The sequence below is a fragment of the Podarcis cretensis genome, assembly GCF_951804945.1.
Source record: "Podarcis cretensis genome assembly, chromosome: 8".
NCBI lineage: Eukaryota > Metazoa > Chordata > Lepidosauria > Squamata > Lacertidae > Podarcis > Podarcis cretensis.
In genome coordinates this window covers 13,126,303-13,184,055 of record NC_137177.1, presented here as the reverse complement: position 1 = coordinate 13,184,055, position 57,753 = coordinate 13,126,303, and the positions used below count along the sequence as shown (strand labels likewise).

Below are 57,753 nucleotides of genomic sequence, written 5' to 3'. Positions count from 1 at the left end.
ACCAGCGGGAAGGTAAACGGCGTTTCCGTGTGCGGCTCTGGCTCACCAGATGCAGCTTTGTCACGCTGGCCACGTGACCCGGAAGTGTCTCCGGACAGCGCTGGCCCCTGGCCTCTTAAGTGAGATGGGCGCACAACCCCAGAGTCTGTCAAGACTGGCCCGTACAGGCAGGGGTACCTTTACCTTTTACATATAATAATAATAATAATAATAATAATAATAATAAGCAACTGACAGTTATGAGGGTTCTTTGCTACACTGTGACAACTTCTAAATGCTATGTAAAGTGAGTCTAAACAGCAGAACATCTGGATAAAGAAAATACAGGGGGGTGTTACAGCACCATGTACATAGGAACCAATTCCTAGGGCCCGAGGGGGCATCACCCCACCCAATAAAGTTGATGGGCATTGAGTCATGTGAGATTATGTGGAGCAGGGATTACCTGGGCCCCCACAATAGATACCTTGAAGATAGCAAGCCCATTATATGTTAGCAGACTCAACAGGGTCTTTTAGGCAGAATCACAGGCCTGGTTCACATATACACTCACTCACTCACTCACTCACTCACAAAAACACCTTGTATCATCTCTAGTTATTTGATTGTTCAACATTTAATGACTCAACTGAATGCATGAAAGGTGGAAAAAAAGCACTCTCCCCCTTCTCCATGTGATTCCCAGGATATGGGAGTCCCAAGGTTATATTCACATTTTTAGAAGACACACATTGAAGGGCTTAAGCTTAAAAAGTCAGTTTTATATCAAAAATATATATTGTTTAAATATATAATACTAATATTAAACAAAGAAAAATCCTCCTAGACATCTCCTAGACACTGTCCCTCTCTCTCATTATCCAAACACCAAAGTTCACTTCTTTCACACTGCCTTTGGCTTTCAGAACCATCACTAGTGAAACAAAAGCAAAGGACATATATCTGTGTTAGGGTATATTCCAGCCCCTAAAGTCCACAAGCTTTTCTGGTTAATGATCTCCCCTAACCCTGCACTTAACTATTACCAACTTATTTTAAGGAGCAAGTGACCATATTCTTTATGCCAAGTGGATTTAATGGGGCCAAGGACATCTTGTAGCACCCTGCTTGTGGTTAACGCTTAGCTGGAATGAAATATTCAATACAGCAATAGAGAAATTTAAATAATAATTTATTTGTCAGACAAATAAATGAGAGGCACAGTGGTATATGGTTACCAAGCTCTGGCCTGGCCTCCTGCCATTATGGCCAGCACTTATATTTCCTTAATCCAGCCCCCTTGCTCCTCCTGTGGCTGCCTCTGTCCAATCAGCCTGGTTGAAATTCCTATTGGCTGTTTGCTAGAACCAATCACAAAAGATACACCCATTTCCTTTTTGCCTTTTATGGGAAACAAAAAGCTATATATTCTTCTATCTATAAATGACAAATAAGTAGTCATATATCTTACATTTGTCTCAACAAGAAACCTTAATTACCAGCTCACCTCTTGCCCTCCTTGCCCTATTGCCCTCCAAAACAGATGGTTAATAGTTTTAAATTTTTATCTTAAACATATGTCAAGGATCTTGAGTTCACATCAACATTGAAAGATCTCCTTCTTTTGGAGGTCTTTAAACAAAGGCCTGACAACCATATGTGTGCTCTAATGATGTTTCCTGCTTGGCAAGGGGGGCTGGGCTGATGGCCCCTGTGGTCTCTTCCAACTATATGAAATAAGAATCTAGCATAAGGATTTAACATTTCTTAGTTTCTAATTCCTTTGCATAATTACATTTAAGCCAATCTATTTAATACATAACATAAATAACCTTTTAAAAGGAAAAGAAATCTTAAAAGGATCTCAGTTTAAGAAAGAAACAACTTTAGAAAAAGACTTCCCAAAATACTCCCTCCCTTTCTGCCAGCCAGATGCTCTTGGCCTTTTAACCTTAGGAAAATATGGCTCAAGTTTAATGGGAGGCACATGGTTTTATTTTACTATTTACCCACTCTTAATTATGTTTTCTCAGCCTTTTTTATATTCTGTAATATGTAGGGTCAGTGTAACCTTGGCTCTCAGCCTGTAATTCCCTTTTTACGACTTTGAGAATTGTTTTCTGCTATAAATCAGGGGGGCCCCTTGTCCAGGAGGATAAACATCTTGCCAAGGTTCTTAGGCAGCTGGTCTTCTGCCTGGCATGAAACATTTGAAAATCTTTAAGCTCTTTTTAAAATGCAGGCCCTGATCAAAAATATAAGCCTAAGTAAAATGCAGGCTATGATTAGATGCCTCAATCTAACACTCGAGTCACTGTGCATTTTATTAATGTACCACAAAGGAAACTGTGGAAAGACACCCCTCTCCCCTATCACAAAATTTCATGCGGCTGACTCTCAGGGAAATCTGGCTAAATTGCCTGGGCTTCTGGAAATCCCATTTCAGCGCTGAGCTTTGAATTCTAGTGTGACCTGATGGCACTCATTTCCCCACATCCAGGGTGGTGAAATTGAGGTTGGCACAGCTTAGGAGAGACGTATCCTTGGGGTTCTTGGGAGAGGTAAGAGATTTAATTTGTTTTTCACACTGTGCTTTAAATCATGATATAGTGCTATTAGAATTCTAGCAATTTGTGACACTGTGCTTAACCTGTTGTTCCTGGGTGTTGGCAAAGTGTTCCTATACTTTCCTCCAATTAAGGCTGTTCATGCATCAATTCCCTCTCAAACTCCTTTCAGACTCTTCAGCTTTCTAGAATGATATAGACCAGGCATAGGAGAACTTGGTCCTCCACATGTTTTGGCACATGATGGGATTTGTAGTCCCAAAACATGTGGAGGGTCGAGTTTACCTATGCCTGATGAAGAAAACTCCTGATCACCTGAATAATAAATAAATAAATAAGGGGAAAAACATGCACCCAACCCCTGAGACCATTCCATTGTAACTATCCGACCTCCCAAAATTTCAACACCTCTTGAGACGGTTTGACCCCTTTCCATTTCAACAGTACAAACTCTACAAACACCTTCCATATCTCCTCAAAATTATTTCTCCTACATATTCCCCTTACCTTACCTTACCTTACCTTAATAGCACAAAATAGAAAAACCCCTGCAATTATTTTTCCAGCCACACTGTATCACTATATTTCATCCTTATTCTCTTGCTCTCCTTTCTCACACTGTGCTTCCCCCGCTTATCTGTTGTTTTGATTTCTTATTTCCTGTTTTCTCCCATTGACTGCAGCTTATTCACAAAGTTTCCCAGGCTACGGGAAAAGAGAAAATGAAATAAGAAAGCTTTTAATCCCAATTTTTCCATTTTTTTTCTTTTTTTAACTCAAACAAAGGTTTTCAATGTCTCCTTTTCCATTCCCCAAAATCATCTCTCTCAGCAGTGTGTTTCTTTCTTCAGCCTCTTCAAAAGGCCCTTCTATTATCCACATATATATGTTCATAAAAAAAGCAAATATAAAAAAACAAAAAAAAAGGTTTAGGGTTTTCAAACCAAGTCTCCTTTCCCCCTTCCTTCATCTTCTTCCAAAAGGTCACCCATTAATCGGTATATAAAGAATAGAAAATTACAGCGCCTGCAGTCTAGATCTAGTCTCTCTCAGATCCAAACAAACAAACAAACAAACAAACAAGTAGGAACAAAGGAAATAAAAAGGAACAAAGGAAATAAAAAACAATCCTTAATTTAAAAACCAGCAGATTTTGCTTGTTTGGGATATAAAGGGAGAATGCAAGCTGCAGAAGAATTCCTGTGGCTGAGCTATGGCCATCAAAGAACAATATATGGCAACTGAGGGACATGAATAATGCAACTCCTTCCCTCTGCCCAGAAACTAGGGATTTGGAAGGTTGCCAGGGTAACTACCCCAGGAACAAGGGTGACTGGAGGAAGAAGGAGGAAAAAGAATTGAGATCCTCTATGAGCAGACTGCTAGAAGGCCGCCCACACTACTGTGGGGTACTATGCCACCTTAAAAGGCCTATTCTTCACCTGAAGGTCTAAATAGGCGAATAAACCATATTTCTTAAAGCCACAACATTCTCTGATACGTCTCAGTTCTCCAAAGGAGCACAAACCTTGTGTGAGTGCCTGGAACGCCCTGGGCTCTTGCCACCCGACTTTTGTAACCATACCCATTTCTTCCCTCTGCAAAGACTGCCCTTCACCACACCACCATCCCCAACACCACCAAAGACCCTTTATTTGGCAAATTCTTCATGTGCCCCCTCCATGAGAGGTCCAGAGGGCTTCAACATGAGAAAAAGAGCTTATTCTTTATTTGACAAATACAGACACAGAACACAGTTTTATTTGCCATACCATTTTATTGTGATCATGATCAAGAGAAGTTTAACCATACATTATAATATCATGAGGAAAAGTCCCCAAGCCCCACTTTTCTACTTTAGCTTATCCATCCCTGCATCCCATTCACCCTACACTAATGCCAAATAGGGGACTCTGCAGACCTGTGAACCCCACTTTCTCTGCACTCCCAATATCAGGTAAGCAACTTCCTCCTTCACTGTGGCTGCATATCATGGATGTCAAAGGGGAAGACTTTGCTATCTTCTAATTACTCATCAAGGTTGGACTTTGGTAGTATTGCAGTATGACAGCATTGTGATTGGTTGATATTGCGAAAAAAGTCATCATCCATTGATGTCCTTGCTAGCGTGCAAAATCCCATGTGGCACAGCCTTTGAAAACCTTATCAGAACGATTAAGGCCATCTAATAAAGAGAAAAAAGCATAGTCATACAATTCATTGAGTAGTACCAAGGTCACAGGGTGCAGGAGACAGAGAATGGGAACATTTTTATCATTATAAACTGTATTGTGCATATAGAAACATGTTAAAATCACATCCTAATATCATACTGATGTTTAAAATCCAACCAACATGGTTATGGAATTCAAAATCCATGGCTGCTTTAAGTTTTTTTTAAGGCTCATTGAAATGCTCTCTCTCTCTCTCTCTGTGTGTGTGTGTGTGTGTGTATGTATACACACAGGGAGAGAGAGCGAGAGAGAGAGCGAGAGAGAGAGAGAGAGATACATATAGTCTCATCCAGGCACCAGCAACCTGTAGCCCATGGGCCAGAAGTGGCCCACAGCGGCGGCCGTATAACTGGCCCATGGGGCACCCCAGAACTGAGCTGCCTGCTTGGTGAGTTCCTGCGCCGCACTGTGGCACAGCATGGCACAACACAGGGACTCGCTTCCGTGGCGTTGGAAATGACACACGCAGACACCAGAAATTGCGTCTGTGCATGTGCAGACTCACACAGATGCCAGAGATCACAGGTGGGGACGCTCACGTGCACTCGCTATCCAACCCACAGAGGCGGCTCCATGGAATTGATCTGGCCCAGGTAGCGTAAACCTTGCCAACACCTGGTCTCATCCATATAAGTAAAGATGGTCAAGGACCCCCGAACAGTTCAGTCCAGTCAAAGGTGACTATGGGGTTGTGGCGCTCATCTCGCTTTCAGACTGAGGGAGATGGCATTTGTCCACAGACAGCTTTCTGGGTCATGTGGCCAGCATGACTAAACCACTTTTGGTGCAACAGGACACCATGACAGAAGCCAGTGCACACAGAAATGCCATTTACCTTCCCACTGCAGCAGTACTTATTTATCTACTCGCACCGGAGTGCTTTTGAACTGCCATGATGGGAGGAGCTGGGACAGAGCAACGGGAGCTCACCCCATCACGCAGATTCCAACCACTGACCTGCCGATTGGCAAGCCCAAGAGGCTCAGTGGTTTAGACCACAGCGCCACCCACTCACATTATATGCAAAGCAAAGGCTATTGGAACGCTAATATTTTTGGGGGTGAACTCCCCTTCCCATACACATACTATATATTTTCTGGCAGGAAGCCACAGACTGAATGAGACAGCAACCCACCCACACACCTTAGCAAACTGTGTCCACCTCCCACCTCTGACTCAATGGTTAACCATAGTACTTACAGTTAGCCATCACAAACTCTATGCACAGATTCTCTTCACCTCTACATCTGACAGTCTCTGAGTCCTGACAATCTTCAAAGCTGGAAGAAATGCAGCCTGGGCACACCAAACCATTGTAGGGCGGATCCGACTCTGCCAAAAGCAACCATTAGAATCAACACATGAATCCAGACCAGATGTCTCTATTTTAATTCCTAGGCTCCAGTTGTCTAATCCTATGAGATATGTGCAGTGTTTCCACTGCATTCTGCTTCTAGAACCATTCACTGATGCAATGCAGTTGAAGAGTCTGGCAACCAGTTTATGAAGAAAAGGGAGCAATTTTAGTTGCTGCTGTCCTGAGATAGACTGGAGAGACTCTACCCACACTATGGGTGAATTTCACTCTTGAGGGGAGAGCTGGACTTACTGTAGGAGGTGACAAAGAAACCTTTTGGCATCAACATCTTGGCAAGATTCTTGTGGGAAGCTGAGATTTACCAGGTTGTAAGGCTAGGTGAGAAAATGAACACTCCCAGAAGATAACTGAAGATGGTCTGTTATACGGGGAGAGAGATTAGGAGCTACTTTTGCACTTATTTTCTCTCACTCTCTTTCTCTCTTCTCTTTAATGCTGTTGATAAATAAGTGTTATGTTTAATAGTTGCATCTGAGCTGAATGGATAATAATTTCTCTTTTTTGATTGGGATGAGATGTGGAGATTATTACTGGGATGCCAAAGTGAATAAGTTGAAAGGCTTTTCTTTATGCATTATTTGTTGTTGTTGTTTAGTCGTTTAGTCGTGTCCGACTCTTCGCGACGCCATGGACCAGAGCACACCAGGCACTCCTGTGTTATTTATTATGTACTATATTCCATGATGTATTATTACACATGACTTAATACTTTGAGTAGGGGACGCGGGTGGGTTAAACCACAGAGCCTAGGACTTGCCAATCCGAAGGTCGGCAGTTCGAATCCCCACGATGGGGTGAGCTCCCGTTGGTCCCTGCTCCTGCCAACCTAGCAATTCGAAAGCACATCAAAGTGCAAGTAGATAAATAGGTACCACTCCAGCGGGAAGGTAAACGGCATTTTCGTGCGCTGCTCTAGTTCGCCAGAAGCAGCTTAGTCATGCTGGCCACATGACCTGGAAGCTGTACACCGGCTCCCTCGGCCAGTAAAGCGAGATGAGCGCCGCAACTCCAGAGTCGGCCACGACTGGACCTAATGGTCAGGGGTCCCTTTACCTTTACCTTAATACTTTGAGTTATATATATGAACATAATGTTATGTAGGCAAGAACCAGAATCTGTTCAAGAAAATTGGAGATATGAAAGGAACATTTCGTACAAAGATTACCATAATAAAGGACAAACGTGGTAAGGACCTAACAGAAACAGAAGGCATCAAGAAGAGGTGACAAGAATACACAGAGGAATTATACCAAAAAGATATGGATGGCTCGTACACCCCAGGTAGTGTGGTTGCTGAGCTTGAGCCAGACATCTTGGAGAATGAAGTCAAATGGGCCTTAGAAAGCATTGCTAATAACAAGGCCAGTGGAAGTGATGATATTCCAGCTGAACTATTTAAAAATTTAAGAGATGATGCTGTTAAGGTGCTACACTCAATATGCCAGCAAGTTTGGAAAACTCAGCAGTGGCCAGAGGATTGGAGAAGATCAGTCTGCATCCCAATCCCGAAGAAGGGCAGTGCCAAAGAATGCTCCAACTACCGCACAATTGCACTCATTTCATACGCTAGCAAGGTTATGCTTAAAATTCTACAAGGAAGGCTCAAGCAGTATGTGGACCTAGAACTCCCAGAAGTACAAGCTGGATTTAGAAGAGGCAGAGGAACCAGAGACCAAATTGCAAACATGTGCTGGATTATGGAGAAAGCTAGAGAGTTCCAGAAAGACATCTACTTCTGCTTCATTGACAATGCAAAAGCCTTTGACTGTGTTGACCACAGCAAACTATGGCAAGTTCTTAAAGAAATGGGAGGTGCCTGATCACCTCCTCTGTCTCCTGATAAATCTCTATGTGGGACAAGAAGCTACAGTTAGAACTGGATATGGAACAACTGATTGGTTCAAAATTGGGGAAGGAGTACGACAAGGCTGTATATTGTCTCCCTGCTTATTTAACTTATATGCAGAATTTATCATGTGAAAGGCGGGGCTGGATGAATCCCTAGCCGGAATTAAGATTGCTGGAAGAAATATCAACAGCCTCAGATATGCAGATGACACAACATTGATGGCAGAAAGTGAGGAGGAATTAAAGAAGTTTTTAATGAGGGTGAAAGAGGAGAGCGCAAAATATGGTTTGAAGCTCAGCATCAAAAAAACGAAGATCATGGCCACTGGTCCCATCACTTCCTGGCAAATAGAAGCGGAAGAAATGGAGGCAGTGAGAGATTTTACTTTCTTGGGCTCCATGATCACTGCAGATAGTGACAGCAGCCCTGAAATTAAAAGATGCCTGCTTCTTGGGAGAAAAGTAACGACAAACCTAGACAGCATCTTAAAAAGCAGAACATTACCTTGCCAACAAATGTCCGTATAGTTAAAGCTATGGTTTTCCCAGTAGTGATGAATGGAAGTGAGAGCTGGACCATAAAGAAGGCTGATCACTGATGAATTGATGCTTTTGAATTATGGTGCTGGAGGAGACTCTAGAGAGTCCCATGGACTGCAAGAAGATCAAACCTATCCATTCTTAAGGAAATCAGCCCTGAGTGCTCACTGGAAGGACAGATCGTGAAGCTGAGACTCCAAGACCTTGGCCACCTCATGAAAAGAGAAGACTCCCTGGAAAAGACCCTGATGTTGGGAAAGATGGAGGGCACAAGGAGAAGGGGGCGACAGAGGACGAGGTGGTTGGATAGTGTTCTCGAAGCTACCAGCAGCAGTTTGACCAAACTGTGGGAGGCAGTGGATGACAGAAGTGCCTGGCGTGCTATGGTCCATGGGGTCACGAAGAGTCGGACACGACTAAACAACAACAACAACAAGGTATATTATGTTGTTTATTTGGTGCTGTGTTGTAAACTGTCCTGTGACCTATTGATGAAGGACAGTATATAAATTTCTCAAATAAATAAATTTTGTTTTCATGTTGTATTTATTATATTTATATACCACTCAATACAGTGGTACCTCAGGTTACATACGCTTCAGGTTACAAACTCCGCTAACCCAGAAATAGTGCTTCAGGTTAAGAACTTTGCTTCAGGATGAGAACAGAAATCGGGCTCCGGCGGCGTGGCAGCAGCAGGAGGCCCCATTAGCTAAAGTGGTGCTTCAGGTTAAGAACAATTTCAGGTTAATAACGAACCTCTGGAATGAATTAAGTATTTAACCTGAGGTACAACTCTACATAAAAAAGTCCCTAAGTAGTTTACAAAATCTCTCTCTCTCTCTCTCTCTCTCTCTCTCTCTGTGTGTGTGTGTGTGTGTTTAAATGTCTCCTGGACAGTTAAGTCCAGTTGAATTTGCACAAAAACACTGTTTACCTTTCCATCCCAGTGGTGCCTATTTATCTACTTTTGCTGGAATGCTTTCTAACTGCTAGGTTAGCAACAGCTGTGATAAAGCAATGGGAGCTCATTCCATCGCATGGATTTGAGCTGCTGACTCTACGATCAGCAAGTCCAAGAGGCTCAGTGGATTAGACCACAGTGCCACCCACGTCTCTGTCTCTCTCTCTCTCTCTCTCTCTCTCTCTGTGTGTGTGTGTGTGTGTGTGAAACTGAGTAACCACAATAAAATAAAATGCAGTTTTCAATATAACTACAATACATTGCAATAATATATTTTTTAAAAAACACAGCAAACCATTTTGAAATATCTTTAGAGTCAGGGACCCCTTCCTTCATGCACTAAACACTACACACCACAGCCAAATCCTGATTTACATATGCACAAAAATTTAATATGACTCCTCCTAGTCTGTTCAGCTAATACATACAAAACACATAATCCACCCATTCATTCCAGTATATCTATCTCAATAAGTCACCAACCACTAACCCCACTCACTCCTTCCTCTCAGGAAAAAAAAGTATGGATGGCAGCTAATGGATTGAGGTTGAATGTCAACAAGATAGAAGTACTCTTTCTGGGGGACAGAGGGTGGGCATGTATGGGGGCTCCCTGGTCCTAAATGGAGTAACTATGCCCCTGAAGGACCTGGTGCATGGCCTGGGAGTCATTTTGGACTCACAGCTGTCCATGGAGGCACAAGTTAATTCTGTGTCCAGGGCAGCTGTTTACCAGATCCATTTGTTAGGCAGGCTGAGACCCTGCCTGCCTGTGCACTGTCCTGCCAGGGGGTGCATGCTCTGGTTATCTCCCACTTGGACTACTGCAGCACACTATGTGGGGCTGCCAGATTGGTGAGTAGGAGCAGCTGCCGGAACCATATAACACTGGCTCCCGGCGCTTCCGGTTTCCTGCTATGGGAAATGGCTGCCTCCCACACAAATGGACCATAGCCATGCCAGTAATTCAGGAGTGATATGGGAGTAATTAGCCATGGCAGACTCCCCAAGGTGGTGGAGGTCTGTCTCACAGACCCGCAGATAGTCCGTGATCTGTCAGCTTGCATGAAGGTGTGAGCAACACGAATGCTGGGTCTAAGAGCACGGTATGGCTGGCACTCTCCAGACGGAAACAAAATGGTGATGATTATTGCACAGTTACAAAGAAAAAAAAGGAATTCTCATGGACCAGGGAGTCCTCCACACCAGCCCGCCCCCTGTCCCCCAAACCCCCTGATGATCTCTCCCAGCGGCTTCATATAGATGTTAAAAAGCATGGGGGAGAGGACGGAACCTTGAGGCACCCCACAAGTGAGGGCCCAGGGGTCTGAACACTCATCCCCCACCACCACTTTCTGAACACGGCCCAGGAGGAAGGAGCGAAACCACTGTATAACAGTGCCCCCAACTCCCAGCCCCTCTAGACGGTCCAGAAGGATGTTATGGTCGATTGTATCAAAGGCCGCTGAGAGATCCAGCAGAACTAGGAAACAGCTCTCACCTTTGTCCCTAGCTCGCCGGAGATCATCAACCAGCGCAACCAAGGCAGTTTCAGTCCCATGATGAGGCCTGAATCCCGATTGGAAGGGATCCAAATGGTCCGCATCCTCCAGGCGTGCCTGGAGTTGTTCAGCAACCACGCGCTCAATCACCTTGCCCAAGAAAGGAAGATTTGAGACTGGGCGATAGTTGGCCATACTGGCCAGGTCTAAAGATGGTCCTGAATAGGGTAACTGTGCCCCTGAAGGACCAGGTGCGCAGCCTGGGAGTCATTTTGGACTCACTTCTTAAGATGTTTTTAAGAAGCGGTTTAATGACCGCTTCTTTCAGCGGATCTGGGAATGTTCCCTCACAGAGGGAAGCATTCACCACCCCACAGAGCCCATCGCCCAGCCCTTCCCGGCTTGCTTTTATTAGCCAGGATGGGCAAGGATCCAGGAGACAGGTGGTTGGTTTCACGCGTCCAAGCAGCCTGTCCACATCCTCGGGGGTAACGGATTGAAATTGATTCCATGCAACTTGACCAGACAGAGCTCTAGCACTCTCCCGCCCCGGCCCTGCTCCCACGGTGGTGTCTAGCTCCTTCCGAATATGAGTGATTTTATCTGCAAAAAACTTTGCAAAATCGTTGCAGGAGATCTTGGGGTCTTTACAAGGCCCCGGTGGTAAAGGTGGTTCCGTTAAATTACGAACCACCTGAAAGAGTCTCCTGCTACTATTTTCTGCAGATGCAATAGAGGCGGTGAAGAAAGTCTTCTTTGCCGTCGCTATCGCCACTTGGTAGGCTCGACGTTGAGCTCTAACCTGTGTCCGATCAGATTCGGAGTGAGTTTTTTGCCACCGACGCTCTAGCCGTCTCAGCGATTGTTTCATCGCCCTCAGCTCCGAAGAAAACCACGGAGCTGTCCGGGCTCCATGCAATCGGAGATGGCACTTCGGAGCCAGACAGTCGATAGCCCTGGTTAACTCCGCATTCCAGCGGGCCACCAGGGAATCAGCTGAAAGGCCATCAACAAGGGATAAAGCATCCCCTACCACTCTCTGGAAACCATTTGGATCCATTAAGTGGCGGGGGCGGACCATCCGAATTGGTCCCACCTCCCTGCAGAGGGGAAGGGTCGCGGAGAAGTTCAGTTGCACCAGGAAGTGATCTGACCATGGCACTTCTTTTGTTTCACTTTTACTTAGTGTCAGATCACCCACGTCACTAGAGGTGAACACCAGGTCTAAGGCATGTCCATGACTATGAGTTGGGCCAAACTTATTCAGGGGCAGCCCCATGGAGGCCATGCTTCCCACGAAGTCCTGAGCAGCCCCTTGTAAGGTCGTGTCGGCATGGATGTTAAAATCTCCTAGGACAACCAAACTAGGCGTCTCCAGGAGAAAATCCGCCACGACCTGAAGCAGCTCAGACAGGGAGTCCTTGGTGCAGCGGGGAGGTCGGTACACCAAAAGGAATCCTGTACTGCCCCTTTTGCCCAACTTCCAGAACATGCACTCAGAAAACTGGATCTTGCCAGTAGGACGCCTGGTGCAAGCTAGTGACTTCCTAAAAATCACTGCAACCCCCCTCCCCGCCCACATGACCTGGGTTGCTGTGCGTAAGAGAAACCTGGTGGGCAAGCGGCGGCAAGGACAGGCCCATCTGCTTCCTCCAACTAGGTCTCTGTCACACATGCCAGGTCAAATCCTCCATCCACAATCAGGTCGTGGATGGCAGTGGTTTTATTCATCATTGACCTGGCATTACACAGCAACACCTTCAGGTCATGTAGGTTTCCCCTGTTGATTCCAGTATCCATCTGGTCAAGGCCAGACCCGGAGGCAGGGATAGTCTTCAAACAATGACTAAACCTGCCTCCTCGGTAATGACATGGTCTGGTCTTAGCGTAACTCCGCCTCCTGCCCATGATCGGATGTCCCACTGCTTCCCCCCCTGTGGAACTTGTCCCAGCCATCGTGTTGGCTGGGGCCCCACTCCCAGGCAGCCCTGATCCCGCCCCTTAAAAACAAAACACAAACTATACAGAACCAATAAAACAACAACAACAAAAAGAAACAGAACAATTATACTAAAATTAATCCCCAACTAAATATCCATCCCACCCACCCCCAACAATGGAAAAAAGGAAAAAAAAATAATTTAAATTTAAATTTAAATTGCCACTGACTGCTTGAGGACATTTTAAAGCACATTAACCACCTGGAACAGGGAAGAATGGCAGAACACTTCCCACCCTTCCCAAAAAGTTTGTTCCAAATAAGTGCCTGGGCCACGTCCCCTGGGCCAGTTGGAAAAGGCCCTGGAAGGGAGCAGGCCCTGCAGTCCTCACCCAGCCGATGTTCTGAGGCCTCACTGCAGCAGGAGTCCCTTTGTAGCCGGGAGAGAGGGCCTGGGCCACGCCCCCTGGGCCAGCTGGAAAAGGCCCTGGAAGGGAGCAGGCCCTGCAGTCCTCACCCAGCCGATGGTCCGAGGCCTCACTGCAGCAGGAGTCCCTTTGTAGCCGGGAGAGAGGGCCTGGGCCACGCCCCCTTGGCCAGCTGGAAAAGGCCCTGGAAGGGAGCAGGCCCTGCAGTCCTCACCCAGCCGATGGTCCGAGGCCTCACTGCAGCAGGAGTCCCTTTATAGCCGGGAGAGAGGTCCTGGGCCACGCCCCCTGGGCCAGCTGGAAAAGGCCCTGGAAGGGAGCAGGCCCTGCAGTCCTCACCCAGCCGATGGTCCCCATTAAGAGGCATCAGAGAGAATTTGTTGACTTGCCATTTATAAACTCTATTTTTGGAACGAAGCCTGGTGCCAGTAATGAGAACATGATGGTCAAAGGAGAAATAAGAGGACTGAACACCAAAATAATTGGACAGAGAAGAAGATGAATTAAAAAAAACCCTGCTGTGTGTTAACAATAAAAAACTTTACTACAGAAGATGTGAACCATAGAAATGACAGATTAGACGGAGAATCAGGATGGATAATATTAGTTTTGAATTTGGAAAAACAGCCGAAAATGCAGAGACACGAATGAGGATGAATATCTCTAGACATCTAGAACATGGGAAGTCCCCCCAAATTATTTATTATTGAAATTTATAAGTGGTGGTATAGTTATTATTGTAATATGGATTGATTTGATTTGATTTGTCATTAATTGGAAGAATGTTATTAAAAATGAATTAAAAAATTTAACACAAACACTGGCTCCTAGTATGTTTCTGGGCATAATTCAAAGTGTTGGTGCTGGCCTTTAAAGCTATAAACAGCCACAAACCAGTATACCTGAAGAAGCATCTCTACACCCATCATTCAGCCTGGACACTGAGGTTCAGTTCCAAGGGCTTTCTCAAGGCTCCTTCACTGCAATAAATGAGGTTGTGGGGAAGCAGGCAGAGGGGCCTTCTTGGTAGTGATGCCCACCCTGTGGAATGCTCTCCTATCAGACATCAAGGAGATAAGTAACTATACAACCTTTAGAAGACATCCGAAGACAGCTCTGTATTGGAAGGCTTTTATCATTTTATGCTTTATTATGTTTTTGTATAAGCTGGAAGCCACTAAGTTTGGCTGGGACAAGCCCTGTAGGGACCTTCAAAATGGAGGTGCTGCAATGGGCTTTATGTGGTTGCATCTTTCGATGAACTGATTGGACAATTGTGAGTCATGCAGCTGGGGAGTGTATGTTCGTGTGTTTGTTTGAATTGAACAGTGTTTAGTTTGTTAATGTTTGTTAATATTGTTTTGTGGATTATGAGTGCTGTAGTGTTTTGTGAATCTTATAATATGACCTTTGTTCTGGTTGTGCTGTTTCATGTTTTTTTTTTTAGTTGTTTTGTTAATAGTGTTTTAGAGAAGATTATTGCTTTTGTTATGTTTTCTAATTGTTTTACTGATCATTGTCTATTATTTTAACTGATTAATGCTCTAATTGTGATGTTCTGATAGGGTAATGTTCTTTATTGTTTGTTTGTAAGCCTCTGTGTGACTCATGTGTGTGAAAAGCAGCATAGAAATAGAATAAATGAAATGAAATGAAATGAAATGTAGTTCAAAGCGTGGCTAGGCAGCCCTCAAGTTGCTGCATCTTCTCTTCCAGCACAGCAACCATTTTGCACTTGCACTTTGGCTGATGCAGTAGGATGCTATTTGCGTGTTCAGACCCAGAAACCTCCCCCCTAAATAAATCCACACTTGACTCAAATTTTGGTTTTGGTTTTTGGCAGAATTTAGGCCATGGCGGTCAGCCACAGATCATTGCCAATCACAGACAGATGAACCCCATCAAGCCTTCAAATGGACGCATCACAAGAGGTAATGCCCAGGTGATGGATCACCTTCCCTCCCAAGGCCAGAACCTTCTTGACCACTGTGCTCTGCACACGTCTCCGGGCCCTCTTGTTGCAGCTGGGCATGGGCTTCCTTGCCACGCATGTTGCTGCAACAGCTGCAACCAAAAAATATTGAGTCCAGGAAGAGCTGCCTTCAACTCTTCCAAGTCCTCCTGCATATGGGTCCGCAGGCTCAAGCTGGGAGCTTCCTGCAAATCGTTCTCGCCCAGCTGCACCACCATCGCCACAGGCGTGCCTTCCCCAGACACCTTCATCCACACCGTTGGGAGAAGCTCCTCCCAATGCATTCCTCATCTGAATACTCAGGAAACATACACATGGTTGGGAATCCTGAGCCTGTGTCCAAATCCAGACTCCGCAACCCTCTTGCTGGCCCAGTGGACAATGCTGTGCCTGACAATCCTGGCATGCAGGGTAGGCGGACCTAGGAATGAACAAAACAACATTAGCAACTGCACCTCAATGCCTCTTCCGAACATAACCTCGGTATGCTCCAGATCTCCAGTGGCCCAGATCCTTAATCCTGTCAACTGACATGCCCCAATGAGCAGCGGTGGTGGCTGCCCCAATACGGAAGGAATGAGGTGCAAACTCGCTGGCCGACAGGCCGCATGCTGCCAGCGCCTTGCGCATTACTGCAGCAAATTGATGCCGCCTTAACCGGGACCCACCCTCCTGAACCAGGAAGGGACCATCCCCAGGTGGGCGAAGGGACAAACATTTATTGGCATCCTTAACTGGACAAGGTCCAGGCTCACCTGTGGCAGGCAGCCTCATCAAGGCACCTCTGCCCTACTAGTCCATTTTGGAATTGCGAATGGTAAGGACCAACTCAGCATCGGACAGCTGAACATCCTGCAAAAGCAATCCCCTGGGAGTCCTTCCCTGCACCACCACTTTGCCCACCCGCAGTGCACTGAAATAGTCAATTGAAAATGCTGCCGTAAAGAGTCTCGCCTCAAAATTAGACCAACAGATTGATCTCAGGGTGCTGTGCATAGTGCACAGAATGTCAAATGTGACCTGGCGACTTAGGTGGCTGTAATCTGGCCCAGCCTTCAAGAGCCTTGCACACCACAAATTTTGCACAAGGGTCTCTAGAATAAGGGGACTTGCAGAAAAAGGAAATGGCAGAAGACTGAATTCAGATGGACTTTACTGTGCAACCCATAAAATGCAGGAGAGCCAAATACTGCAACACCTGATGTGTGAATGGTGACTCTGTGCTGAGGCTGGTCATGAGCTGCACTCTAAAAGCTAAAAAGTGCATCCAGGCCTTCTTATAAGGTGTACCGACCTCCCCGCTGCACCAAGGATTCCCTGCCCGAGCTGCTTCAGGTCGTGGCGGATGTTCTCCTGGAGACGCCTAGTTTGGTTGTCCTAGGGGATTTTAATATCCATGCCGACACGACCTTACAAGGGGCCACTCGGGTCTTTGTGGAAAGCATGGCCTCCATGGGGCTGTCCCTGAATAAGTTTGGCCCAACCCATAGCCGTGGACATACCTTGGACCTGGTGTTTACCTCTACGGATGTTGGTGACCTGACACTAACTAAAAGTGAAACAAAAGAAGTGCCATGGTCAGATCACTTCCTGGTGCAACTGGATCACTGTAAAGTGCCATGGTCAGATCACTTCCTGGTGCAACTGGACTTCTCCGCGACCCTTCCCCTCTGCAGGGAGGTGGGACCGATTCGGATGGTCCGCCCCCGCCACTTAATGGATCCAAATGGTTTCCAGAGAGTGGTAGGGGATGCTTTATCCCATGTTGATGGCCTTTCAACTGATTCCCTGGTGGCCCGCTGGAATGTGGAGTTAACCAGGGCTATTGACTGTTTGGCTCCGAAGCGCCCTCTCCGATTGCATGGAGCCCGGAGAGCCCTGTGGTTTTCCACGGATCTGAGGGCAATGAAACAATCGTTGAGACGGCTAGAGCGCCGGTGGTGGATAACTCATTCTGAAGCTGACCGGACACAGGTTAGAGCTCAATGTCGAGCCTACCAAGTGGCGGTAGCGACGGTGAAGAAGACTTTCTTCACCGCCTCTATTGCATCTGCAGAAAACAGCAGCAGGAGACTTTTTCAGGTGGTCCGCAATTTAGCGGAACCACCTGCTACATCGGGGCCCAGTACGGGCCACATGATCTCCTGCAATGATTTTGCAAAGTTTTTTGCAGATAAAGTCGCTCAGATTCGGGAAGAGGTAGATGCTACCGTGGGAGCAGGGCCGGGGCGGGAGAGTGCTAGAGTCCTGTCTAGTCAAATTGCATGGGACCAATTCCAATCTGTTACCTCCGAGGATGTGGACAGGCTGCTTGGACGAGTGAAACCAACCACCTGTCTCCTTGATCCTTGCCCATCCTGGCTTATAAAAGCTAGCCGGGAAGGACTGGGTGATGGGCTTCGTGGGGTGGTGAATGCTTCCCTTCGTGAGGTAGCCTTCCCAGACCCGCTGAAAGAGGCGGTTATCAAACCACTTCTTAAAAAACCATCTTTAGATGTGGCCACGATGGCCAGCTATCGCCCAGTCTCAAATCTTCCATTCTTGGGCAAGGTGATTGAGCGAGTGGTTGCTGAACAACTCCAGGCACGCCTGGAAGAAGCGGACCATTTGGATCCCTTCCAGTCGGGATTCAGGCCTCATCATGGGACTGAAACTGCCTTGGTCGCACTGGTTGATGATCTCCGGCGGGCTAGGGACAAAGGTGAGAGCTGTTTCCTAGTTCTGCTGGATCTCTCAGCGGCGTTTGATACCATCGACCATAACATCCTTCTGGACTGTCTTGAGGGGCTGGGAGCTGGGGGCACTGTCATACAGTGGTTCCGCTCCTTCCTCCTGGGCCGTGTTCAGAAAGTGGTGGTGGGGGATGAGTGTTCAGACTCCTGGGCTCTCACTTGTGGGGTGCCTCAGGGTTCTGTCCTCTCCCCCATGCTTTTCAACATCTACATGCAGCCGCTGGGAGATATCATCAGGGGGTTTGGGCTGGGTGTTCATCAGTATGCGGATGATACCCAGCTCTACCTCTCTTTCAAATCAGAACCAGTGAAGGCGGTGACAGTCCTGTGTGAGTGTCTGGAGGCGGTTGGAGGATGGATGGCGGCTAACAGATTGAGATTGAATCCTGACAAGACAGAAGTACTGTTTCTGGGGGACAGGAGGCGGGCAGGTGTGGAGGACTCCCTGGTCCTGAATGGGGTAACTGTGCCCCTGAAGGACCAGGTGCGCAGCCTGGGAGTCATTTTGGACTCACAGCTGTCCATAGAGGCACAGGTTAAATCCGTGTCCAGGGCAGCTGTGTACCAGCTCCATCTGGTACGCAGGCTGAGACCCTATCTGCCTGCAGACTGCCTCGCCAGAGTGGTGCATGCTCTGGTTATCTCCCGCTTGGACTACTGCAATGCACTCTACGTGGGGCTACCTTTGAAGGTGACCCGGAAACTACAACTAATCCAGAACGCAGCAGCCAGACTGGTGACAGGTAGCGGCCGCTGAGACCATATAACACCGGTCTTGAAAGACCTACATTGGCTCCTAGTACGTTTCCGAGCACAATTCAAAGTGTTGGTGCTGACCTTTAAAGCCCTAAACGGCCTCGGTCCAGTATACCTGAAGGAGCGTCTCCACCCCCATCGTTCTACCCGGACACTGAGGTCCAGCACCGAGGGCCTTCTGGCGGTTCCCTCACTGCGAGAAGCCAAGTTACAGGGAACCAGGCAGAGGGCCTTCTCGGTAGTGGCGCCCTCCCTGTGGAATGCCCTCCCACCAGATGTCAAAGAGAACAACAACTACCAGACTTTTAGAAGACATCTGAAGGCAGCCCTGTTTAGGGATCCTTTTAATATTTGATGTATCATGGTATTTTAATATTCTTTTGGAAGCCGCCCAGAGTGGCTGGGGAGGCCTAGCCAGATGGGCGGGGTATAAATAATAAATTATTATTATTATTATTATTATTATTATTATTATTATTAGACCTCAAAGTGGAAGGAGAAACAGGTGCTATTATTCCTTGCTGGACTATCTGTTGCCAAGGTTCCAAACTGCTCCAGGAAATATTCCAGAAGCTGCTGGCCCTCTGGAGTCAGGGATCTGAAGAGCTCCATCTGAAAACGCGATAAGGCATCTGCAATGTCATTATTAGCTGCAGGAATAAAATGGGCAGAAAATACAATATTAAACCTGAGGCACCACAACACAAACGTGCATAAGAGGGCAGAGACTCTGCTGGAGCAGGATGACTGCTTTGCCAAAACGCTCACCACGGCTTTGTTATCGGACCAGAAACAGACCCACCGGTCCTTGAACTCTGTGGTCCAGATGTGTACTGCCACTACGATGGGGAAAAACTCAAGAAAGTTTAAATCATGGGTAATGGCTGTACCCTGCCAGTGCTCAGGCCACCTCTGAGCGCACCAACGGCCATGGAAATAGAGCCCAAAGCCCAAGGAACCAGCAGCATCCGAATGGACCTGGAAATTGATTTGCAGATTCAAGGTATCCTGCCACATGGGTACGCCATTGAACTCCTTAAGGAATTCAAGCCACATCCCTAGGTCTGCCCTGACCTTGCTGGGCAACCAGACACAGTGATGGGGTAAGCGCAGGCCAGCTGAAAGTCTGGCTAAGCGTGCACAAAAGGGGTGACCAGGCGCTACCACCCTGCATGCAAAATTCAAATGGCCCAAAAGGGACTGAATCTGCCTCAAGGTAACTTTTTCCCATGGCAAAAAGTCCATAATGACATCACGCAAAGCCATCAACTTTACTTCAGGCAGAGTGGAAGGTGATAAATCTCTCTCTCTCTCTCGGCTCGCAGAGGACACGCTGTTCGTGTTCTGAAAGCACGCGCCGAAAGAGGAAGCTCTGGGTCACGTGCATGGGCATAAATAAGTCCCTCAAACCGTTTGGACTGCATCCCACTGGCCAGATTGCACCCAGCTTTGAGGGACCTACCAATCGGGTTTGTGGCTGACCAATCGTACCCACCCACAACACAGGGTGACGATTGTCCAGGTCTCACCTCTGTACGTGCCCTCTTTAAGGGAGGACCCAATATGTCACAATCAGGAGTTTGAAATACAGTGAGGTTTGAAATATAGTAAAGAAGGACCCGATATGTCACAATCAGGAGTTTGAAATACAGTGAGGTACACTGTTGTCAAATGAAATTATGTACTCAGTGCCTACTGGGTCATTTATATATGAGCATCTTTGTATCTCTGAAACATGAGCCAATTGGCAAATTTATTGTTGTTGTGTTCAGTACCTCAAAATTGGTAAAAAAATTGCTCTTTTCATTTCAGAGGCATTTTGTGTGTTGTGCAATATAACATCAGGAATAACTTTTTTACAGAGCTGTCAGGAGTCACTCGGAAGGTTGTGGACTCTCCTTTCTTGGTGGTTATTAAGCAGAGTTTGGACAGGTGACATAACAGAGATTCCTGAATTACAGAAGGGTTGAATTAGATGGCCGTCGGGTCCCTACCAACTCTATGAGTCTATGAATCAAGATAGTGGAGTGAACCTTTCAAAACTGCATTGATTTTAATCAAATAAGGATGTGCAAAATAAATAAATAAATAAGTGTAGTGTAGTGTAGTGTAGTGTAGTGTAGTGTAGTGTAGTGTAGTGTAGTGTAGTGTGCAAAGTGCATGACTACAGCATGGTCTGTGGACATCCCTACTGTCAATGACTTCTGGTCATGATGGCTTCATTTCTTACATTACGACTACTCTGCTCATGCCTTGTTTTCTGTACTTTCCAACAGACATTTGATTAGGAGCTCTGACAACACAATGCTGGACTACATTGGCTTTTGGTCAGATCCAAAAGGATCCTCTTAAGTCCCTGATTCCTGACTCCCACAGTGGGTCCCCAGAGTTCTGTCAAACAATAATAAGTTATACACAGAAGTGCTAATTTTGACTGCTTTGTGCCAAAATAATTGACATGAAAAGCAATATACAGTGGTACCTCTGGTTAAGTACTTAATTCGTTCCGGAGGTCCGTTCTTAACCTGAAACTGTTCTTAAAATAAAATGCCTGCCCCAAAAGGTCTTATCTTACTACAGTAGGGATTATATAGCTATATCTGAAATTGCATGCACATCTGTTAATATCTTGACCCTGCTCCACTGAATTGAAAATTCAGCCTTCACAACATAGGAAAATGGCCAAGTAAACAGCTATTTTCGTGGATGAGGGTCAAGATATTAACTGATATGCATGAAATTTCAGATGTAGCTATATAATCCCTAGTGTAGTAAGATAAGACCTTTGGAGCAGGCATTTAAAAAAAAAAAAAAAAAAGAAGCAGTAATTGTTCCTTGATAATTTGTAACCCCTCTCCTTGATAGAACATGGGGCGACATGCCACCCCAGCCCCGCTCCTACGCCCCTGGTTCTAGTATTATGAGAAAGGGAAAGAAACTTTCATGACTGCATTGGTGTGAATCCTTATTCTTATTTGTCGATATCTCAGCTACCTTTGAATAAATCTTCCAATATCATGATGCCATTATAGAAATATTAGGAATATTGTGTAAAGTCTTCTCACTTTAAAGAATATTGTGTAGTTGTAAAAGCTTTAAAAAAGGAGAAGCCAAAGATCAAGAGCAAGTCCCTAATGAGGAAAGGTTACAAAATTTGGGACCGGTCGATCGTGATCAATGTGTCGGACATGTCTAAAATATGTCATTTGTCTGTATGTCTCACATACTCAGTAAACCACACAGTTCAAGTTGGAATTAACTCTTTATTAGCAAAAACATGATCTTCACAGACGGCTGTGTATCAGACCAATGAGCACAGCAACTCATTCCCTTTGGGTCATACTCCATGAAATCAATTGTCTCCTGCTCTCCAGGTTTTTTTCCAAGCAATCAGAGACTTCCATCCTTTTGGTCCCTCTTCTGGTTCTTGTGGGGAGGAGGAAGAGGAACTTGTCACAACAGGAGGGGGAGACACCCATGACTTTCAACAGCCAGGTTCATCTTGCAAGCTTAACTGGGGTCATGTACCACCTGTAAATCATTTTCATAATATTTTCTCTTAGGGCATTACATGCCGTGAATTTAATACCAGTGGTCCATAACTGTTCCCAGTCAGCAAACATAATGTCATGGCCTATGTCCTGTGCCCATTTAATCATAGCTGGCTTAACAGTTTCATCTATTGTATTCCACTTCAGCAACAGGTTATACATTCTTGATAAATTCTTAGTATTGGGTTCTAACAATTCTGTTTCTAATTTCGATTTCTCCACCTGGAATCCAATTTTCCTGCCTTGTTTAAAAGTCTCCATTATTTGATAATAATGGAGCCAGTCTCGTACTTTAGACTTTATTTTCTCATAGCTCTGTAGTTTAAGTTTACCACTTTCTTGTTCTAAAATTTCAAAATATTTTGGCCATTGATTCCATGTTGAGTTTCTTCACCTCCTTGGCTTCCATAGGTGATAACCACCTAGGAGTTTTATTTTCCAGCAAATCCTTATATCGAATCCAGACATTGTATAATGCTTTCCTAACAATATGGTTTTTGAATCCCTTATGAATTTTAACCTTGTCGTACCATAGATATGCATGCCAACCAAACCTATTATCAAATCCTTCCAAATCCAGAATGTCTGCATTCTCAAGAAGTAGCCAATCTTTCAGCCAGCAAAAAGCTGCTGATTCATAATACAATCTTAGGTCCGGCAGGGCAAACCCCCCTCTTTCTTTTGCATCAGTAAGTATTTTAAATTTTATTCTGGGCTTTTTGCCCTGCCAGACAAATTTAGATATATCTTTCTGCCACTTCTTGAAGCAATCTAGTTTATCCACAATTTGTAATGTCTGAAACAAAAATAACATTCTAGGCAATACATTCATTTTGATCACTGCAATTCGACCTAACAAGGAAAGCTTCAAATTCGACCATATCTCTAGATCTTTCTTAACCTCTGTCCAACATTTATCATAATTATCTTTAAATAAATTCACATTTTTAGATGTCATGTTAATCCCCAAATATATTACTTTCTTTGCCACCACTAGCCCAGTTTCATTTTGAAATTTCTCTCTTTCAACATTTGTTAAATTCTTTTCCAAAACTTTAGTTTTTTGTTTATTCAACTTAAATCCTGCCACCTGACCAAAGATTTGGATCAACTCTAAAACTCTTTTTGTACTAGTGTCCGGCTCTTGTAAAGTCAATACTAAGTCGTCTGCAAATGCCTTCAATTTGTACTGTCTGGCTCCGACCTGAACTCCTTTTACCAGCTGGTCCCCCCTAATCATATTCAACAGAACCTCCAGGACTGATATAAAAAGTAACGGGGATATTGGGCACCCTTGCCGTGTCCCTTTTTCTATAGAAAGTTCATCAGTAACCACATTGTTTACAATTAACTTTGCCTTTTGTTCAGAATATATTGCACCTATACCATTTTCAAACCTTTGGCCTACCCCCATCCCATGGAGATTCTTTTTCATAAAGTTCCAATAAATATTGTCAAAGGCTTTCTCCGCATCCACAAAAATCAACACTGCTTTTGTATTAATATTTACAGTTAGCAGCTCCATAATGTCAATTATATTCCTTACATTCTCTGATAAATGTCTTCCTGGGAGAAAGCCTGCCTGGTCTTTGTGAATCTCCTCCACTAAAACCCTCTTCAATATTTTTGCCAAAATATCAGCAAATATTTTGTAATCCACATTAAGTAATGATATAGGGCGGTAGTTCTTAATCTGATTTTTTTCAGTTTCAGTCTTTGGTATAAGTGTAATAAAAGCTTCTTTCCACGATTCAGGTGCCTTTTTCCCCTCTAATATTTTGTTACAAACCTCCTTAAGCGGCTGTATTAGCCATTCCTTCAATGCTTTATAGTATCTGGAGGTTAGTCCATCTGGCCCTGGAAATTTCCCTAGTTGCATATTTTGAATGGCACCCTCTATTTCTTTATCTGTTATTTTCTCGTTTAAGATCAACATACTTTGTTGCAAAAATTTTTGTAATCCATATTTCTTAAGAAAATCTTCTATATCTCCTTCATTTTCTGGCCCTTGTGCATATAATCTTCTGAAATAACTCTGAAAACAATTGCTGATCTCATTTAGTTTAAAAATGTTCTTTCCATCCACCTCCAAACTTGTGACTGTATTTAATTTCTGTCTCTTCTTCAATTGCCATGCTAGAAGTTTCCCACATTTGTCCGCTGATTCAAATGACTTCTGTCTCATTTGCTTAATTTTCCATTCTATCTCCTGATTCATCAATTCCATATATTGCATCTGATAAAACTTGATTTCTCTCAGAATCTCATGAGACTTTGGTTTAGACCTCAATTTCTTTTCTCCTTCTTTTATTTTTTCCAAAATCTTATCTTTCTTCTCATTTTGTTTCTTTCTCTTTAAAGAATTCTGTTGTATAAGGAAACCTCACATCACGGTCTTGCTTGCGTCCCAAATCACTCTTTTCTCAACCTCTGTCCTCAGATTTATCTCAAAATAGTCCTTCAAAGTTTTTTGGGCCTTTTTGTAAATCTCAACATCTTTAAATAGGGTGTCATTCATTCTCCATCTGAAGGAACCAGCTGTTGTCAGTTTCATTTCCATCTTCACTGCGTTATGGTCGGAGCATGTTTTTGGGCAGATTTCCACTTTTTTTATCCTTGGAGCCTTTCCACTAGTAGTCCGTATTTGATCTATTCTTGTCCATGTCATGTCATGAATGGCACCCTCTATTTCTATTTAATTGCCTCAGAGTCTTACTCATCATCATGACATGGATGAGTAAGACTCTGAGGCAATTAAAATTTGGCTGATGTTAGATTGCCCACGAGCTTCAGTTGGCCAGAGCTTACATCAACCTGCTGAACCAGGTCAGCTGTTCCAGAACCCCGTTGTCACAATGGCCAACCAGATGCCTGTGCAAAGCCTAAAAGCAGGACTTGACAGCAACACCACTCTCCCCACTTGTGATTCCCAGCAACAAACATTCAGACAGTAGCATAGCATTGGGGACCAGGCAACTGTGGCCCGGAGTGCAAATTTCTGAGGGAGTACAACAAAGGCATCCCCACAGCAGGTTATTGAGGTCACAGGTGCAGGGAGGCAAGCCACCTCTGGGCTGGACCTTCAGGGCTGGGGCAGTGGTGTCACCTCCTTCTCCTTGTGAACAGTGAAGGGATGCCTGCACGTGCCCCACCTCTGGGCTGGTTGAGATGGAGGGAGTGGGAGGAAGAGGAAGATCGGACAGCACTGCTGGAACCCCGTGCATTGCCCAGAGTGCCTAACTGCAAGGACAGGAGGGTAAGGGAGCCACAGCACTCAGGGCTTCACGTTTCTCTGCCTTATCTCTGCTCCCTGGTGACTCCCTTGATTAGATGCAGACCAGCAAACTGACGGACTGCTGCCCAGTCCACCAGGGGATGCAACAACTGTCATGTTCTGGGCACCAGCAACTCATGCTACACCCCTGCATTCAGAGGACTACTGCCTCCAACAGTTGTGATACAGCATGACCATCTGAGTCAGTAGCCACTGATAACCTTATACTCCATGATTTTTTCGATAATCCTCAATCACACAAATCCAGGTTGGTGGTGATCTTTACTTCCCATGAGAGCAAATTCCAGAGTTTAACTACATGTTATTTGAATCAGTGCTTTCTTCCATCTGTCTAGAATCTTCCAACATACAGTTTCATTGATGGCCCACAAATTCTAGTGTTATGAGAGAGGAATAATAACTTTTCTCCATCCATTTATTCCACACCATCCATAATTTTGTACACCTCTTCATGCTTCTTACTTGCTTTTTTTTTTTTTTTGAAGTGAAAAGTACCAAATTTTGTAACCTTTCCTCATTAGGGACTTGCTCTTGATCTTTGGCTTCTCCTTTTTTAAAGCTTTTACAACTACACAATATCCTTTAAAGTGAGAAGACTGTACACAATATTCCTAATATTTCTATAATGGCATCATGATATTGGAAGATTTATTCAAAGGTAGCTGAGATATCGACAAATAAGAATAAGGATTCACACCAATGCAGTGATGAAAGTTTCTTTCCCTTTCTCATAATACTAGAACCAGGGGCGTAGGAGCGGGGCTGGGGTGGCATGTCGCCCCATGTTCTATCAAGGAGAGGGGTTACAAATTATCAAGGAACAATTACTGCCCTACTAGGGCGGTTCATAAAAAACTTTTTTTAAAAAAAATGCCTGTACCAAAGGTCTTACCTTACTACACTAGGGATTATATAGCCACATCTAAGCGGCTAATAGCGCTAAGCCGCTAAGCCGCTAATAGGGATGCTTCGCAAGACGAAAAAACCGCAAGACGAAGAGACTCGCGGAACGGATTCTTTTCGTATTGCGAGGCACCACTGTAGCCTGACTTTCCAGGCTGCTGGGGAAGCCTGCCAAGGCCGCTGCCTGTCCTGCGCACCCCCTTCAGGCCCCAATCCCCCTCCGAAAAGCCTCTGCTGCCCCCAAAAGTGGAGCGCATGAGACAATGGCAGTGCTGCCACCCCATTTTCCCCACATGTGGCGCAGGGAGAAGCAGCTCAGCACTGCCCTAGGCCCTGGGCAGGCCAGCCTCCCCTTTGCCCCCAGCCTCCCCTGCATGAAGGTAGGATCCCCCTCCCTCCACCATCCATTGCCAGTCTTCCCTGCATGAAGCTCGGACCACCACCCCTCACTCACACACCCCAGTCTCCCCTGCGTGAAGCTAAGACCCCCCTCCCTCCCTTACACACCCCAGCCTCCCCTACATGAAGCTAGGACCCCTCTCACTCGCACACCCCAGTCTCCCCTGCATTAAGCTAGGACCCCCCAAAAGCAGTTGTGTAATTAAAAGATGAGAAAAATCAGCAAAGCAGTTCTGTGGCTAACTTACCAATTCCTTTAAATAGGGTCTATTAATGAAGTTCACACTTTTGACAACCGGTCTGATTCTTTTGCAGACAAATATTCCTAGACACAAGACTTTTATTTTTTAAGCCCTTTCAGTCACCCATCTCAAGGCTAAGTACTGCAAGCTGTACATTCCCACCCCTCTCCCCAAGACTGGATGATTTACTTCTGTGTGCTTCTCTCGCCTTTCCTTTGAAATCTATGCTACTGATTACTTCTGCCACTTTAATTTTAGAGAAAGTGTTTAATTTAAAAAGGATCTGTACTATAGAATAACAGTGGTAACAATACATTGAAGACAAGTAAATATTTTGGGGAGGGTGGTCCCAGATCCCTAGCGCCACCATCCCAAAGAGGATAAAGTGGGCAGACTTTGGTACTCTTTTCTCCTCCCCTCCCCCAATGTTGTTCTCTCTATCTGAGCTGGCTCCCTGCCTGTTATGTTACATGCGGGGAAACCCGTGTGGGGTTCCTCTCTATGTAAAGTCTTCAAGCTCTTCCTGTGCACGCCTGAGAAATCTGCTCCATTGTCAAAGTTTATCTTTTCCCCCTCCTCCAGTCTCCGTTGTTGTGTGTCCTGGCTGAGGGGAAAAACAGAAGACGGATAGCCATCGGTCAGGGATGGTCTAGTTGAGATTCCTGCATTGCCCCAGGGGTTGGGCCAGATGACCCTCAGGGGTCCCTTCCAAATCTACTATTCTGCAGGCTTGTGCAGACTTTTAGGTACAAGTTGGATGCAAGGGGTGCATAGGTTTGCAGCCCATTTTATGCACCGTCGGCTCAGGAAAAGTCCCACTGATCATGATGAGACTAGATTGCTGCTGTGCAGTCCTGTTTTTTAAATAAATGTTTTCCTTTTCAGATAACACAGAGCATGGTGAAATCACAATGAGTAAAACCTCCCCTTTAGGAATTTCAAGCACTACTACAGGTTCTACATAATATGTGTGCTGCATTGTTTACTGTGACAGCACCTGCCCTTTGGAACTCCCCACCTATTCTTCTTTAGGCAAGCATACCTAGATGCTTAGGAAGTTGAAGTAATTTTAATTTTAATATTTTAGCTTTTATATGTTTTAAAGTAGGATTGTGAATTTTTCTTGATTTAATGCTGTGGTGTTTTTTTGTTTTTTTGTTTTGGTAAACCACTTTGCAGGTTTTTTAAAATAAATTTTATTAAATAAATAAACAATAAATATAAATAAAATAACACAAGCCAAAACACAATCCACCCTGTAGATTTAAGTATCTGTCCACAGTCGCCTACTTGTTATCAGAGGCCCAGAATCCACATTTGTAAGAAAATATGAAATAGGCAAAATAAATAAATAAATGTGGGTGTGTGACAACAACAACAACAAAAATCCGTACCACTGGGTACCACCTAACCTTCCTGAGCCTCTGACTAGAACTCAATGGCATCTAATGAAGCTGACTATAGAACAGGGACGTGAGCTTGAAAAAAATATTGGGAGTGCCCACAAAGATCTGTGATATGGGAGGGGGGGGGGCTGTTTGAATCCAAGGCTGTTGATACAGGCAAAACAAGACCCTTCCAAAGAATTAATGCTGTGGTTAGGCTCAGGTTGTAATGATAAACCATCCATCATAAAGTGGTTTGTCTGCTTTTCCTCATTCCCAAAGGTAACACACACCCTGCTTAAACACCTGGAACCCCTAAACTCTCACACTGCTCAGAGATTGGGGTGGTGTTCAACAATATAATAATATCATTACAGCAGTGGGCACCTGTGCCAGAGACAATGTCACAATAAGTATGGACTGCCTGTTTTCCTAGGACTCTAAGGCCTTTAAAGCACGCGGTTGAAATCCCTTGCTGGAACTTTATTCAGATGTCCCCTTGTTGCATCACAGTACTAGCAAGAGTAGAATGGATTGTACCTTTGCTCTGTCATCTGATCTATTTTGACAACACTTACCTAAGGCCATGTCAACTTGGGCCTCAACACCCACACCAACCTCATCCTTCAGAATGAGCCTCATCCCCCACTCTATTTATCTGAGACATTCTCTGGGTTCTCTCTCTCTCTCTCTTGGCTTCTGGGGAGAATTAAATTCATAGTAAGTGGGCATAACTTGACAGCCATGCAACCTTATCACTCGAGCGATAAGCTATTTATTGTTATTGTTATTGTTATTTATTAGTTCCATAGACAATAACTCTTCACAATGACTACAAAGACAGCATGCCTCTGACTCTGGGTACCAGTTTCTGAGAAGAAGCAGCTAGACAGGTGTGCCAACTGGGGAGGGTGAGGTACTCCCCCCCCCAAAAAAAAAATTCTTAAAGAGGGGGGTGGGCCTCATTAATATTGAGCAGAAACATCATGTATGAGGTTAACACGTCCCACTTTGTCAGCCCCGTCAATAGCAGGGGCAAGCCAGTGCCTCAGCAGCCAGAGACGGCTATTGTACTACCTGTGAACATCCCAGGAGCATGTGCTTTTCCCTTGTAGGAAACAGGATGTGGGACTAAATAAGACTTTGGTGTGATCCACTGGGGGGGGGGGGGTTGGATCATAAAATAATATGAAGAGCCCTGTTAGACCAGGCAAAAGGTCTATCTAGTCCTAAATCCTGTTTTCACAATGGCGAAACAGATGTCTATGGCAAGGACAACTGTGGTCTGTGGACATCCCTACTGTCAATGACTTCTGGTCATGATGGCTTCATTTCTTACATTACGACTACTCTGCTCCTGCCTTGTTTTCTGTACTTTCCAACAGACATTTGATTAGGAGCTCTGACAACACAATGCTGGACTACATTGGCTTTTGGTCAGATCCAAAAGGATCCTCTTAAGTCCCTGATTCCTGACTCCCACAGTGGGTCCCCAGAGTTCTGTCAAACAATAATAAGTTATACACAGAAGTGTTAATTTTGACTGCTTTGTGCCAAAATAATTGACATGAAAAGCAATATACAGTGGTACCTCTGGTTAAGTACTTAATTCGTTCCGGAGGTCCGTTCTTAACCTGAAACTGTTCTTAAAATAAAATGCCTGCCCCAAAAGGTCTTATCTTACTACAGTAGGGATTATATAGCTATATCTGAAATTGCATGCACATCTGTTAATATCTTGACCCTGCTCCACTGAATTGAAAATTCAGCCTTCACAACATAGGAAAATGGCCAAGTAAACAGCTATTTTCGTGGATGAGGGTCAAGATATTAACTGATATGCATGAAATTTCAGATGTAGCTATATAATCCCTAGTGTAGTAAGATAAGACCTTTGGAGCAGGCATTTTTTTTAAAAAAAAGAAGAAGTTTTTTTATGAACCGCCCTAGTAGGGCAGTAATTGTTCCTTGATAATTTGTAACCCCTCTCCTTGATAGAACATGGGGCGACATGCCACCCCAGCCCCGCTCCTACGCCCCTGGTTCTAGTATTATGAGAAAGGGAAGGAAACTTTCATGACTGCATTGGTGTGAATCCTTATTCTTATTTGTCGATATCTCAGCTACCTTTGAATAAATCTTCCAATATCATGATGCCATTATAGAAATATTAGGAATATTGTGTAAAGTCTTCTCACTTTAAAGAATATTGTGTAGTTGTAAAAGCTTTAAAAAAGGAGAAGCCAAAGATCAAGAGCAAGTCCCTAATGAGGAAAGGTTACAAAATTTGGGACCGGTCGATCGTGATCGATGTGTCGGACATGTCTAAAATATGTCATTTGTCTGTATGTCTCACATACTCAGTAAACCACACAGTTCAAGTTGGAATTAACTCTTTATTAGCAAAAACATGATCTTCACAGACGGCTGTGTATCAGACCAATGAGCACAGCAACTCATTCCCTTTGGGTCATACTCCATGAAATCAATTGTCTCCTGCTCTCCAGGTTTTTTTCCAAGCAATCAGAGACTTCCATCCTTTTGGACCCTCTTCTGGTTCTTGTGGGGAGCAGGAAGAGGAACTTGTCACAACAGGAGGGGGAGACACCCATGACTTTCAACAGCCAGGTTCATCTTGCCCTTTGACCTCCCTCCTCCCACTTGCCAGCTTCAGGTTCTAGACTTCTTTCTGCATAGAATCTCCCAGCTGACTAAGAAGCTACCTCCTCTTCCCAGTCTTCTCCCTCTGACTTATGTGGGAATGCAGGGGCTGCATTTGACGCCAAGGACACAGGTTATTCACCCCTGGCACAGATTACAAAAGGGCACCATAGTTTCTCAATTTTTTTTATCTCTTTTAGCTTCGCTCACTCAGCCCAATGAGCAGCTTGGTTATTTTAGACAAAATTATGAAACCACATTTTTTCAGCAAGTACATTATGAATCCACTCTTCTTCAGCAGGTACACTGGATGAGTAAGACTCTGAAGCTTGTGAAAGGCTGTCCCCAGCGACGGCTGCCTGGGGCCTTCACATATATATATATTTTTTTTCTGCACAAGGAAAGACATACCTTTTGCCCAGGCCTTTTGTGAGAGATGATATGTTTGCTTCTAGTGCTGTTATGGGAGTTGTTTTGTTTTCCATGGGGTGATGTTTTTATATTAATGTTTTTAAAATGCAAGTCACTTGGAGACATTCAGGTAAGAAGCAACTAACATGTCTAAATAAAAAGGTAAAGGTAAAGGTAAAGGACCCCTGGACGGTTAAGTCCAGTCAAAGATGACTATTATGTTGCGGTGCTCATCTCGCTTCAGGCCGAGGGAGCCAGCGAAGAAGAAGATATTGAATAATATGGTGATAATGGAGGAGGAGGAGGACATGAGCACATTGTCACTTTCCCCACCCCTTGTGATTCCCAGCATCTGGGTGTCCCATTGTTAGATTCTCATTTTTAGAAGAAATAAAGGAATTAACTAAGCTTAAAGAGAAAATTATACATCCACATTATATATTACAGAAATATATAATTCTAGGTAAAGATAAAGGACCCCTGGATGGTTAAGTCCAGTCAAAGTTGACTACGGGGTTGTGACACTCATCTTGCTTCAGGCTGAGGGATCCAGCATTTGTCCAAAGACTGTGATGGAAGCCAGAGCAACATTATAGCAAGAAAACTCCCTGGACATCTGTGATGTTGCCACTCTCCCTCTCTCATTGCTCAAATGTCAAAGTACACTTCTTTCAGACTGTCTTTCATCATCATCACAAGTGAAACAAAAGCAAAGGATGTGGAGCTGTGCTTATGTATATCCAGCCCCTAGTCCCTTAAATCCTCAAGCTTCTTTGAACAGAACCTCCACCACCCCTGCACTTAACAGTTACCAAGTTATTTTAAAGAGGAAGTAGACAAGTTTTCTAACCCAAACACAAGTGCATTTAATGGAAGTGAGGAAATCTAGAACTTGAGTCACTGCATTCCACAAAAGAAACTGTGGACAGACACCTGTCTCCCCTAACAATAAGTTTCTTTCTTTCTTTCTTTCTTTCTTTCTTTCTTTCTATTAATCTTTATTGGTTTAATATCAAAACATTCACACACAATGAAAGCTTGAAGAGAAAATCAGAAAAAGAAAAGACGAAACAAAAGAAGCACGATGCTAAGTTGTTATTGGTATGAACTTTCGTGTGCAGGCACACTTCTTCAGATACCATGCACACAAAAGCTCATACCAATAACAAACTTAGCTGGTCTGTAAGGTGCTAATGGAAGGATTTTTTTATTTTGTTTCGACTACAGCAGACCAACACGGCTACCTACCTGTAACTAGAACAAAAAGCAGTAGAACAAGACATCACAAATTCACAAATTCACAAAAATGTTCACATCACAAATTCACAAAAATGTTTTGACCATCAACTTCCAACTTCCTTGATATGGGTTCTTTGTTTTCTTAATTACTTGCCTTTATTTTTCAATAAACTTTGTCTTTATTAAATCTTGTGTGACTTCTTTATACCTTATTCAATTCTGAGAGTTATTCAAAGCATTCTAAAGTTCTTTAAAATATTGTCTATAGATCTCCCATTCTGTTATGAACTTTGGGGTTGACCGATTTTCTGTCATATATGCTAGTTCATGTATTCAAGCATTTTTACTTGCCACTCCTTTCCATCCCATGGCAATCAGCGTCCTCGCTGCCGTTATTGCATAGAAAAAGATCCTTCTTTTCTTCCTTGGGATGTCTGATGCCATTATGCCTAAGAGGAAGGATTCAGGTTTTTTTTATTAAATGTTATTTTGAACAGTTTTTTTTTAAAAAAAACAAACAAACAAACCATTGTATATAAGTTCCCAAAAGTTCTTTATTTCTTTGCAACCCCACCACATGTGGTACATTGTGCCCTCTAACCCTCTAAACCTCTACACTGCTGAGCTTTGAAATGTAGAATAGTCTGTTGGGTCTCATTTCCCCAGGGTGGTGAAACTGAGGCTGGCACACATTAGGGGGGACGTGTCCTTGGGGTTCTTGGGAGGGGGAAGAGATTTAATTTGTTTTCAACGCTGTGCTTTAAATTATGATATAGTGCAATTAGAATTCTAGCAATTTGTGACACTGTGCTGAACCTCTTGTTCCTGGGTGCTGGCAAAGTGCTCCTTGTCGTGGCCTATACTTTCCTCCAACTAAGCCTCTTCATGCTTCCCTGTTTGGCCCACTGCTCTTAGTGACTCTTCAGCTTTCTAGAATGATTAAGACACTCCTGACCACCTGACTCCTCTTGGTCCAGCTTCCTCCAGGAAAGAGTCTTGGAAGACTAGACATGTTATGGGTATCAAAGTCCATAGTATCTGGTTTTAAGAACACTGAAATACAACTGAGAACTTTATCAGATCAAAATTTGATATTTAGTATTATTAAAGGCCAGCAAAATGCCACTTTTAGATGGAAGCTGAATGACAGCTTGTTAGAAAGACTGGGATAATGCAAAAGGGATTTTAATGTTTAACTGACTTCTTTGAGTTAAATACAGTCATATCTTGTGTTGTGCTGGGTTCATGTTGTGTCTTTTCAGGTTGCAAATGTGGCAAACCTGGAAGTGTATGATTCCAGGTTTCACTGTGCGTGCATGCGTAGAAGCGTTCTGCGCGCTTTGCACATGCGCATAACCCTCTATCGCACCGTGCGTGTGCACAGAAGCGGCACTCTAGTTATGGACTTTTTGGGGTGCGAACGGCACCCCGGAACGGATTGAGTCTGTAACTAGAGGTACCACTGTATAGAGAATTGTACAGATTTAAATACAGTATGGGATGCTAGGAATATGATTATTAGAGGCTCCTTCATATAGCAAAGTGCTTACCAAAAAAGGTGAAAGATCAAAAGACATATTAAAAGAAATAGCAAACTGTAAAAAAGTCTTTGATTGACAAGCCCGATGATAATAAAATGTTACAAACTATTAAACTATCATTGTTATTAAACCAGGAGATGGAACAAAAGTTAAAATGTTTTAAGCAGAAGCACTTCAAAATTGACACTTCTGTAATGATGTCAACTCCTGTCCAAGACAGCAGGCATCTTTCTAGTTCTGGGAATGTTTTGGGCAGAGAGATGAGACTGTTCATAATATACTTTTCTATTTGCTTTTGAGATGGATACTTGATTGTGATACATTCAGTGCAAAGATGGATCCGGGGAGCACGACTGGTGCGTTTCCATCAGTTGCGGAGCTTCTGGGGTGCTGCAGCATATGCTGCAACTATGACATGCAACAAAAGGTGAGAGATGTGGGGGCAGATTTTGGTGCACAGGGTGCCACTGAAATTTGAGGCGCCAAGGTTAACCACTGTCAAGTTTCAAGGCCTACATTATGATTACTCCTCTCTCCTTCCAAATTTGTTTCCCCATCAGTCTGTTTCTGCATCTGCCCCTTCATCGAAATACTGTGCATGATTACCCAAATCAACAGCTCCTTGTTTGGGGATGAGGTTTTCCACAGGATTATCTTGCTGCAGTCCTATAGGTAAGTAAAAAATAAAACAAAATCCAAATTGAAAGAGCATTTGTTGACCCCTTTTTCATTTTCCCTTTCTTGTCTTTTCTTGTCTCCTGATCTGTGATAGAATTTGGAGGGGTGATTTATAAATCAATGGGGGTTTTTATATCTGCAGAAAGGGAGAGAGGAAAACAAGACAAAAAATATTATATACTAATAATTGAGTAGAAGATGAAGTTGCGGCAGCAGTGGTAGTAGTCTAGTAGTAGGCGGAGGCATGTTGGCCAAAGGAGAAGGGGGCAGGGGAAGAATTGTTGTGGCATTTTATACAAGCGTTCCCAAATTATGCATGATTGACAAGCGCGACTGCGTATGCTTGCGGCACTGGAAAATAAGTAAATTAAAAAAACAGAATACCAGGAAATGATGGGAGAAAGCAGGAGAGTCCCCGTGGCTTGGGAGGAGACCCTCCCTAGAACCTGAAGTGGACTTCAATGAGGGCGGATGAAGCCCCAAGGAGAGCGGAAGTGCAGTGGGGCTTTATTTAGGCTGCTCCACCTCCCTTCCTAGCAGATGACGCACATGGTATTGCAGCTGCTGCTGCTGCTGCTTTTGCACACATCCTCCAACCTCCAGGCATCCCAGAGCTTCAGCTCTAGATATTTTGGTCTGAACTGGAGAGAGAGTTTGAGTGGGGGGAGGGCCTGTGTAGGCTTACACAAAATGTAAATGCTACTCTTCACACAATAGAGGATAACTTTTTCTGATATCCCAATATTCTGACTCCACTCGTTTGGCTCCAAGGTCCCCTTTTTGGCCTTAGGCAGGGGTGTGATGTACCACCTGCAACCCCCTCTCCTGAGTGCTGTGGAGAGGCATGCAGGGGCTGCATTTGGCCCCCAGGACACAGGTTATCCACCCCTAGTCTCTCCATTCTTTCTCTCTTTCTCTCTTCAGTCCTGAGATGAAAATAGTTCCTGGCAAACTCAAAACCATGGGATGGAATTGTGATTGTTTTTAAAATGTTCTGATCTATTTCCACTTTGTTTTAAAATTCAGTAAATAATAATATAAATCAGATGTCCAGATTTTAAGATGTACTGTACCAGGCCTATGCCAAACTCAGGATATCCTCAGGATTCAATTTTATCTCCTATGCTTCTTAACATATACATAAACCTCAGAGTGGGGACATTGGTTCTAAAGTTTTAAATGTAATGTACATAAAATGTTATGTTTCAATGCCTTTAAAATGTCATGATGAGAAGTCAGTCTACTGCAAAATGCATGACTCATCTCATGACTTAGATTTCATACAGTCCTACTGTTAACCTGACCAAGATGATCAAGGGTCTGGAAACCCTTGAGGGAGTTTGGTATGTTTAGCCTGGAAAAGAGGTGACTGAGAACAGACATGATAGCCATTTTCAAATATCTAAATGGCTGTCATGTGGAAGATGGAGCAAGCTTGTTTTCTCCAAAGGGTAGGAACTGAACCAATGGATCAACACCACTGCCTCTGGAAGGCAGGAACCTTATGGCTTGAGTACTTCCTACTCCTTCCTACTCTCAAGTTGCCTTTTCCACACTGCAATTCCCTTTCCCTGAAATCATTTCCTTGGAAAGTAGCAAGTGGGCTATCAGCACACTTATCCACTATCAGTTGTCTTGGATCATTAAGAATGGAAAACAATTCTTCCAAATCCATATCCTCCTGTCTCTTCATCCACTGATGGTTAGAGGAATCTTCTGCAGCCACCTCAGTGTATCATGAGGTTGGCAACTACTGACCTAGCTCCACTGGCCCAAAATGGGTGTCCAAGGTGAGCGCGTGGAATTGATTTTGCAGCCCCAGTGACACAGCATGGTTCCTGAAAGTCTTGCTTCACATTCCTCTAGGGCAGGAGCCTGCAACCTTTAAGACAAAAAGAGCCACTTGGACCCGTTTCCGAAGAAAAAAAAACTGGGAGCCGCAAAACTCGTCATTATAAAAATAACTTTTTTGTCTTTTTTTATTATTTCTTTGTTTGACCCCTCAGAATTACTCCTCCTCATAGAAATAAACGTTAAATTAACAAGTTACCTTTTTTTGTGTGTGTGTTCTTCACTCCCCTTCAAAACAGTGACCAGCGTACATGCCCCCTTTCAATGCAGTGACCAGCGTACATGCCCCTTACAATGTAGCGGGCGGGCAGGCGGGCGGGAAGGTGATGTCGGAGCCGCGGCAAAGGTGTAAAAGAGCCACATGCGGCTCCGGAGCCATGGGTTGCAGACCCCTGCTCTAGGGGTTTGTCTCCTGTCATGGGGGAATATTCCACCTCTGTAGGGGGCACCCAAATTCCGCATCTAGCCCTGTAGGAACCTTCAGAACCTGCATCTTTCGATGAACTTATTGGAAGACTGTGGGTCATGAAGGTGGGGCGTGTGTGTGTGTTTATTTGAATTCAACAGTGCTTAGTTTGTTGATGTTTTTAATATTGTTTTGTGGATTATGAGTGCTGTAGTGCTTTGTGAATCTAATAATATGACCTTTGTTCTGGTTGTGCTGCGTCATTTTTTTAGTTATTTTGTTAACAATGTTTTAGAGACGGTTGTTGCTTTTGTTATGTTTAGTAGTTGTTTTACTGATCATTGTCAATTATACCAACTGATTAATGCTCTAATTGTGATGTTCTGTTAGGTTACTGTTATTTATTGTTTGTTTGTAAGCCACTTTGTGACTCATGTGAAAAGCAGCATGCTGTTCCAAGTGTGGCTAGGCAGCCCTGAACTTGCTGCATCTTCTTTTCCAGCACAGCAGCCTTTTTGCACTTGCAGTTCGGCTGATGCAATATGATGCCATATGTGGCAATCTGGAGTTTGAAATACAGTGAAGTACATTGTTGGCAATGAAATTATGTACACAATGCATACTGGGTCATTTATATGTGACCATCTTTGTATCTCTGAAACAGGAGCCAATTGGCAAATTTATTGTTGCTTTTGTACCTCAAAATTAGAAAAAAAATGCTATTTTCATTTCAGAGGCATTTTGTGTGTTTATATTGTATAAATATATAACTCAAAACGCCAGAGCAGCTTCGTCACGCTGGCCACATGACCTGGAAGTGTCTACGGACAGCGCTGGCCCCCGGCCTCTTAAGTGAGATGGGCGCACAACCCTAGAGTCGGACACGACTGGCCCGTACGGGCAGGGGTACCTTTACCTTTACCTTTACCCCTGCACTTAAGTATTACCAACTTATTTTAAAGAGCAAGTGACCATATTCTTTATGCCAAGTGGATTTAATGGGGCCGAGGACATCTAGCACTCGAGTCACTGTGCATTTTATTAATGTACCACAAAGGAAACTGTGGAAAGACACCCCTCTCCCCTTTCACAAAATTTCATGCGGCTGACTCTCAGGGAAATCTGGCTAAATTGCCTGGGCTTCTGGAAATCTAATCCCATTTCAGCACTGAGCTTTGAATTCTAGTGTGACCTGATGGCACTCATTTCCCCTCATCCAGGGTAGTGAAATTGAGGTTGGCACAGCTTAGGAGACACGTGTCTTTGGAGTTCTTGGGATGGGGAAGAGATTTAATTTGTTTTCCACACTGTGCTTTAAATTATGGTATAGTGCTATTAGAATTCTAGCAATTTGTGTCACTGTGCTGAACCTGTTGTTCCTGGGTGTTGGCAAAGTGCTCCTATACTTTCCTCCAATTAACACTGTTCATGCATCAATTCCCTCTCAAACTCCTTCCTGGCCCTTCAGCTTTCTAGAATGATGAAGACCAGGCGTAGGCAAATATGGCCCTCCAGATGTTTTGGGACTACAATTCCCATCATCCCTGACCACTGGTCCTGTTAGCTAGGGGTGATGGGAGTTGCAGTCCCAAAACATGTGTAGGGCTGAATTTGCCTATGCCTGATGAAGAAAACTCCTGATCACCTAAATAAATAAACAAATAAATACAGTGGTGCCTCGCAAGACGAAATTAATCCGTTCCGTGAGGCTCTTCGTATAGCGGTTTTTTCGTCTTGCGAAGCAAGCCCATTGACAGCTTAGCGGATTAGCGCTATTAGCGGTTTAGCGGCTTTTAGCGATCAGCTGTTAAGCGGCTTATCAGCGGATTAGCTGATAAGCGGCTTAGCGGCTTAGGAAAAGGGGGGGAAAGGGGGAAAAACCCGCAGGAACTCGCAAGACATTTTCGTCTTGCAAAGCAAGCCCATAGGGAAATTCGTTTTGCGAAGCGCCTCCAGAACGGAAAACCCTTTCGTCTAGTGGGTTTTCCGTCTTGCGAGGCGTTTGTCTTGCGGGGCACCACTGTAAGGGGAAAAACGTGCACCCAACCCCTGGGACCATTTCATTGTGACTATCTGACCTCCCAAAATTTCAACACCACTTGCAATGGTTTGACCCCTTTCCATTTCAACAGTACAAATTTTACAAACACCTTCCATATTTCCTCAAAATTATTTCTTCTGCATATTCCCCGCTTTACCTTAATAGCACAAAATAGAAAAACCCCTGCAATTCTTTTTCCAACCACACTGTATCACTATATTTCATCCTTATTCTCTTGCTCTGCCTTCTCACACTGTGCTTTCCCCTTATCTGTTGCTTTGATTTCTTATTTTCTGTTTTCTCCCATTGACTGAAGCTTATTCACAAAGTTTCCCAGGCTATAGCAAAAGAGAAAATGAAATAAGAAAGCCTTTAATTCCAACTTTTCCATTTCTTTCTTTTTTTAACTCAAACAAAAGTTTTTAAAGACTCATTTTTCCTTCCCAAAAACCATATCTCTCAAGAGTGTGTCTCCTTCTTCAGCCTCTTCAAAAGGACCTTGTATTATCCACTTATATATGTTCATTAAAATAAAAATATAAAAAACAAAATAAAGGTTTAGGGTCTTTCAAACCAAGTCTCCTTTCCCCCTTCCTTCATCTTCTTCCAAAAGCTCACCCATTATTCCGTATCTAAAGAATAGAAAATTACATTGCCGGCAATCTATATCTAGTGTCTGTCAGATCCAAATAAATAAATAAATAATAAATAAATAGCCATCCGTTTGATGTCCTTTGCCTGAGCCTTTCCCGATCTTATTTTAACTGCTTAGAAACAAATTAAATCCAAGCCCACAGTGTCTGTCTCTTTTAGGCCATAAAAAGAAACAAAGGAAATGAAAAACAATCCTTAATCTAAAACCACCAGATTTTGCTTATTTGGGATATAAAGGGAGAATGCAAGCTGCAGAAAAATTCCTGTGGCTGAGCTATGGCCATCAAAGAACAATATATGGCAATTGAGGGACATGAACAATGCAACTCCTTCCCTCTGCCCTGAGACTAGGGATTTGGAAGGTTGCCAGGGATTTGGAAGGTGCCCATGGAACAAGGGTGGCTGGAAGGAAGAAGGAGGAAGAAGAATTGAGATCCTCTATGAGCAGGCTGCTAGAAGGCTGCCCACACTACTGTGGGGTACAATGCCACCTTAAAAGGCCTATGAAGGTCTAAATAGGCAAAGAAACCATATTTCTTAAAGCCACAACATTCTCTGATACGTCTCAGTTCTCCAAAGGAGCACAAACCTTGTGTGAGTGCCTGGAATGCCCTGGGCTCTTGCCACCCGACTTTTGTAACCATACCCATTTCTTCCCTCTGCAAAGACTGCCCTTCACCACCATCCCCAACACCATCAAAGACTCTTTATTTGGCAAATTCTTCATGTGCCCCCTCCATGAGAGGTCCAGAGGGCTTCAACATGAGAAAAAGAGCTTATTCTTTATTTGACAAATACAGACACAGAACACAGTTTTATTTGCCATACCATTTTATTGTGATCATGATCAAGAGAAGTTTAAGCATACACTGTAATATCATGAGGAAGAGTACCCAAGCCCCACTTTTCTACTTTAGCTTTTCCATCCCTGCATCCCATTCACCCTACACTAATGCCAAATAGGGGACTCTGCAGACCTGTGAACCCCACTTTCTCTGCACTCCCAATATCAGGTAAGCAACTTCCTCCTTCACTGTGGCTGCAAATCATGGATGTCAAAGGGGAAGACTTTGCTATCTTCTAATTACTCATCAAGGTTGGACTTCTAGGTTGGTGGTGCTGCAGTATGACAGCATTGTGCTTGGTTGATTCTGTCAAAAGTGTAATCATAAGTCACTGATGTCCTTGCCAGCCTGCAAAAATCCCGTGTTGCACAGCCTTTGAAAGCCATATGAGAATGATGAAAGCCATCTAATAAAGAGAAAAAAGCATAGTCATACAAATCCTTGGGTAATACCAAGGTCACAGGGTGCAGGAGACAGAATGGGAACATTTTAATCATTATAAACTGTATTGTGCATATAGAAACATGTTTAAGTCACATCCTAATACCATACTGATGTTTAAATAAATAAATAAAAGTCAACTTTGTTCTTATGTAGCAGGGGCCCAACCCACATGGATATGGAATTCCAAATCCATGGCTGGCTTTAAGTTTTTGGTTTTTTTTTAAGGCTCTTTAAATTTCTCTCTCTGTGTGTGTGTGTGTGTATGTATATATATATGTGGGTGTGTGCTTGTAATTTAACAAACAGATTATTTGTCTCTTTCACATATACATGTACACACCAGAGGCAGAAGCACATAGTCTCATCCAGGCGCCCCATGGGACACAGAAGTCGTTTAACTGGCTATGAGCCGCCCCAGAACAGAACAACCCGCTTGGTGAGTTCCTGCACCGCACTGTGGCACGTCACGTCACAGCACAGGGACTGGCTTCCGCGGTGTTGGAAATCACGCACGCAGATGCCAGAAATTGTGTCTTCACATGTGCAGACTTGCGAGGATGCTGGAAATTGCATCTGCGCATGTGCAGACTCAGGCAAATGACAGAGATCGCAGGTGGGCACGCTCATGCGCACTCGCTATCCAACCCATGGAGGGGCTCCGTGGGACTGATCCAGCCCAGGCAAGGTAAATCTTGCCAACACCTAGTCTCATCCATATAGGTAAAGATGGTCATGGACCCCTGGACGGTTCAGTCCAGTAAAAGGCAACTGTGAGGTTTTGGCGCTTATCTCGCTTTCAGGCTGAGGGAGCTGGCATTTGTCCACAGACAGCTTTCTGGGTCATGAGGCCAGCATGACTAAACTGCTTCTGGTGCAACAGGACACCATGACGGAAGCCAGAGCACACAGCAACAACATTTACCTTCCCACTGCAGCAATATTTATCTACTCACACTGGAGTGCTTTTGAACTGCTAGGTTGGCAGGAGCTAGGACAGAGCAATGAGAGCTCAACCCATCACACAGATTCCAACCACTGACCTACCAATCGGCAAACCCAAGAGGTTCAGTGGTTTAGACCACAGCACCACCCGCTCACATTATATGCAAAGCAAAGGCTATTGGAATGCTAATATTTTTTTTTGGGGGGGGAACTCCCCTTCCCGTACACATACTATATGTTTTCTGGCAGGAAGCCACAGACTGAATGAGACAGCAACCCACCCACACAGCTTAGCAAACTGTGTCCACCTCCCACCTCTGACTCAATGGTTAACCACAGTACTTACAGTTAGCCATCACAAACTCTATGCACAGATTCTCTTCACCTCTACACCTGACAGTCTCTGAGTCCTGACAATCTTCAAAGCTGGAAGAAATGCAGCCTGGGCACACCAAACCATTGTAGGGCGGATCCGACTCTGCCAAAAGCAACCATTAGAATCAACACATGAATCCAGACCAGATGTCTCTATTTTAATTCCTAGGCTCCAGTTGTCTAATCCTATGAGATATGTGCAGTGTTTCCACTGCATTCTGCTTCTAGAACCATTCACTGATGCAATGCAGTTGAAGAGTCTGGCAACCAGTTGATGAAGAAAATGGAGCAATTTTAGTTGCTGCTGTCCTGAGATAGACTGGAGAGACTCTACCGACACTATGGGTGAATTTTACTCTTGAGAGGAGAGCTGGACTTACTGTAGGAGGTGACAAAGAAACCTCTTGGCATCAACAACTTGGCAAGATTGTTGTGGGAAGCTGAGATTTACCAGGTTGTAAGGCTAGGTGAGAAAATGAACGCTCCCAGAAGATAACTGAAGATGGTCTGTCATACGGGGAGAGAGATTAGGAGCTACTTTTGCACTTATTTTCTCTCACTCTCTTTCTCTCTTCTCTTTCATGCTGTTGATAAATAAGTGTTATGTTTAATAGTTGCATCTGAGCTGAATGGATAATAATTTTTCTTTTTTGATTGGAATGAGATGTGGAGATTATTACCTGGCTGTCAAAGTGAATAAGTTGAAAAGCTGCTCTTTATGCGTTATATATTATGTACTATATTCCATTATGTATTATTACACATGACTTAATACTCTGAGTTATATTTATGAATATAATGTTATGAAGGTATACTATGTTGTTTACTTTGTTGCTGTGTTGTAAACTGTCCTGTGACCTATTGATGAAGGGCAGTATATAAATTTCTCAAATAAATAAATTTTGTTTTCATGTTGTATTTATTATATTTATATACCACTCAATACATAAAACCGTCTCTCTTTCTCTCTCTCTCTCTCTCTCTCTCTCTCTCTCTCTCTCTCTGTGTGTGTGTGTGTGTTTAAAGGACCCCTGGACAGTTAGGTCCAGTTGAATTTGCACAAAAACACTGTTTACCTTTCCATCCCAGTGGTAGCAATTTATCTACTTTTTGCTGGAATGCTTTGTAACTGCTAGGTTAGCAAGAGCTGTGATAAAGCAACGGGAGCTCATTCCATCGCATGGATTTGAGGTGCTGACCCTACGATCCAAGAGGCTCAGTGGATTAGACCACAGTGCCATCCATCTCTCTCTCTCTCTCTCTCTCTCTCTCTCTCTCTGTGTGTGTGTGTGTGTGTGTGCGTGAAACTGAGTAACCACAATAAAATAAAATGCAGTTTTCAATGTAACTACAATACATTGCAATGATATTACAGTGGTACCCCGGGTTAAGAACTTAATTTGTTCTGAAAGTCTGTTCTTAACCTGAAACTGTTCTTAACCTGAGGTACCACTTTAGCTAATAGGGCCTCTCTCTGACACTGCGTCTCCGCCTTGCAATTTCTGTTCTCATCCTGAAGCAAAGTTCTTAACCCGAGGTACTATTTCCGCGATAGCGGAGTCTGTAAGCTGAAGTGTTTGTAACATGAAGTGTCTGTAACCTGAGGTACCACTGTATTTTAAAAAACACAGCAACACATTTTGAAATATCTTTAGAGTCAGGGACCCCCTCCTTCATTCACTACACACCACAGCCTAATCCTGATTTACATATGCACAAATGATAATATTTATATGACTCATCCCTGTCTTTTCAGCTAATACATACAAAACACATCACCCATCCAGTCATTCCAGTATCTCTATCTCAATCAGTCACCAACCACTAACTCCACTCACTCCTTCCCCTCAGGAAAAAAAAGTATGGATGGCAGCTAATGGATTGAGGTTGAATGTCAACAAGATAGAAGTACTGTTTCTGGGGGACAGAGGGTGGACATGTATGGGGGCTCCGTGGTCCTAAATGGAGTAACTATGCCCCTGAAGGACCAGGTGCATGGCCTGGGCCTCATTCTGGACTCACAGCTGTCCATGGAGGCACAAGTTAATTCTGTGTCCAGGGCAGCTGTTTACCAGATCCATTTCTTAGGCAGGCTGAGACCCTGTCTGCCTGTATACTCTCCTGCCAGAGGGGTGCATGCTCTGGTTATCTCCCCCTTGGACTACTGCAGCACACTATGTGGGGCTGATGGATTGGTGAGTGGGAGCAGCCAATGGACAGAAATTGTGGACAGAAGGACGGAGAGCACTGGATTCCTGCCAGCTCTTCTAGGGCCCGGAGGAGCTGGAGGGGGTCCTTTTGATCTTGGAGGAATTCAAATAATTCTCACATAATATAGAGCCGGGAAGCATGCCCCATAATACAGCATTTTATACAAACATATGCAGATATCAGCTCATTAAGAGGCATCAGAGAGAATTTGTTGACTTGCCATTTATAAACCCTATTTTTGGAACAAAGCCTGTTGCCATTAATGAGAACTTGACAGTCAAAGGAGAGATAAGAGGACTGAATACCAAAATAATTGGACAGAGAAGGAGATGAATAAAAAAAATGTCTGCTGTGTGTTAACAATACAAAAACTTTGCTACAGAAGATGTGAGCCACAGAAACGACTGATTAGACTGAGAATCAGGATGAATAATATTAGTTTTGAATTTGGAAAAAAAGCCGAAACATGAGAGACATGAATGAGGATGGATATCTCTAGACAACTAGAACATGGGAATTCCCCAAAATTATTTATTATTGGAATATATAAATGGTGGTATTGTTATTATTGTAATATGCATTGATTTGATTTAATTTGTCATTAATTGGAAGATTGTTATTGAAAATGAATAAAAAAATTAACACAAACACTGGCTCCCAGTATGTTTCTGGGCATAATTCAAAGTCTTGATGCTGGCCTTTAAAGCTATAATAATAATAATAATAATAATAATAATAATAATAAATTTTATTTATATCCCGCCCTCCCCAACCGAAGCCGGGCTCAGGGCGGCTAACAACACTAAAACAGTACAACATTATAAAACATTATAAAAATTAATTAAAATCAAAATTGATGGCAACCATAAACTAAAGTTTTGTAAAGATTGCCAGAGGAGGGAGTCAGGCTGCGCCCTGACCAAAGGCCAGGTGGAACAGCTCTGTCTTGCAGGCCCTGCAGAAAGATGTCAAGTCCTGCAGGGCCCTTGTCTCTTGTGACAGAGCGTTCCACCAGGTTGGAGCCGCAGCCGAAAAAGCCCTGGCTCTAGTTGAGGCCAGCCTAACCTCTCTGTGGCCTGGGACCTTCAAGGTGTTTTTATTTGAAGACCGTAAGTTCCTCTGTGGGGCATACCAGGAGAGACGGTCCCGTAGGTACGAGGGCCCTAGGCCGTATAGGGCTTTGAAGGTTAAAACCAGCACCTTAAACCTGATCCTGTACTCCACCGGGAGCCAGTGCAGCTGGTATAGCACCGGATGAATGTGATCTCTAAGCGAAGACCCCGTAAGGAGTCTCGCTGCGGCATTCTGCACCCGCTGGAGTTTCTGGGTCAGTCTCAAGGGCAGCCCCACGTAGAGCGAGTTACAATAATCCAGTCTGGAGGTGACCGTCGCGTGGATCACAGTGGCTAGGTCAGGGCGAGAGAGGTAAGGAGCCAACTGCTTAGCTTGGCGGAGATGAAAAAATGCCGCCTTTGTTATAGCTGCAATCTGCGCCTCCATGGAGAGGGAGGTATCGAAGATTACACCCAAACTCTTCACGAACGGTGCTGGCACTAATTGCACCCCCGCAAGAGATGGGAGTTGCCCCCTCAGTCCCATGTCGTCCCGTCCCAGCCAGAGGACCTCTGTCTTCGAAGGATTTAACTTCAACCGGCTCCCATGTAACCATCCAGCCACAGCCTCCAAGCATCTGATCAGTGTGTCTGGGGCCGAGTCCGGGTGGCCGTCCATCAACAGATAGAGTTGGGTGTCATCAGCATACTGATGGCAGCCCAGCCCAAAACTCCGGACAAGCTGGGTGAGGGGGCGCATAAAGATGTTAAAAAGCATCGGGGAGAGTATTGCACCCTGGGGCACACCACACACCAAGGAGTGGCGGGATGACAATTCCCCACCAAGCACCACCCTCTGTCCCCGACCAGAGAGAAACGAGCGCAGCAAGGCAGTGGTCCAGGAGTTCGTGATCGACCATGTCGAAGGCTGCTGACAGGTCTAGAAGAATCAGCAGCCCCGACCCGCCTCGATCCAGCTGCCTGCGGAGATCATCTGTTAGGGCGACCAGAGCCGTCTCGGTCCCATGACCAGCGCAGAAGCCGGACTGGAATGAATCCAGAGCCGATGTTTCATCCAGAAACCTATCAAGCTGTTCAGCAACTGCTCTCTCAATCACCTTACCCAGGAATGGAAGATTCAAAACCGGGCGGTAATTGAATAGATCTAAGGGATCTAATGATGTTTTCTTTAAGAGCGGGCGCACCACTGCCTCCTTCAGTTCCCCTGGGAATGTCCCGGTGCCAAGGGACAGATTGATGATATCCCCCAGGGGGGCCCGCACCTCGTCTGGACACGCTCTAATCAGCCAGGACGGGCACGGGTCGAGAGGACAAGTGGTGGGCTTTCCAGCTCGGAGGAGTCTGTCCACATCGGCTGGGGATATCCAGTCAAAGTGGTCCAATACTGAACCCGAGGACAGTCGAGGGGCCTCCAGTTCCTTTATTGTATCCAAATTGGCAGGGAGGTCATGGCGGAGCAACAAGACCTTCTCCGCAAAAAAGCTCGCAAATGCCTCACAGCTGTGTGTCAAATTGTTATTTAAATTTGGCTGTCCTTCGAGGGACGTTAAAGACCGAATTATACTAAATAATTGCGCCGGGCGAGAGCTAGCAGATGCAATGGAGGCCGAGAAGTAGGACTTCTTAGCGGCCTTCACTGCCATCTCGTAGGTTTTCATAAAAACCCTATAAGATGTTCTTGAAGCTCCGTCACGGGCACCCCGCCATACTCGCTCTAGCCGTCTGAGGTCCTGCTTCATTTTCCGGAGCTCCTCGGTAAACCAGGGAGCCCGGTTTCTGCGGGGTCGCAGAGGGCGCTTAGGTGCGATCTCATTGATGGCTGCCAGGAGCTGGGTATTCCAGGCCTCAACAAGCTCAGTCAATGAGTCACCAGGGGGAGAAAGGTCCCGCAAGGCTTGACGGAATCTATCAGGGTCCATCAGCCTCTGCGGGCGGGCCCAAATTGGCTCGCCACCCAAGCAGGGTGGGGATGGAACGTCAATCCTGGCTTTCAGAGCATAGTGATCAGACCATGGCACCTTCATCGAAGGAAACATGATCACATCTATACCGACGCCAAAGATCAAATTCCGCGTGTGGCCTGCTTGATGTGTGGGGCGCGAAACAAACTGGGAGAGCCCTAGTGTCACCATGAAAGACACCAGGTCCAGAGCCTGTGAGGAGGGAGTGGCATCAGCATGGATGTTGAAGTCCCCCAATACCAATAGGTTAGGGAACTCCAAGGCCCAGCCGGCCACCGCCTCCAGCAGGCCTGACAGGGTGGCTGCTGGTGCGCTAGGTGGCCAGTACATCAGCCAGACAGCCAAGCTCACCTCGGAGCCCCACACTAGGCCAACACATTCAATGCCGGGGATCGATGGCGATGGTAGAGCCCTGAAAGAACAATCTTCCCGGATTAATAACGCCACCCCTCCCCCCCGGCCCACAGTCCGTGACTGGTGGAGGACGGAGAAACCCGGGGGCGCCATCTCTCGTAAGGTAACAGTATCCCCTTCGCGCACCCAGGTCTCAGTCACACATGCCAGGTCAACCCCCTGCGAGGTGAAGAAATCTCGCAGGGTGGCGGTTTTGTTGCCTATAGACCTGGCATTGCACAACACCAGTGACGGAGGTGAGTAATCCTTGCTCACCCTACCCTTGTCTCTCGGGATGGGGCGCAGATTGGAAGGGGTACGAGCATATCCGTATCTCGATCCCCTTCGCCTATGACATCTGCCCCCACCGCCATACCTCCCTCGCCCCTCCACAGTAGGAATCCCAAGCCTCATACTCGCCTCCATTTACAGAATATAAAAGCAAACAAACAAAAAACAATTACACCAAAACAAAACAATCCCCACCCCATTCAACAACCACCCCACCCCAACCCAAAATAAACCAAAACAAATAAAATACATGGATAAAAACCACCGCTTATGGTGGTACAACAAAGCAAAAAATAAAAACAGTTTAAAACATATAAAAACACTTCCAACAACCGCTGCAGCAGCACTAGTGTCCCCAAAGCTGTGGCAGTGGTGAGTGTGGGCCCCGCCCCCTGGCCTGGTGGAGAATGGGCTTGCAAGGGGAAACGCACGGCAAAGCGGCAGCAGCAATGTTCCGAGGCCTCCTTGGAGCCTTATATGCTGAGGTGGAGTCTGGGGCCCGCCCCCAGGCCCAAGGTGGAGAATGGGCTTGCAGGGGGAGCGGTCCTCCCCAAGACTCACTGGCAAAGCGGCAGCAGCCACAAACCAGTATACCTGAAGAAGCATCTCTACCCCCATCATTCAGACTGGACACTGAGGTTCAGTTCCAACGGCTTTCTGGTGGCTCCTTCACTGCAATAAGTGAGGTTGTGGGGAAGCAGGCAGAGGGGCCTTCTTGGTAGTGGTGCCCACCCTGTGGAATGCTCTCCTATCAGACGTCATGGAGATAAGTAACTAAACAACCTTTAGAAGACATCTAAAGACAGCTCTGTATTGGGAAGTTTTTAACATTTTATGTTTTATTATATTTTTGTTTAAGCTGGAAGCCACTACGTTTGGCTGGGACAACCCAGTCAGATGGGTGGGGTACAAATATTATTAGTATTACAAACCCAAGGAGACATTGAAACTCATCATTTATTGAAATAGCCATTCTAATTACCACCCAAGACTCACAGAGATCTACTGTTCCCAACATCAAACAGGCGCTCTCATAAATTGACATCTCCCACCAAAGGATAGGTGGAGCTGCACACATCTGCTACCTGGTTCTCATCCTTTCCACCAAGGAGTGCACTCAGACAATTCAACCCACACAAGATGAACCCCCCCCCCTCCGCCGCAAAAACCCTTGGCAGAGGGCACCCTCAACCCAACCCCTCAGCAGTGCTGCTTTGTAGTTTTCTGGATGGCCATTAGTACCAACAGATGGTTCCCCTCACTTCCTCCTCGGATCTGCACAACATGATAACACCCAGGGTCAGCACGGCTATCAGGGAACAAGGAGGACATGTGTTCTTCTCTCTCTCTCTCTCTCTCTCTCTCTCTCTCTCTCTCTCATCCCCCAATTTATCCAGGGTGTTTTCTCCACATTCTCAGGGGTCGTCTGAAGCTCTTGATCAATCAACAGTTAACATAGGCTACCTGTTTTCTCCCATGCAAACTAGGAGAAGAATCTTGGTCTAGAACAGTAGCATTAGTCTATTCTATGGGTACCCAAGGATGAAACCTGAAACTGAAATGACGTTCATTCTCAGGGTATGTAGATTCAAAAGCATGCAGATATTTACCAGGTGCGGATTGGTTATTGCAGTAATCACCCTGACAGCAGTGGATTCTACGGCGGAAATATCTATCTTTTAGTGTAGTAAAGCTGTAATCCCCTGGGGTACAATCTGAAGTGCATCCCCACATTTCTGTTTCAAATATCATATCACCTGTGAGAGAGACAAAAAAAGAAAAAAAGAAAAGGGTACAATTCAAAACCAAAATTTTACAAACCAGCCCCCTAATAGTTGAAATTTATATGATGCTTCCTAATACAGTGTTACCTCGGGTTAAGTACTTAATTCATTCCGGAGGTCCGTTCTTAACCTGAAACTGTTCTTAACCTGAAGCACCACTTTAGCTAATGGGGCCTCCTGCTGCTGCCATGCCACTGGAGCACAATTTCTGTTCTCATCCTGAAGCAAAGTTCTTAACCCAAGGCACTATTTATTTGTTAGCAGAGTCTGTAACCTGAAGCATATGTAACCTGAAGCGTATGTAACCCAAGGTACCACTGTATACATATTGATGCAACAGAGAAGTCAGATAAATGCTGCTGAGTGACAACATCTTTACCCAAAAGAAAAGTGCCTAACCTGCTGATAACATAATATAGAATGTAAGGAGGGAGCTGTAGCCCAAGAAAGGAAAAGAGGTGGTAAGGGAACAACTAGCTATTTTAAGTCAATTCCAATCTCCAGCGCCCGATGAGCTGCACCCAATGATACTAAAGGAGTTTGTGGATGTAATAGAAATACAATTAAGAATCACCTAGCATATTACACTCTTTGCTTAAAACAGGCAAGTGATTCATGGGGGGAAAGGATGGGGCCCTGTGGCTATGGACTCTCTAGTCCAATTTTCAAACTATGGCATGACAGAGTTAGTTCATTCAAATCAAGATGCCCCAGAAACATTAAATTCCTGTTTTATGGTTACACTACAATATTATTTGTTGTTACAACATTGTTACAATATTTATTGCTGAGATACAGAAAAGAGAGTTGGTTTATCCTTTCTCAATATTGTTCCTACTTCCTGAAGAGCCCCAGCAGGTTGTATTATTTCCTGCTCTTTCCTTTTCCCTTTACTCTTTTCATTCCCTTGATTTCACCTCAATCTGGCTCTCACAAAATGAAAAATGTTCTGCAAGTAAGCCTTTGTGGGGAGATAGACAGACAGATGGATGATAGATAAATGTTTGTTCTTTTAAAAATAGATCTCTTGTGGCTTCATTTGATTTTAGAATGTATCTATCAGAGTTTGAAGATGTAAGCTGTCACCGGATTGTTGCACTTCTTGACATTTTGACGAGAGCACAGTCTTTGGTCATTTTGCATTCATACATGCACATCATCCATTATTATTATTATTATTCCCTGATAATCCAGGGCCCACACATTCAGCTTTGATTGGACTAAAAGGCTTTACACTCACCTAAATTATATCGAGTAAAATTTGAAATGCAGCTATCCTGTCCATTATGACAGACCTCTGGCACTCCCCTTCCACGGTAAATATACCAGTAACATTGATGCGACACATCTGGGAGGAAAGAGTAGGAAACAATCAGTGCCATGGGTTTCTCATTCCTTGAGAAATGACATCTACATATATTCACAGAGAGAAATCTGACCTTGATCTCAGCTGTTGGATGCAAACCACTATTAACAGACACGAGGAATCTTACTTATCTCAAGATTCCACATGTGTACACACACACACACACAAACACCATCTCGTCTATCTCTCTCACACACAAATATACACAGACACAGACAGATGCACAGCCTTATTCCCATTCACGCACATTTCCCTGCACCTCAACACATGGTGATAAGAAGATTCAAAACTCCCTCTCATAGTCCCAGTGTTGTTCTCAGTTCTTGCCATCACCAACCATTTGAGCAGTGACATTTTAGATAGGATTTCATAAGTCCTATCACACAATTCCATACACAGCCACATTATTGGTGCTGGTAAGTATGCTACCAACAGCCCAAAAAATAGCTCTTGGCTAGATGGGGAGGGCCTGGAGGTTATGGGAAGAAAGGTGCAGCAGGAGATGCTTCCCCATCTACCTTCCTACCCAAACATTGCCAGTTGCCAACACAGGGGTGGCAGGTAGGCAACCTGTTACAGGCTGCATGAGGTCTTCATGAACAGTGTATCAATCCCAAACAGGGTAGCCAGAACAGCACAGGAAGCGCAACTGTTTACCTTGAAGTCAAGCGGCACCTGAGATCCCTGTGTTTTATTCCACCCACTACCCATTTCTCCATTTGGTGTCACCAATCACTGCTTCAGGAAGAAAAAATATGAAAGAATCTGTCCCATTGTTGACCTGACCTCAAGTAACAGAAATACTCTCTACTAGTGTAATAGTCACCTTTACAAAATTTGCTACACCATCTGAATGTGAGGTATGTATGAGGTTCATGTGCATGATGCATGTTGGACACATTTGTGCCCCATTCTAAACTCCTAATACTCCACTCTTCTATTTACACTTGTTTTACTCTGAATGGCAAGAAATAATGACTCACTGCCTTGTGGTTGAGTTCAGTTGTTTGCAATTTGGAGCAGTCCCTTTATTCTGCTGGGCCACTGATTCCTTACGGCTGAAACTGAGTTGAGATTCTATGGGTCATTCACAAATCCTTGTGAATGAACCATAGTCTTCACTCTTTTTAACACTCAGAACCATGTTCGCTTGGCTCCTTTAATCCACCTCTAACCCATTCAACTCAACCAAGCTCCCAGTCAAAAGAAAATAAACATAAAAGCAGTGCTCCTTTCCAGACTTCAAAATGAGGTCTGTAACTTAGAACATGTAACTGAAGTTTGCTGGTCTTCTCCCCTCCCCAAAATTTAGAGTCCAGATTCTCAGATCCTCCTATTCTTATCCATATTTTCAGCTCCTTTTCTCTTCCAAAAACCTGTTTCAGTCTTTCCATTCTGACCCCTGCTAACATCCATCCAGATATGATTAAGAGAAACATTCCTACTCACCAGAAGAAACTAGGACAAAGAGAACGCACATACTCAGGAAAGCCTTCATAATGCCAGAGCGATCAAAAGCCAAGGAGCACTTGAAACGAACAACCAGGTGAGCTGTGGAAGAAGAAGCTGGCTTGGGGAAATTTATAGGCGAAGGAAAGGTGCCTGAGAATTCCAGCTGGGAAGGAGTGGTGGGATATTATGGAAACAGAGAGTGCATGCTGTCCCAGAAATCCTATTTTTTAAAATTGGAACACAAAGCTCCTTTTTGATTGTGGATGCAATCATTTTTAGGACTTCTGTGGCAGCCAGCCAGATGCCTCTTCCAGTCCTCATTGTTAGTTAACTGGAACTTTAAAGAAGTGAATTCCTTCCAGTCTTTCTCCAGCTCTGTTTTATCACAATGCCTGTGGAGCAAACATATTCCCAACAAGGAACAAAGTAATGAACAATTGGCATGTCACACACACATCTCTTTATCTTCCCAGCAATCAGGTGAACCTGGAACCTGCTTGTATCCATGGAACCACTCCTTTGCATTGTCAGTTTTGTACCTTCTCAGTATCTTTTTAAACATAGTCATGATGGCTACCTTCCTTCCAGTATGAGAGGCAGTAAGCCTCTTACTACCAGTTGCTGCAGATCACATGTGGAAGATGTGGTCCCCAAAGGGATGCGAACACAGCACCACTGCTTTCTGGGCCTACGGATCAATTTGTAAGTGAGGAGACCCAGAGATTTGTGTGTGTCAGACACTTCCTCTCCTAACAGGGGTGGCTGCCTGAGGCTCAGAAGAGAGAGAAAATAAAAGTTTCAGATCTCTGTGGTAGGGCTGATTGGGCCGATCTTACTCAGGGCTTGCTCTACAACAATGGCTCCAGCCTCGGATGAATTTTTTTTTTTTTTTTTTGGGGGGGGGTCCATGGACAATCACACATTCTAAAGAATAGCCCCCAGAGGAAGACAAACACCAGAGAAGCATGTGGGAGAGCAACTGAAAACAGGTTGGACAACACAACCCGAAGCTGCACAAGAGAAACATGCCTACATGATAGGAATGAACCAGTTTTCTGATTTGACTGACACAATGTTTAAGCAGGAAATACTTAAGTTCAGTCCTAAGTGGGGCCATCACTTAATACTGTTCCTGGCACACTCAATATTGTTGGATGGAAGTATGTTTTGAATTGTAATTGTTTTTAGAATGTATTAATCTGTTTCTACTTCATTTTTGTTTTTCAGTCTTATGCCTCTTTGCTGAGCTAGGCCCCTTGAGGAGGAAGGGTGGGATATAAATTCAATAAATAGTAATTTCGTGTTCAGACCTTTAAACCTTCCCTTTAAACAAATTCTGACAAGACTCAAATTTTGGTTTGGTTTTTGGCAGAATTTAGGCCACAACTTTATTTATTACAGCATGTGAGTGCTTGCATAGGCCCTGATTCGACTAGCTGCCTGCACCGTTGCAGGTAGCACTGACCCAGAGCACCAGCATAGGTCAGCCTAGGGTGAACATCCACATAGGTGGAAAGCTGGGAACAGGTTATGTCCACCAGCCAGATGTCCCCCTGGACTCTGGCATGGGCAAAACCCCCTCACTGGGTTGACCAAACCATTGAGTCCCTGGATTCCTTTAATAGAATACCCTTCACATAGGGAAGGTCAAGAGCGTATCCCTATCACCTGAACTAGAGCCTATCCTCCACACGAGCCCCGTGCTCGCTGACAACCACTCACACCTGTAACCAATCCCTTAACCCTGCTGACACGGAGGTCAGCCAAAAAAATCATTCCCAGTCACAGACTGATGAACCCCATCAAGCTTGTAAAGGGACGCATCACGGAAGGTAATGCCTGGGTGACAGCTCACCATCCCTGCCCAAGGCCAGAACTTTTTTGACCACTGTGCTCTGGGTGCTCATCTTGGCCCTCCCGGTGGCAGCTGGGCATTGGCTATCTTGCCACATGTCACTGCCATCAGTGACCAAATTTTGAGTCAAGGAAGAGCCTCCTTCAACTCTTGAAAGTCCTCCTGCAAGTGGGACCGCAAGCTCAGCCAGGGGCTTCCGCCAATTGCACCACCACCACCGCAGGCATGCCTCCGCAGACACCTTCGTCTGCACCATTGGGAGAATCCCCTCCCAAGGCATTCCTCATCTGGACACCCAGAAGACGCTCATGTGGTCAGGGAGCCCGAACCTGCATCCAAATTCAGACTCCGCCGCCCTCTTGCTGACCCAGTGGACAATGCTGTGCCCAACTATCCAGACGTGGAGGATAGGCAGACCTAGGAATGAACAAAATAACATTAGCAACTGCACCTCAACGCCACATCCGAACATAAGCCTTGTATGCTTCAGATTTCCAGCGGCCTAGGTCCTTAATCCTGTCAACGGACAGGCCCCAATGTGCAGCAGTGGTAGCTGCCCCAATACGAAAGGAATGAGGTGTGAACTCGCTGGCCGACAGGCGGCATGCTACGATAGCCTTACACATTAGAGCAGCAAATTGATGCCTCCTTAACAAGGATCCATCCTCATGAACCAGGAAGGGACCATCCCCAGGTGGGCGAAGTGACAATATTTATTGGCATCCTTGACTGCACAAGGGCCGGGCTTACCAGTGGCAGGCAGCCTCATCAAGGCTCCTCTACCTAACTGATCAGTTTTTGAATTGTGAATAGTGAGCACCAGATCAGCATCAGACAGCTGAATGTTCTGCAAAAACAAGCCCATAGGAGCCCCTCCACCTGCCGACTCCAGCACCACTTCACCCACACGCAGTGCACCAAAAAATGCAATTGGAAATGCTGCCAAAAAGAGTCTCACTTCATAAGTAGACCAGCAAGTTAGCCTCAGCATGTTGCGCATAGTGCAAATAATATCCAATGCTACCGGCTGTCTTCCTGGCACCCTAGGTGGCCACAATCTGGCCCAGCCCTCCAGAGCCTTGTGCACCACAAACTTTGCACAAGGGTCTCAGGCGTAAAGGGACTTATAGAAAAATGAAATGGCAGACGACTGAATTCAGATGGACTTCACAGTGCGACCCATAAAACGCAGGTGAGCCAAATACTGCAACACCTGCTGTGTAGAAGGTGACTCTGTGCTAGGACTAGTTGTGAGCTGCGCTCTGAAAGCTAAAAAGTCCATCCAAGCCTTCTTATAAGACCTCAAAGTAGAAGGAGAAATAGATGCCACCACTCCCTGGAAAACTAGCTGCTGCCAAGGTTCCAAAGTTGGACTGGGAAATATTCCAGAAGCTTCTGGGCACCTGGAGCCAGGGATCTGAAGCACTCCATCTGAAAACGGGATAGGGCATCAGCAATATCATTATTAGCACCAGGAATAAAACGTGCGGAAAACACAATATTAAACCCGAGGCATCGCAGCAGAAACGTGTGCAAGAGGGCAGAGACTCTGCCGGAGCGGGATGACTGCCTTGCCCACCACGGCCTGCTTATCTGACAAGAAACAGACCCACCGGTACTTGAACTCCTTAGTCCAGATGTGCACTGCTACTACAATGGGGAAAACCTCAAGAAAGGTTATATCACGGGTAACAGCAGTGTCTTGCCAATGCTCTGAGTGCACCAGCATCCGCGGAAATAAAGCCCCAAACCCAATGAGCCAGCAGTATCCGAATGGTCCTGAAAATCAAATTACAGATTCAAGCTATCCTGCCACAAGGATACACCATTGAACTCCCTCAGGAATTCCAGCCACATCTGGAGGTCTATCTTGACCTCCCTATGCAATCGCACCCGATGATGAGCAGAACGCAGGCCTGCGGTAAGCCTGGTCAGTGTGTCCAGGGCTGAGTCGGGGTGGCCGTCCATCAGCAGGTAGAGCTGAGTGTCATCAGTGTATTGGTGACAACCCAGCCCAAAGCTCCGGACAATCGGGGGGCCACCAGGTGGCACATTGGAAGATGGCCGACAATAACATCTCTCTGACCCACACGAGGTAATTAAGAGGCTGCTATGGGAAGTATGCAGCCTTCCCGCGCCCCCCCCCCCAAGGAGATGGGGGGACTGCCTTGCCAGCGGTGTCCATAGTGCACCCCCGGATTCAAAAGAAGGGGGTGCTGGTCACTTGGCACAAGCCCTCGGTGAAGTCAACTCTTCCTGATGCCGTCTCCAATCAGCGCCCGGGTTCGCTTTAGCTCGAAAATATAATTGGAAACATATAATTGGAAAGAAGCTAAAGCACATACATCAAGCGAAATTCGGGAGATAAGACTGCTGATTAATGGATCTCTGTGACCGGAGCGACGGATGGGACAAATAAATCAAGTGATGAATCACCATTAAGAGACTGGTATGTTTGGAGTGAAACGGAAGGGGGGTGGAGGAAAAAACTTTTCTTTTCTTTGCCTTATGTGAGTATTAATAACCCTCCACCCCAGAAAGAAGTTCGTTGCATTTTATTAATCACAAGCAGGAATTCAAGAACTGTGTGAAGTGAATTATAGATCAAAGAGATAATGAGTAAACAATGGCAAACGGAGGAAAGTTTTATGACGCAGTTTTAAAT

General features: G+C 44.8%; 1 protein-coding gene across 2 annotated transcripts; it reads right to left on the bottom strand.

Annotated features, from left to right (window-relative positions):
- Positions 1 to 4,323: 4,323 nt before the first annotated feature.
- LOC307221707 (phospholipase A2 inhibitor gamma subunit B-like) lies at positions 4,324 to 53,493 on the bottom strand. 2 transcript variants are annotated; one of them, XM_079986479.1, is made up of 5 exons: positions 53,231 to 53,493; positions 51,656 to 51,763; positions 50,242 to 50,388; positions 42,674 to 42,805; positions 4,324 to 4,731 (listed from the first exon to the last, which is right to left on the bottom strand). In XM_079986479.1, exons 1-5 carry the CDS (start codon positions 53,277 to 53,279, stop codon positions 4,670 to 4,672), a joined length of 498 nt encoding a protein of 165 aa, XP_079842605.1. In that variant the 5' UTR covers positions 53,280 to 53,493; the 3' UTR covers positions 4,324 to 4,669. The 2 variants fall into 2 exon arrangements, with proteins under 2 accessions (XP_079842605.1, XP_079842604.1); XM_079986478.1 differs by lacking the exon at positions 4,324 to 4,731 and adding an exon at positions 41,002 to 41,347.
- Between the last annotated feature and the right edge of the window lie 4,260 nt (positions 53,494 to 57,753).

Excerpts from the sequence above, each read along its gene's own strand:
- LOC307221707 (XM_079986478.1), bottom strand. The coding sequence starts at position 53,279 with ATGAAGGCTTTCCTGAGTATGTGCGTTCTCTTTGTCCTAGTTTCTTCT. Across the intron at positions 51,764-53,230 it reads CTTTGTCCTAGTTTCTTCTG|ATGTGTCGCATCAATGTTAC; the intron begins GTGAGTAGGAAT and ends CTTTCCTCCCAG. Across the intron at positions 41,348-42,673 it reads AGAGTTTGTGATGGCTAACT|ATGGCTTTCATCATTCTCAT; the intron begins GTAAGTACTGTG and ends TCTCTTTATTAG.